We start from the raw sequence: 72089 nt of genomic DNA on the forward strand, positions 1-72089 counted from the left end.
AATGGCTGTCATCAAAAAATCTACAAACAATAAATGCTGGATAGGGTGTGGAGAAGAGGGAACCCTCTTGCACTGTTGGTGGGAATGTAAATTGATACAGCCACTATGGAGAACTGTACGGAGGTTCCTTAAAAAACTAAAAATAGAACTACCATTCAACCCAGCAATCCCACTATTGGGCATATACCCTGAGAAAACCACAATTCAAAAAGAGTCATGTACCACAATGTTCATTGCAGCTCTATTTACAATAGCCAGGACGTGGAAGCAACCTAAACATCCATCAACAGAGGAGTGGAGAAAGAAGATGTGGTACATATATACAATGGAATATTAGCCATAAAAAGGAACAAAATTGGGTCATTTGCAGAGATGTGGATGGACCTAGAGACTGTCATACAGAGTGAAGTAAGTCAGAAAGAGAAAAACAAATATCGTACATTAACGCATACATGTGGAATCTAGAAAAATGGTATAGGTGATCTTATTTGCAAAGCAGAAATAGAGACACAGACGTAGAGAACAAATGTATGGAAGGAAGGGGGAAGGGGTGGGATGAATTGGGAGATTGGGATTGACATATATACACTATTGATACTATGTATAAAATAGCTAACTAATGAGAAACTACTGTATAGCACAGGGAACTCTACTCAATGCTCTGTGGTGACTTAAACGGGAAGGAAATCTAAAAAAGAGGGGATATATGTATACATATAGCTGATTCACTTTGCTGTACAGCAGAAACTAACACAACATTGTAAAGCAACTATACTCCAATAAAAAAGTCATTAAAAAAAAAGAAGAAGAAGAAGCTGCGAAACCCAGCAGATTCAGAGGGCCAACTGTGTATACAAAATCTGTGTTGTCAGCCAAGATTGCCTGTCCTTTGAAATTCAAAAACACTGGCTTGAATCTTATTTCAGCCTCTGCCAGGGACAAGATCCATCTAGAGATTTATTCCTGCACAAGTTGGAATTATGTCACTTTCCTTCGAAGGCAAAGAGGCTTGGTTTTAAATACTATTTTCTTCTCTGTTATCCATGAAAATTTCCAAGAACTGTGCCAGGTCCATCATAATCACTTTGAGGGCCAAGAGGTCAAAGGAGGGGTAGAAAGGAACAGTCCTCCTTCTTAAAGCAGTGGCTGGACCCCTCCACAGACGACTTCCGGGAGGAGTTGATCTGTTCTGAGGTTTTCTGATCTAAGAAACAGAAAACCCAACCTGAAGGCCTTAAATACCAGGCAACTTATTTGTTCCCAAAGTCTAAAGTTCAGAGGCAGGGTGAGCTTCTAGCACGGGTTGTTCAGAGGTTACATCTCTGTTTGCCTGAGTCTCTCCCCTCCCCCTCCCACTCCCGTCAGCTCTTTCCAAACTGGCCTCTTGGGGTAGCAGGATGGCTCCTGGCAGCTTCCAGGGCAACATGCTTCCTCATTCACAGCTAATGGATCGATGTGGTCACATGCCCACTCCTATGCCAAAGGGGTTGGTATTATGTTGATGACTTAGGTCAGTTGGAACCTACCCCGAAACCAAAAGTTGACTTGATCCTTGACTTAAACCACATTGTTGTTATACACGGTGGGATAGCTACTGGTGGGGCAACCGTATTATCTGCTACAAAACCCTTTATCAGTGTGGGTGTGTGTGAACCTGTATGTGTGATATGCCAGTGTGTGTAAAGTATGAGTGTGCTATGTGTATGTCATGTGTCTGTGTGAGAATGTGTGTGAGATGTGTGTATATAAGTGTAGGTGTGCTTGGTAATCATTTTGCAATGTACACAGGTCAAATCATTACACTGTGCACCTTAAACTTATACAGTGCTGGATGTCAATCATATCTCAATAAAACTGGAAAAATTTAAAAACCGTACGTACGCTATGTGATTGTGTGTATATGTGTGTATGTGAAGTGTGTGTGTGTGCTAAGAAGAACAAGTGTCCAAATTAAGTGTCGCTTCTGTTTGGGGCCTTTCCCTCTGATCTCTGCTGCTACCACCTTGATGGCCACTAGGGGGCACTGTGCTCCCCTTTTAACACTCTGGCCAATGTGTGTACAAAATCCTTTTCCCCTAAGCACAGATGAGAGGTTGGAAATTTTGAAAACAACTATACTAACAAAAACGAACAGAAAGGAAATCAATTCAGAGAGCATAAGAAACATTCAAAGTTGTTTCTTACAACGTACATTGCGGAGCCAATAATTACCTCCTGTTTTCCGCAAAGCGCTGTCTGCCTTTGAGTCTTCCCAGCTCCTGGCTGTGACTGAGGGACACCGTCTCACTCCCTGCTTTGCAGAACAGTCTCCAAGAAACCTGTTCCCTTGCAGCCAAGGCCAAAACTCCCATCTGTGCTCACCATTTCACCTCAGGGCCCTTCCTCCCCACCCCCTCCTCTCACCCTCCTCCCATCACTGTTCCAGGAGACTGCCTTTCCCAGCAGCAAGGGGCCCACAGTAAAACAGCTTCATTATACTCTGCAAGCTAAGAAGCAGCACGATCTAAACACAGAAAGGTGGCCTCATGCTCTCCATCAGCGCACTTTAGACTCCCACGAGAGACCAGAAGGTCACCTTCTCCCCAAGCCCTAGTCTGGTGCGGGTTCTAGCTGCCTGGCCTGCTGTCCAGCCCTTCCCCCTCCCCCTCCCCTTCCCTGCCCTCGCCCGGGCCCTGGCCAATCGAGCGGAACCACAGTCCTGTGCAGCCCTCTACTGCCCTCTACTGGGGCTTTGCTTACACAGCCCTGGAGTTCACCAGCACCCAGGGACTGCGGGACTCTCTTCACCAACTCTTTCAGAGTTCCCCTTTGGTCTGGCCGCTGGAACATAACTCACCAATATTTTAACCCACCCATCGCTTCTCAGATGCTTAATTAATCTTTTTAAAGCTCTAAGGGATTTAAAACTCTCACTCCCCAGGGCCAGGGTGAAAATTGAAAGAACTTACTTTTTCATTCATTCATGATTCAAATGTTTATTGCATGCTGTTTGCTAGACTCCGTGCTGGCACTAAGGACACAAAAAGGAATAAAAAAGAAACTATCCCAAAAAGGAATAAATAAGATGCTGGGATAAAATATAACAAGGAGAAGCTACTTGGATGAGGAGGAAGCAACTCTTCCTCACTGCAACTTTTGTTCTCCTCCTGATCATCTCCACATAACAGCCAGAGTGACAATGTTATACACCGAGAAATTGGAGCATGTCACTTTCCTACTTCAAATCCATTAAGTGCTTCCATTTGTATTTAGGACAAAACCAAGCTGTCCCTACAAAATCTGGCCTATCTTTCCAACTCCATCTTGTGTCCTTCTCTCCTGTGTTTGCTGTGCTCACCACACTGGTCTGTTTTTAGCTTCTGCAAATAAGCCAAGCTGTTTTCTGTCTCCCAACCTTTGGATATGCAGCTCCCTCTACCTTGAATGCTCCTACCTTCGTCTCCATGAAACTGGTTACTTCTTATTCTTCAGATGTCAGCTTAAATGTCACCCATCATCAAGACCTTCTCTGTCTTCCCCATCCAAAACATGTCCACTTCTAGTTCTATCTGATATCAAAACATATTTTGAAACTTCAATTAATAAAGCAGTTTGATATGAGAAGAAATTAATGAAACCAAAGAAAAATAAGAAATAGACTCTAACGCACAAGGGAATTTACTGTAAAGTGGAAAGGTGAGATTTCAAATCATTGGGGAAAAGAGGTTAGTAAATAAAATAAAAGTAAGTAGTGATAGCGCAACTAGTCAGTACCTATTGAGATAAGAACAAAGCTGGGTTCTTATCTCGCTCCTTACACCCAAGTCAATTCCAAATAGATCAAATATGAACTGTAAAAAATAAATCATAAAATATCTTTAAAAAGGGGGTTTACTAATCTAAGAAAGAGGCTTTTCTGAGAAGGCTATGAAATCCAGAAGCTAGAAGGGGAAAAGTTAGTCAACTTGTCTAGGTAGCAATGTAACTTTGGTATGAAAAAAAAGGAAAACAACAACAAAAACTGAAACTTAAATGAAAGGCTAGGTTCCAAAACAGGGAAAACAAATTTAAAACATATTTGTCAAAGAGCTCTTTTCCTTAACTTAAATAGAACTGATATAAATGAATATATATATATATATATATATATATATATTTAAAAGCCCAGCAGAAAAGTGTGCAAAGGATAGAAAGAGATCATAGAAAAGCAAATTCAAAGGATGATAAACATGCAGAAAGATGCTCTAACTCATGTATACTTAAAGAAATGCAAATCAAAATGGTAAGAAAACATTTTTTTTTCACTTATCAGACTGGTACAAGGCTTCTCTGATGCTGGCAGGGATGTGAAGAAATTAATCCTCTCATCCACTTTTGATGGAAGGGGGGTACAAATTGATGCAATTTCTTACTGCAGGTAAATCTGATAAATACAAAAATTTAAAAGGCACATGTCTTTTCATATAGCAAAAAATTTAGTACAAAAATTCAGTCACATATGTACAGTTATCTTTCTGGCAGAATTTTTATAAAAGCAAAACTCAAAGTGTCCATTAAAAGTGAAATAAATTATCCATCATCTATGATTCCATACATAGAAAATCCCAAAGATGCCATGGAAAAACTACTAGAGCTCATCGATGAATTCTGTGAAGTTGCAGGATACAAAATTATTATATATAGAAACCTGTTGCATTTCTATACTAACAATACACTATCAGAAAGAGAAATTAAGAAAACAGCCCCATTTACAATCCCATCAAAAAAAATAAAATACCTAGGAATAAATCTAACTGAGGAGGTAAAAGAACTGTATTCAGAAAGCTGTAAGACACTCATGAAAGAAATTGAAGATGACACCAACAGATGGAAAGATACACCATGTTCATGGATTGGAAGAATTAATATTGTTAAAATAACCACACTATCCAAGGCAATCTACAGATTCAGTGCAATCCACATCAAAATACCAATGGCATTTTTCACAAAACTAGAACAAATAATTTAAAAACTTGTATGGAAACACAAAAGAACCCAAATAGACAACAATCACCTTGACTTCAGACTATACTACACAGTTACAGTCATCAAAACTGTACAGTACTGGCACAAAAACAGACACAGAGATCAATGGAACAGAATAAAAAGTCCAGAAATAAACCCATGCACTTATGGTCAATTAATCTACGACAAAGGAGGCAAGAATATACAATGAAGAAAAAACAGTCTCTTCAATAAGTGATGCTGGGAAAACAGGACAGCTACATGGAAAAGAATGAAATTAGAACATTTTCTCACACCATATACAAAAATAAACTCAAAATAGATTAAAGACCTAGGTGTAAGACTAGATACCATAAAACTCCCAGAGGAAAATATAGGCAGAACATTCTTTGACATAAATCATAGCAATATTTTTTGGATCTCTCTCCTAAGGCAAAGGAAACAAAAGCAAAAATAAACAAATGGGACCTAATTAAACTTAAAAGCTTTTGCACAGCAAAGGAAACCATAAACAAAATGAAAAGACAACCTACTGAATGAGAAAATATTTGCAAATAATATGACCAATAAGGAGTTACTATCCAAAGTATATAAATAGCTCATGCAACTCAATATAAAATAAATAAACCTGATTAAAAAATGCGCAGAAGAACTGAATAGACATTTTTCTAAAGAAGACATACAGATGGCCAAAGGCACATGAAAAGACACTCAACATTGCTCATCATCGGGGAAATGCAAATCAAAACCACAATGAGATATTACTTCACACCTGTCAGAATGGCTATCATCAAAGACATTACAAATAAATGTTGGTGAGGGTGCAGAGGAAAGGAAACTCTCTTGCACTGTTGGTGGGAATGCAAATTGATACAGCCACTGTGGAAAACAGTATGGAGGTTCCTCAAAAAACTAAAAATAGAACTATCATATCATCCAGAAATTCTACTCCTGGGTATATCTCCGAAGCAAATGAAAACACTAATTCGAAAAGATACACGCACCCATATGTTAAAAGCACCATTATTTGCAATAGCCAAGATATGGAAGCAACCTAAGTGCCCATCAACAGAGGAATGGATAAAGAAGATGTGATATATATATATATATATATATATATATATATACACACACACACACACATATACATACAGTGGAATACTACTCAGCCATGAAAAATAATGAAATTCTGCCATTTGCAACAACATGGATGGACCTGGAGGGTATTAGCCTTAGTGAAATAAGTCACACAAAGACAAATACTATATGTTATCACTTACATGTGGAATCTAAAAGATACAACAAAAGAATGAATATAACAAAACAGAAACAGATTTGCCAATATAGAGAACAAACTAGTGGTTATGAGTTGGGAGAGGGAAGGGGGGATGAGCAAGATAGGTGTAGAAGATTAAGAGGTACAAAATCCTATGTATAAAGTAAGTAAGCTACAAAGATATGTTGTACAGAACAGGAAATGTAGCTAATATTCTATAATAACTGTAAATGGAGTATAATCTATAAAAATTTTGAATCACTATGTTGTATACCTGAAACTAATATAATATTGTAAATCAACTGTACCTCAATAAAAAATAAATAAATAACATTTTTTAAAAAATTACAGTACTGGCACAAAAACAGACACATAGACCAATGTAACAGAGTAAAGAGTCCAGAAATAAACCTACAACTTATGGTCAATTAACTACAACAAAGGAGGCAAGAATATACAATGGGCAAAAGATAGCCTCAATAAATGGTGCTGGGAAAACTGGACAACTACATGTAGAAGAATCAAACTGTGACTACTCTCTCACACCATGCACGAAAACAAACTCAAAATGAATTAAAGACTTAAATATAAGCCCTGGAGTCATAAAACTTCTAGAAGAAAACCTAGGCAGTATGCTCTTTGACATTGGTCTTTGTAATTTTTTTGGATACGTCTCCTCAGGCAAGGGAAACAAAAGCAAAAATAAACAAATGGAACTATATCAAACTAAACAGCTTTTGCACAGTGAAGAAAGCTATCAACAAAAGGAAAAGGCCACCTACAGAATGGGAGAATATATTTGAAAACAATTTGTCCAATAAGGGGTTAATATCCAAAATAGACAAAGAACTCACACAACTCTACATCAAAAAAACAAACAGCCAGATTTTTAAAAATGGGCAGAAAACCTGAATAGATGTTTTTCCAAGAAAGACATAGAGATGGCCAACAGGCACATGAAAAGATGCTCAACATCACTAATCATCAGGGAAATCAAAGCAAAACCACAATGAGATACTACCTCACACCTGTCAGAATGGCTATTATCAAAAAGATTACAAATAACAAATGTTGGTGAGGGTGTGGAGAAAAGTGAACCCTCTTGCACTGTTGGGAATGCACATTGGTGCAGCTAATATGGAAAAGAGTATGGAAAAAATAGAACTACTATATGACCCAGCACTTCCACTCCTGAGTATTTATCTGAAGAGAACAAAAACACTAATTCAAAAAAAAATGCACCTGTATGTTCATTGCAGCATTATTTACAATAGCCAAGATATGGAAGCAACCTAAGTGCCCATCAATAGATGACTGGATAAAGAAGATGTGGCACGTATATAATAGAATACTACTCAGGCATTAAAAAGAATGAAATTTTGCCATTTGCAACAACATGGACGGACATGGAGGGTTTTATGCTAAGCGAAATAAGTCAGACAGAGACATATACTGTATGGTTCCACTTATATGTGGAATCTAACAAAGTAAAACAAATACACAAGTATAACAAAGCAGAAACAGAGTTACAGATACAGAGAACAAACAGGTGGTTGCCAGAGGGGAGGAGTAGGAGAAGGAAAGAAATAGGTGAGAGAGATTAAGAGGTACAAACTTCCAGCTGCAAAATAAATGTCACAAGTATGAAATGTACATTGGCGGGAATATAGTCAATAACTATGTAATATCTTTGTATGGTGACATATTGTAACTAGTTGTAACTAGACTTATTGTGGTGATCAGTGTGGAATATATAGAAATATTAAATATCTAAGTTGTGTAACAGGAAATAACATAGTGTAGAAGTCAATTATACTTCAAAAACAAAGAAACAAATTTTAAAGCTCATAGAAAAAAGAGATCAGATCTGTGGTTACCAGAGGCAAGGGTTGGGCGGAGGGGGAATTGGATGAAGGCAGTCAAAAGGTACAAACCTCCAGTTATAAGGTAAGTGAGTACTAGGGATGTAATGTACAACATCGTAAATTTAGTTAACGCTGCTGTATGTTATATATGAAAGTTGTTAAGACAGTGAATCCTGAGTTCTCATCTCAAGGAAAAAAGTGTTTTTTTCTATTTCTCTAATTTTGTATCTATATGAGATGATGGATGTTCCCTGAACTTACTGTGATAATCACTTCATGATGTATGTAAATCAAATGATTATGCTGTACACCTTAAACTTATATAGCACTGTATGTCACATATCTCTATACAACTGGAAGAAAAAAATTATCTGTCATTTACATGATGCAATTATGTGCAGAGATTAAAGAGAATAAGGGTGATCTGGACATGCCAATGGGGAAAGACTTTTAATACATTATTGTTAATAATTTAATTTTAATTAATAATTAACTTTATTAATTCTCTTTTATTCTTGAAAGCATGCTGTAGAGGAAAATGATCTCTTTTGTATAATTTATAGCATTGACACATATATGGGTAAGTGTATTTTTTTTTTCTGGAAGGAATCACAGGATTTTGCTTTTTACCTTTGGAGAGAGAAAATGAGATGGGAGGGGAAGGAGCGAGATTTTCCCTTTTCATTTTGTACTTCTCTGGAGTAAAGTTAAAGGACTTGAAAACTTTCACCTTGGATTTATATTATTTTTTAACTTTTTTTTTTTTAATTTGCCACTCAACTGTTTGTAATGAAATTATGGTCTCAGCTATGAATGCCCCTTTCAATATATGTTCTGTGATAAACAACAGAATTGCTTTAAGCATGTCTCCTTTAGAGTGAGCAAGATGTGAACACTTTCTTAATCGAATGCACTGGAGGGATGTTGCAGGAGCAAGGGGCTTTCATGCCATTTTCCAGGGTTGGAGGGGTGGGTGTGAGGACATAGGCTAGAGCCTGCCCCAGCCATGGCCCAGAGCGCTGTTCCTCTGTAACCCTGCTGCCTCAGCCTTTGTAGGATAACCTTTCCACAAAATTCAAAAACTTGAGGGACTTCCCTTGTGGTGCGGTGGTTAAGAATCTGTCTGGCAATGCAGGGGACACGGGTTTGAGCCCTCGTCTCGAAGATCCCACATGCCACAGAGCGACTAAGCCCATGCGCCACAACTACTGAGCCTGCGCTCTAGAGCCCGCGAGCCACAACTACTGAGCCTGCATGCCACAACTACTGAAGCCCACACGCCTAGAGCCCGTGCTCCGCAACAAGAGAAGCCACCGCAGTGAAAAGCCCGCAGACCACAACAAAGAGTAGCCCCTGCTCACCGCAAATAGAGAAAGCCCACAAGCAGCAACGAAGACTCAAGCTAGCCAAAAATATAATTAATTAATTAATTAATTTAAAAAAAACAAAAAAAACCTTGAACCTCAGTGCAGCCTACATTCTCTAAAGGGCTCCTGCCCAAGCCAGGGCCCCAGACCACCCACACTGATGGCCTGTGCCCTCTCCTGCATCCCAGAAGCTGGGCTATTGCTTGTCCAGTGACTCCAGAACAGCTCCAGTCTACCCAAATCAGCCAACTTCTCTGCTATCCCATGGTAGAACCGCACTGCTATGGACTGACTTGTCTTCCCCCCAAAACTCATGTATTAATTAAGTCCTAACCCCCAGTGCAATGGTATGTGGAGATGGGGCCTTTGGGAGGTAAATAGGGTTAGCTAAGATCATGGGGGTGGGTCCCTTATGGTGCGATTAGTGCCTTGTCAGAAAGCTTTCTTTCTTTCCTCTCCCTCAGTCATGTGAGGACACAGCCAGAAGGTGGCAATCTGCAAGCAAGGAAGAAAGCCCTCACCAGGTAACCTAATCAGCAAACGCCTTGGTCTTGGACTTACCAGCCTCCAGAACTGTGAGATAAATTCCTGTTGTTTAAGCCCCCCAGTCTTGGTATTTTGTTATGGCAGCCCAAGCTGACTAATAATATACACAATGACTAATATTCATTAATCTGACTAATATTCTCCAATGAAAGCTGAATCCCTCCTAAGTTTGTCCTTCTTTGGGTATGCTCCCTCAGCCCTAGGGTGCCGAAGTGTCTTTAGGTCATAGGGTTACTCATTTATCACAATTAATAATTCTTTATGTTATACTTCCTCTATTTAACCTCCTGTGTGGTTTCTGTCTCCTGACTGGACCCAAACTGCTTCACCAATATTTTCTATCTTAAAACTTACTTATTTCATAGCACTTACCCTAATTTGTAATTTTTTTAATTTGATTACTTGTTGCTCATGTGTCTCCCACTAGACTATACACTCCATGGTGACAAGAACCGTGTCTCTCTTCTGTATCTTTTTCAGTGCATAGTCGGTACTTGGTAGACCCTTACTGACTGAGTGGAAAGCAGTAAAGTGTAGTGATTAAGAGCGTGGATTCTGGAGCCATACTCTGTGCGTTAAAATCCTGGCTTAGCCTCTTAAAAACTGTGACCTGGAGCAGAGTACTTAATTATGCTTCAATTTCCCCATCTGTAAAATGGGGATAATAATGGTACATACCTCATAGGACTCTTGTGAAAATTAAATTGGTTAATATACATAAAACTTCTAGAAGAGTTCCTGACACATAGAAAGTGCTACATATACTATGTTTTGTGAAGAAAGGTCAAAGGGCATGAAGGTAGTCTGGTGACTGGTGGAAGGATCATCATCTTCAAACACCTGAAGGACTATCATGTACAAGACCCAATTAAACAAAACTCCAACAGAAATGGAAAAGTATAGAAAAGAAGGTGGGCTAATAACAAAGCATTTGAAATGGCTTTAGCCGTCCTAAAGTGACCAGTCATTCCAGTTTGCCTGGCTCTGTGTAGGTTTTAAAACTGAAAGTCCTACCCTGGGAGACCACTTGGTCCCAGGCAAACCACATGGCTGATCACTCTAGCTGTCCCCAACAAGACTTTCTTCATGAAGTAGTGAGTGTCCCTTCCTGATAGATTTGAGAAAATGCCAAAGAGCCATGGTTCAGGGATGTTAGAGAAATTATTCCCATGTGAGGAAGAAACTGGGACTAGAAGAACTTTAACCCAGATAAAAAAGCATATTTTAACAGAGAAGTAACACGCATCTGGAGACAGGAAAACCCTAGTTCAAATTCTGGCTCTGCCACTTACAAGCTGTGTGATCTTGGATAACTTAATTAAGTTCCTGAGCCTCAGTTCCTTGATCTATAAAATAGGAGTAATCGTTCCTAACTTGTAAGGTTGTCACCTGGATTAGATATAATGGATGTAAAGTGATTTGCACAGTGTCTGATGTAATGTAAGTATTCGGAGGTCCGACTCTAGGATTCTCTAAGCCCAGGGTTTCTCAACAGCGGTTCTCAAAGTGTGGTCCCTGGACCAAGAACACCAGCATCACCAGGAACTCATTAGAAATGCAAATTCTCCATCTCACCCCACACCTACTGAATCAGAAACTGGGATTGGGACCCAGAAATCTGAGTTTAACTAGCTCTCCAGGTGATGCTTGTTACCCTAAAGAGTTTGAAAAGCACTGCTCTAAGCAACAGTCCTGTCTCTGAAACAGAAGAATGCGAAATCTCTCCAAAACTTGAAAAGTTCTCCCTTTATCCCACCATAATATAAAATTATTTTAAAATAAGAATAGTGCTGAAACGTTGGTCCAAATGCCTTTTAAAATTACATATATATGTAAACAGGCTTTGTAAACAGGCTTCACCGGCAAGAGTCATCTACACTCTTGGGTAACTATTGATATGTCAGTATGACCAGGCCTTGGCATGCTCTCAGCCAAAAAGCACTGATAAATTGGCTTACTTTGGTTACACTGTGTAAACCACTAACTTGACCAATCATAAACTACACAGTTGAGTTGATTTCCCACACTCATAGAGAGGGTAAGTCGGCAGGATAGTTGGAAAAGAATTTCTTAAGTTGTTATAACATACTTCTTTAGGCAGAAAGTCACCCTGAGGGTAAGTAAAAAGAATTCTCACTGGAGTGCACATTAATTTTTTCTCTGCCCTAACAAGTCCCAGAATATAATGGTATGTTTATCACATACATAAATCTGGACAAAGAATCAGGTAAAAGTATTTTAAAACTGTTCTAAACTCATTTTATAAACAGACATCTTTTAATATACAAAATCTAAGATAACTCAGTCAAAATAATCCATCTTTCCTTGAAATTGAAATGCTTCTCACGATTTTTAGGGATGAATGAGAAAAACAATCTTCACTTTTCAAAGTTCTGAGAATATCTTCAAAATATTTATTTAAACACTCAAGCAGAAAGCTTCATCTACACAAAGCAATAGTATGCAAATTCCTTGTGTACGTTTGCTTTTGGAAGCAATATCCTTTGCTGTGCTTCCAACTGTGGCTTTTATCAAGTAATTCAAAATCTATTTACGTATTGAGAATTCTAGGCTCCTTACACTGTGAGAGGGGAGTATTTGAAAAATATTCTGACCTTGAGGAAAGTCAGAGGGGAGAAAAAACTGCATTCAAAACAGGTATTTTAGAGACTTCCCTGGTGGTGCAGTGGTTAAGACTCTGAGCTCCCAATGCAGGGAGCCCAGGTTTGATCCTTGGTCAGGGAACTAGATCCCATATGCATGCCACAACTAAGGAGCAGGCGAGCCTCAACTAAGGAGCCTGCCTGCCAAAACTGAGACCCAGCATAACCAAATAAATAAACAAAATATTTTTTTTTAAATAGGTATTTTAGGGCTTCCCTGGTGGTGCAGCGGTTAAGAATCCACCTGCCAATGCAGGGGACACAGGTTCAAGTCCTGGTCCGGGAAGATCCCACATGCCACAGAGCAACTAAGCCCGTGCGCCACAACTAGTGAGCCTGCACTCTAGAGCCCGCGAGTCACAACTACTGAGCACTCGTGCCACAACTACTGAAGACTGCGCACCGCAACGAAGAGTAGCCCCTGCTCGCCGCATCTAGAGAAAGCCCGCGCGCAGCAACGAAGTCCCAACGCAGCCAAAAATTAATAATAATAAATAAAATAAATATTTTTTTTAAAATCTTTAAAAAAATAAAGGTATTTTAGCTTGTTTCCGTGCTGATAGCAGTCTTGCAAACATGGTGAATGTTCCTAAAACCGGCCGGACTTTCTGCAAGAAGTGCGGCAGTCACCAACCCCACAAAGTCACACAGTATAAGAAGGGCAAGGATTCTCTGTATGCCTAGGGAAAACAGCATTATGACAGGAAGCAGAGTGGCTATGGTGGCCAGACTAAGTCGATTTTCCAGAAAAAGGCTAAAACTACAAAGACGATTGTGCTGAGGCTTGAATGCGTTGAGCCCAACTGCAGATCAAAGAGAATGCTGGCTATCAAGAGGTGCAATAAGCACTTTGTGCTGGGAGGAGATAAAAAAAGAAAGGGCCAAGTGACCCAGTTCTGAGTTTATTTTGTTTTATTATGAAGACAATAAAAATTTGAGATTGTTTACTTTTAAAAAATAGGTATTTTAAATATACTGTGATATACGGACTTAGAGAACAGACTTGTGGTTGCCAAGGGGGAGGGGGTCGGGGGAGGGATGGTTTGGGAGTTTGGGATTAGCAGATGCAAACTATTATATATAGAATGGATAAACAACAAGGTCCTACTGTACAGCACAGGGAACTATATTCAATATCCTGTGATAAACCATAATGGAAAAGAATATTTTAAAAAATGTATGTATATGTATAACTGAATCACTTTGCTGTACAGAAGAAATTTTTTTTTACATCTTTATTGGAGTATAATTGCTTTACAATGTTGTGTTAGTTTCTGCTGTATAACAAAGTGAATCAGCTATATGTATACATATATCCCCATATCCCCTCCCTCTTGCACCTCCCTCCCACCCTCCCTATCCCACCCCTCTAGGTGTACAGCAGAAATTAGCACAACATTGTAAATCAACTATACTTCAATTTTTAAAAAGGTAAAAAAAATAAATAAATAAGTATACTGTTATATATACTGTCTTCCAAACTGAATATAGTTCAATGCCAAGCTATTTTTGGAGACAGTAAGACAAACAGGCGACAGATTCTTGAATGATATTAACAAGGAAGGTTTCCTGGAGGAGATGGGACACGATAAAATAAAATGTATATTTTAAGGCAGGATGAGAACATTTAAACATAAAATTCTTTCTGTCCGTTTGGGCCTCCTCCCTCCCTCCCTAATGTGCAGTGCGCATCTGCATTACACGTTAACCAGAGCTCCTCAAAGATGGGAATGCCTACTCGACACTAAACATCAATTTTTTTTCTTTCTTCTGATGCTAGCAACATAACTTCTCAGAAGATTCACATTTCTTCCCAACTCTGTAGGCGGTCATAGTGACTTAACAGCTCGATTTGTACATGTTTACCTGGACTATGTATCTTTGGTGAACTTTAGGTAAAATATCAGTGTATCATTTTGATGTATTTGTCTCGAAACCGTATTGCTATATGACTGTGCCTTCGACTTCTAACAGGTAGAACAGTTCTCAGAGCTTCTGAGAGTCTGTCTCGTGGGTTATAATCCTCAGTTTGGCTTAAATAAAATTCTCTTTCTTCTTCTTAACTTGATTGCTAATTGAATATTTGTCGACAGACACATGATGGATGTCGAAGAATTGGTAAGTTTTAATGCTGGGATGTATTCACTTGTCACTGGCCTTTAAAGAGTGTCATTCTTGCCATTAAGATTTTGCTTGAAACGCTTCCCACATTCTGCCTACTCAAATCCTACCCATCTTTCAAAGCCACCTCAAAGTCCATCTTCTTTCCTTCCTTCAACAAGGATCAATAATAAAATCCTTAAAATAAGAAGGGATCTTGTGCTTCCTACCTTTGGGGACAACCAGAAAGAGAGGAAGTGAAGAGTTTGAGAGTGTGTGTCCTATCTGAAGTGAGCAAACTCCACGGGATAGAGAGTTGGTTGCAGTTTCCAAAGTAAAGTCACATGAGTATTGGCCTAACACTTTACACCTCATCTTATTTCCACACCAATCCCAGGAGACAGATATGACCATCCCCCATGGCCTTGCACCATTGGCAGATTACTGTACCCATGTCATAGGGCTGTTCTGAAGATTAAATGAGTTTTGGCAGGTAAAGTGCTGACACAAGTAAACATTCAATACCTCTTAGTTACCATTATTTAATTCCCACTAGGGGAAGTAAGGACCAATCAATCAAAAATATTAAGTAACTTGCCCAAACATGCCAGAGATACCACACACTTAGGGATAATTCCTGTGCTAATTTCTTGTCTTGGGAATTCCCAGACCAAGTGAGAAATGTCCAACACCCAACGTACCTGATATACAGACCCGTGGTTGCAACTTCTCTCTTTTTTTTGGCCGAGACGGTTGGCATGTGGGATGTTAGTCCCCCAACCAGGGACCAAACCCGTGCCCCCTCCCTTGGAAGCGTGGAGTTTTAACCACTGGACCACCAGGGAAGTTCTCCCACCCCTCTCCCACCCGACTCATCTCCCATCACCAGCTGCAATTTTTATATCCTGAGACCAGACTGTTACCTGTATTGGTGGGATTTTTTTTCTTTAGGGATTTTTTTCCTTACCCCTTTTTACATAGGGAATGGCCTTTTAAGGCTTCTAGCATGAACCCAAAGCCTCTGACTCCGTCTCTGTGTGAGCATTAAAACTCAACGCCCTGAAGTAACACAAAACAGAATCCTGCTTGTACCCACCACTATCTGGGTAGTCTTAGCACAGGCTTCAATTTCTGTTATTCAGATTAGTAGATCTCTCAGCTATGTATTTACAAGGACATGCTATGCTATGCTGTTCTTGTTGTTTTTTAATTCAGCATATCTAGGTGTTTATAGCAGGAGGATTTTCTGGTTATTCTAATTTGCCAGAACTAAGATTTCTATCATAGTTTTTTTACTGACAATCAAACTAGTTCTGTTAATCTTTACATTCCCAGTTCTTACCTAAGGGAGCATTTTATATAGTTTTAAATTCCTGAAAATAAGCTCATGTTTTAAAGATGAAAGTTTATTAAAAACCTAGAGGTGGGGAAGGGATAAGGAAAAAAAAAAAAACCTAGAAGAAACTATGACATAGATCATAAAACAACTGCCCAGAAAAATATAATGACAAATTATAAGCCTAAAATGTTTTACTAATGATCAGATGTCCTACTACTTCAGAAACAAGCCTTATTTTAATAAATGACAAGGAAAAGCACAATTTAAAAATTCACCTGCAAAGACTTATCCTATTGATAGGCTCTGTTAAGGGCTGAACTGGGCCCTCCCAAAATTCAGATGTTGTAATCCTGACCCCCAGTGCCTCAGAATTTGACTTTATTTGGAGATAGATCTTAAAAGAGATAATTAAGTTAAAACGAGGTCATTAGGGTGCGTCTTTATCCAATATGACTGGCATCCTTATAAGAATTAGAAATTAGGACACAGACACACCCAAGGGAAGACCACGTGAAGACAGAGGGAGAAGACACCATATACAAGCCAAGGAGAGAAGAAACCTCAGAAGAAACCAAGTCTGCTGACACCTTGATCTTGGACTTTCAGCCTCCAGAATTATGAGAAAATAAATTTCTGTTGTTTAAGTCACCCAGTCTGTGGTACTTTCTTGTGGCAACCCTAGCAAACAAATATAATTCCTATTCTTTCTTAATAATGTATACGAACTACTTAAAATATATCCCTTTGTGTCCCACTATTTAAAAGATATCTAATTTAAGATCTCAAATATTCTTTGTTAAGATCAAATATTTTAATAGTTAGCATATTTGATCAACATGTAAAATAGCTCATTCTTCAGACTGGCTAAATATACGTTTTTACCAATACTACAACCAACCACAGAATCAACAACAGAAAGCTGAAGAATCTTAGCAATCTAGTTGGAATATGTACTCAACAAAACCCACACTGACCAAGTACACTAATTGCTTTACCTTGATCTGGTGCACTCAGGCCCAACATGGAGCACGGCATTTGTGAACGGACATTGCACAATCATGTCAGCTGAAGGAAAATCTCTGTACTCACTCCAAAACTAGATCTGCAGCTTAAAAACATCTAATTTCACCCATGTCTGCTACACTTAGGGAAAAACAAAAAGCTGCCTGTAGCTATCTGTGTCAAGTTACAGTTTAAGTCCCAACTGTTGCCACAGGATTTTCTCTCCTTCTAGTCTTTTGATTCCTTACAGAACCTCTTCCCCTACCTGCCTGCTGTATGCTAAAATTCCACAGAGCTTTGTCCTGGGCCCTTCTCTTGTCATTCTACATTCTTTCTTGAGTTTACCTCATCTTACCCCATAATTTTAAATTTCATCTATATACTAGCAGCTTTCGGACTTATTTCTCCAGCTCAGGAACTGTCTACTAGGCTCCAAAGCTGTATATTCAACTGCCTGTCTGATATCTGTCTCAGAGATGTCAGAGACAGGGCAAGCAACATACCTGAAACCCAACCAGTGATCTACCCTTGCCCAAATGTACTCCTCCACTAATCATTTCTATCTTGGAAAATGACACTTCATTCACCCAGTCGTCCATGCCAGAAACCTGAACGTCCTTCCTGACACTACTTTTTCAATGACCCTTGTATCCAGTGTAGCAAGTCCTGGTGATTCACTATATAAATACATATAAATACATATATACACATATATATATACATATATACATATATATATTTCAGGATATATGTATATTTCAGTAGTGGAAGTGGAGAGAAATGGAGATATATTATATATCTCTCTCCACTTCTACCACCTTAAACCTATTCCTAGCTATTTATCATGTGTCACTCAGTAGTTTCCTAAGTATTCTGCCCACATCCTCTCAAATACTCTCCAATCCATTCTCCACAATGTAGCCAGGACAATCTTTTAAAACCACAAAACCAATTCTCTAGTTTGTACACACATATTCATTGATACATATATTGCAATACATCACTTCAAACTTTTCAGTTACATTGCACCTAAGATAAAATCCAAACTCCTTAACATACCTTATGTCAAAAGAAGTCTCAGAGACAAAAGCATTAGAAAAAAAGTTTCCTTAGAAAAACTGCTTGCAAAAGTTTACAAGTGAGTTAAAGCTTTAGAAGGACTGGTTCCTCAGACACCCCTCCTCCCACCCAAGGTTATAAGGGTTATAGTTAACTGATTCATGACTGAAAAAGAGCAATTCTTTCATATGATTGCCATATTTCTCCAAATTTTTGCATATCTTTAGACTTGCAAAGTCAGCATTGCAAAAGTCAACGATTCTTTTTAATAAATTTATTTATTTATTCATTTATTTATTTTTGGCTGTGCTGGGTCTTCGTTGTTGTGCACGGACTTTCTCTAGTTGCAGCGAGCAGGGGCTACTCTTCCATGCCGCGGGCGAGCTTCTCATTGTAGTGGCTCCTCTTGCTGCGGAGCACGAGCTCTAGGTGCGCGGGCTTCAGTAGTTGTGGCACGCAGGCTCAGTAGTTGTGGCGCACGGGCTTAGTTGCTCCGAGTCATGTGGAATCTTCCCAGACCAGGGCTCGAACCTGTGTCCCCTGCACTGGCAGGTGGATTCTTAACCACTGCGCCACCAGGAAGTCCCAAAAGTCAGTGATTGAATCGTTTTTTTAGGAAGTCAGTAACATGTGGGAAACGCTGAAGGTTTCATTCATTTTGGAGACTTATAGCTAGTGTGACACTGACTTTTTTTTTTTTTTCGGTTTACCTTAGAGTGCAAATGCTTTATTTTTCCTAACTGTGACGTCTACACTTACATTGGAAGCAAGGCAACGCACCAGTTTTGCTTTACATGGATAAATCTGGGCATGATCTGACTACTTCTTATGTCTTCAGACTCAGCTCATGCTACTCTCCCCAACAATTTTTACATTCCAGTGATATGGCCTTCTTTCCGGTTCACAAAGCTCTTCCCCAGCATGCTGTCTCCTCTGTCTGGTACACACTCCCCTATTGCCTTTACTTAGCCAAATTTTACTTGTCTTCCTGGTGGCAACCTAAATGTCACTTCTTCCAAATCCCAGTCTAAACTGAGCTCTCATATTATTCAATCATAGTAACTGATAGTGCAGAGCAACTGCACTATCAGTTAGGATGCCTTTGTTTGCCAGTAACTGAAACACCATTTCAAATGTGTTGCTAGGGTCTTTAAAGCCAGGGATGTTTTGGGCAAGAAGAGTAACACTCAACACTAGGTGTACTCTTGTTTAATGCTCACTTTATAAACCTTAAAATGTATTAAACGATATTTCCTGGAAATACTGTGCTGTGCTGTCCAATACAGTATACACTAACCACATGTGGTTATTGAACACTTGAAATATGGTTAATGCAACTAAGGAACTGACTTTTAAATTTTGTTTGTTTTTAATTAACTGAAAATTTTCATTTTAACCTGATAATTGATTCAGTTATTGGAAAACTTTTGAGTATGCTTGGCAAACTCAAGTATGTGGATCTATTTTTTTCAGCTGCAAATTTTATGAACTCTAAGTACAGGTCCAGTAGTTCCAATTAAAATTAAGCAACTGAATTAAGTATATAAATGTAAAGTACAAACTGGATTTCCAAGACAATATAAAAAAAATGTAAGCTATCTCAATTTTCATATTTATTACATGTTGAAGTTATATTTTGGATATATCGGGTAAAACAAAATATTTTACTAAAACTAGTTTCATCTACTTCTTTTTATCTAACATGACTACTAGAAAATTTATAATTACCTACATACCTACATAGCTAGTATTATGTTTGTATTGGACAACTAATCAAAACTTAAATTTAACAAAGTTTCCACTTAAAGGTTTTGAGGGAGGTGGGAGGAAACACAAACATCAAACTGGTATTTTTTAAAAGATAGGTGTGTAACATGCTGAAACTGGATTGGAGTTTGGAACCAAGAGTGGATGAAGTATTGGGTAAAACAGGAGACTATGGCAGGAAAGTGATGATATTGGTTTGGGCTAGAATGGAGGTGGTGGAGATGAAGCCGATACATATAAGAGGTACTTGGTAAAACTGACAGTGTTTACAAATCTATTTTATCAGATTCCTTTCTGGTTCAATCAAAACATTGATTACAATCTAATTTAATCACAGTCTATAATTCAATGAAAACACTAATTAAGATATATTTAGTCAAATACTATAATTTAATCAAAACGTTGATTACAAATTTAATCCAATTCTTCAACAATTTTATTAAAATCACAAATCTAGCAGATTCTCATATGCTTCAAAGAACCAAAAACAAAAACAAAAACTCCAAAACAAAACCCACACAAAATACATGAACTATCACAATGATTACAGAATTCATTGTAACATTCATATTTAAACTGGTCACAAAGGTAGCACATGTATGACAAACGAATAGTAGCAGCTAAACGAGCAACAAATGATTGGGTTAAGGAATTAATGATTGGATTATTCACGGCAATCTACAACAGACTGGAAAACAAGACTGGCCAGGCCCACCTGGCAGGGGCCAAGTCCGGGGTTCGGGGTGGGGCAGAGTAAGGATCAGGAAAGGATGGCTATAATTGGCCAGAATTCCCATGTCAGTCAGTGGCCAGGCCCCGAATCCGCGCCTCATTCGTCGCCCCGCCCACCGTAGGGCGGGGCGGATACGCCCTCGGCGTATTTATTCCGGCGCCAGTGAGGTTTCAGGTTCAGTAGCCTCAGGCCCTCGGAAAGGTGGGCAGGCTAAGGGAAGCCTCTGAGCGCTCCTCCTAAAATCGGGGAACCTGAGCCACAGGAGGAGCCCTCCCATCGGACAGGCCCTCCCGCGGGGAAAGTTTCCGGGGCAGGGGGCGGGGCTGCCGGAAGTCGCCGGTCGCCGTCTGCTGTTCGTTGTTTGAGCTGCTGACGGGAAGAAGCCCGAGCTTCGGCGGCGCCGCGGGGCGGCAGTCACGACCGGAGCCCGAGCCGCCGCTAACCTCTGGACGAGCCAGAAGCCAGGAGCACCAGCTGCGGAGCGGCGGGGCCGGGCGCCCGCTCGCCTTCTGATCTCGCCATGTCGCGGGGCTCCATTGAGATTCCCCTCCGGGACACTGACGAGGTAAGTGTCGAGAATGGGGGAGGGTGGGGACCTTGAACTTGGACGATCTCCCCCTCCCCCTTTCTCTCGACTGCGTTTCTGAAGCGAGAGCACCCTCTCCCCAGATCCAACTACCCGGCCGAAGCTCCGATCACGTCTTTCCCCAGCCCCTGCGCCCTTCCAGGCTGGGAACATCAGGTCCCCGCAACCTCGAAGCCACCCCGAGAAGGAGTTCTTGAAAGTTCCCCACCAACCTGTCCGTATTTGACAGTACTCTGCTCTTTTCCTAATTCAGGAGCAGAGGGGTGTGACAGTGCCTGATAAAATGTAAGGCACCTCATAGATCACAGAGGTGGGCGCAGATGTCACTGTGTTCTCTCTGCTACTCAAACTAAGTGTCTCTCCCTGGGAATATATAGGATGTCGCCCTTCCTCCCTTAGAAACTCGAGTGTCATGGTGCACCACATCTGCCACACTAGGCTCCATCAACGAAATAGAGACCCCAAGATAATAGCCGCTGCAGTGTGCTGATAGAATTAACCCCGTCTCCCTTCCTGTCGCCTCTTTTATGGGTGGCCTATGGCTTGTCTGAGTAAAGCCCTCAGAATTGATGTTGTCTTTTTTTTTTTTTTTTTTTGGTGTTGTCTTATTGGACATCTCATACTCTTACTTTTGATTGAGGTACAATATTGAGATATGTTTCACTTACTGTAAAATCCAGTGGTTTTTAGTAGTGTAACCATCACCACTATCTAGTTCCAGAACATTTTCCTACTGTTATTTTTGTGCCACATTCAGGAGTGTGTGTGACACAAATGATGCCTCCATGATTAGTGTGTACGGTGGCACTCAACTTTGCATTGCCTCTAGGTCTATGCTTCTCAAGTTGTCAGACCGGGACTTCCCTAGTGGCACAGTGGTTAAGAATACGTCTGCCAATGCAGGGAACACGGGTTCGATCCCTGGTCCGGGAAGATCCCACATGCCGCGGAGCAACTAAGCCCGTGCGCCACAACTACTGAGCCTGCGCTCTAGAGACCGCGAGCCACAGCTGCTGAAGCCCGCATGCCTAGAGCCTGTGCTCTAAGCACAAGAGAAGCCACCGCAAGGAGAAGCCTGCCCTCACACCGCAATGAAGAGTAGACCCCGCTCGCCACGGCTCGAGAAAGCCCGCGTGCAGCAACAAAGACCCAATGCAGCCAAAAATAAAAATAAATTTAAAAAAAAAAAAGTTGTCAGACCGAGTCTCAGGGTCTGTGGCATGAGTCTCTGGGGTGCTTATCTGCACTTTACCTGCGTTATACGTTACACAGGGTTTCCTTTCAGTTTTTTCAGTAAGCAAAGCTTTCGTAGCATTTTATAGTTCTAGTGATTTGAGGACAACTAGCAGGGTTTGTTTGCTATGCTTTAATATTACTATATAACATATTTGTCGTATGCTCCTTAAACGTTTCTTAGTGTATGCTTGTTTAGCCCTATTGAAAGTGAACACAAATCCTATGTATAACCATACTGATGTATCTTTAGGAAAGCAGCAGTCAAAGAAGAAATGTGAATTTAAAAAAGAAAAATAAGAGTTAAAACCTACATTTTGTATTTTAGGTCATTGAACTTGACTTCGATCAGTTACCGGAGGGAGATGAAGTTATCAGTATTCTGAAACAGGAACACACACAACTGCATATATGGATTGCTTTGGCGGTGAGTGTTCATGTAACAAATATTTTTTATATGTTGACTGGAAAGAATATGTGGTTCTGTTTTCAGATACAGTAATAGCCAGCTTGGGTGAATGATAGATAGTACCATGTATATGGAAGTTAATTGTATTAAAGGCCAGTTTACTAAGTGATGTGTTGGCCTCTGGTAAATTAGTATATGTTGGTAAAAGCAGAATTCATTTAAGTTAAAGAGTACTCTGTGTTGAGCATTTGATTATTTAACGATTACTCAGTGAAGACTGGCTTACGGTTTGTAGATAAACTGAGAAAAAATGAGGTGCCACAATTTAAACAATCTAACACCCTCTGCCCTCCCCAGCACCAGCTGCATAATGATGTTTCTTTTTTGTGGGAACATTATAGTAAATGATTATGAATAAGATATAGTAAATACTTTGATCATTATTCCTAAACAAGTTTGTCACAGGTCCCTTTCATGTAAAGATACACAGGAGGCCTCTGACCTTGAAGGGTCAGAGAAGTAGATCTGGAATCGGGCTTGTGTCCAGTGCTCAAGCCTAACTCGTAAAGAGTTTCTTGGGTATGGATTTACAGAGAGGTACTTTCAGTGACAAGCAGTGCCCTCCTGACTTGAAGTGCTAAGTTTTCCTAGTCTTTGGAGAACAAGACATTAATGCTTGTCACATATTTTTTAAAACCAGAAGGGAACTTAGTATTTTTTAGTACAAATGCCTCCTTTAACAGCACTTACATGAAAATTGAAGTCTTGGAGGGTTAGCATGGCACCTGTAGTAAAATAAATTCATGAAGCATTGTGGGCTGTAGGTTGTTACACAAGAAAGAATGTAGGCTTTGGGATTAGAGAGTCCTTTGTTCAAATTCCAACTCGGCTACTAACTAGACAAATGACCTACCTTCTGAGCCTATTTCCTCATCTAAAATAGGGGGTTGTTAGCACTCACTTTAAGGGTGGTTGTACAGATTAGAGATAATGTATATGAAGCTCCTGGCATTGTTTGTGGCCCACAGTAAGGGGTTAATAAATGGTGGATATTCCTTTTATTATTAATAAATGAAACAGATGCCCAGGGACGTTATTCAGCAGACCCAAAGTCAGAGACAATTTTTGATGGATCTATAACTAGAACCCAAATTTTCTTTTTGGAATTCTTTATACCCTCTCACTATTGCTTTCTCTCTTGGGCTCTGATTTAGTTTGAAATCAACTATTGCTAGGTAAGAAGGTGGAAGCATTTGTAGTGATTATAATTTTTTAAACAGCTTTAGTAGGTATAATTCATCTATAGTAAACTGCACATATTTCACATGTACCATTTGAGAATTTTTAGCATATATGTACACCTGTGAAATCATCACCACAATCAAGATAACGAATATATCCATCACCCCTAAAACTTTCCTCCCACCTCTCCCTTGCCCCTCCACAGTGCCCAGGCAACCCCTGATCTGCTTTTTGTCACTAAAGATTAGTTTGAGATTTATCCATGTTGTAGCATGTATCCAATAGCTCCTTTTTACTGCCGAGCAGTAGCCATTTTACAGATAGACCACAGTTTGTCCATTCACCTTTTGATCAACAATTTAGTTGTTTCCAGTTTGGGGCTATTACACATAAAGCTGCTATAAACATTTGTGTACAACTTTTTGTATTGACATATCCTCCAGTAATTCTAGTTTGATTCTTTACCTTATAGCTGGAATACTACAAGCAAGGAAAAACAGAAGAGTTTGTAAAGTTGTTGGAAGCAGCGCGTATAGATGGCAATTTGGACTATAGAGACCATGAAAAAGACCAGATGACTTGCTTGGATACATTGGCAGCCTATTATGTACAACAGGCTCGGAAGGAGAAGAATAAGGACAACAAGAAAGATCTTATTACACAGGCAACCCTATTGTATACGATGGCAGATAAAATTATTATGTATGATCAGGTAAATTAAGTCAGATATCTTTGAATTTATGAAAGGGAAAAAAATACCACATGAAAGTAAAATGTGTATAATAGGCAACAGATTTTCTTTCAGTTTTTCTTAAAATAACATAGTTGATAAGAATAGTCAAAAAGAAGGGTTCCTTAATAAAATAGAAATTTCTTTGGTCCTTGTACTGTTGAAGTAATATGGGCAAATTTAGCATGTGAAACTTATCCACATGTTGAGTTGGTAATTCCAACATCCTCAGGTGAACTTCAAGCATATTTTAAGGAGTTTGAACTTATCTTTTTGTCGTCGTTCCTGGCACAGACAACTTGCATTTCAGGATAGTTCCTCAATTTGCAATTAAGAATTGCTTACTGGTAGTTTAAACACATTACAGTGATAGAGGAATTTGTGTGATGCTCCGCTTCCTTCCTATATGGTTTGCATTTTCATGTTAAACATGTGTGTTAAATTGTGGTTAGTCCTGGATAAAGTCAAGTCTAAGATGATGCATTACTTTTTCAGAACCATTTGTTGGGAAGAGCCTGCTTCTGCCTACTTGAAGGTGACAAAATGGATCAGGCTGATGCACAATTTCATTTCGTACTCAACCAGTCTCCAAATAATATTCCAGCCCTTCTTGGTAAGTCATTTTCGGCAACCATCTTAGGAATCTATATTTTTCAGCTGTGCCTAGAATGTATTTCTTTGTTGATGACTCCTTAGTAACTGGGCTGGGCAGCAAAGTAGAAGAGCTTTACCTTATTAAAAATAAAACTATTACAATAGATCATTGTTTCTGTTGAAATTACAGAAATAAGATATATACCAGTTAAGCATAATTTGTTATCCACTTCTAAAGCGTCAATAAACAATCTATTTGGACAACTCTAAGCTACTTTAATTATTTTATAACATTTAACATAATATAGTACTGTTCTATTTATAGGCATAGATTAATATACCCTCATGGAAAACAAGTTTAAATATGAAATCATTTTTACTATTCTCAAGTATTTCTTACTGAGAGATATATTTGATTTAGGTGAGTTAGTAGAGAGCATATGAGACTTGTGTTCTTTAATAAGTGCATGTTTATTTTTAAAAATCATTACAGGTAAAGCTTGCATTTCATTCAACAAGAAGGATTACAGAGGAGCTCTTGCTTACTATAAGAAAGCCTTGCGAACTAACCCGGGATGTCCAGGTAAGAGAAAAACTGTAAGTCTAGGCTATGTATGATCCAACTTAAAATATTGATATTTGATTCAAAAGCTGCATAGTAGATCATAATATAATCTTTTTGCCCTATACTATTTTTCTTTCCAAAATCTCATTCATTTAGCAAATTTTGAAGTCAAATGTAAAATGTTTCCAGAAGGAGAGAGTGTCAGTGTCAAATTCTGTTGTTAGGCCGAGTAAAATAGGGAATGAAAGTTGATCATTGGATTTGGCAGCATACAAATCATTAGTGACCTTGATAAAGCAGTTTTACTGGAATGGTAGAGGTGAGATACTCATTGGGGTGGAGTCAAGAGGGAAAAGGGAAGGAAAGGAATTGGGAGGCAGCAAATGTAGATCTCTCAAGGAGTTTTACTATCTAGGGAAGAGTAGGAATGAATTGACAACTGGAAAGGGAAATGGAATCAAGAGGGGATTTTTTTAAGATGCGAGAATGTATATGGATGAGAATGATCTAGTTGAGAGGGAAAATTTGATGATGTGGGAAAAATAGGGCAGGGTTGCAGGAGCAGTGTCCTTAGATGAGAAGGGGTAGGATCTAGTGAGCAGTGGAGAGGTTATCCTTACAAACATGGTTGTGTTTTGGCATGGCTTTGAAATTGGGAAGCATTTATAAGCATAGCTCTGCAGATGTGCATGTAGTCAGTCACTATATTTAAGGCCTTAATGAAGCTTTTTGTTCTCTGTTTAAAAATTGCTCTTTAAAAATTAGATATTGAAGGTACAGTGTAGCCAGGAGCGTTGGAAGACAAGAAAAATACCACTATTATAGGTGTTCTGTTCTGTGGTGAGAAAGGTATTCCTGATGAGGGGGTAAGGGTTGGGAGGTGTGAGGGGAGAGTGGTATGCTCTGACCTCCAGTGAAACCAAGTTTGTGATACACCCGAAGATTTTATAGTGTAGTTGTACTGAGGTTAATTCTGCGATTTTGCAACTCATAAATAGAGAATGTTTAAGCATTTAAAAAATTTTGGGGCTTCCCTGGTGGCGCAGTGGTTGAGAGTCTGCCTGCCAGTGCAGGGGACACGGGTTCGAGCCCTGGTCTGGGAGGATCCCACATGCCGCGGTGCAACTAGGCCCATGAGCCACAACTACTGAGCCTGCGCGTCTGGAGCCTGTGCTCCGCAACAAGAGAGGCCGCGACAGTGAGAGGCCCGCGCACCGCGATGAAGAGTGGCCCCCGCTCGCCGCAACTAGAGAAAGCCCACACACAGAAACGAAGACCCAACACAGCCAAAAATAAATAAATAAAATTTAAAAAAATTAAAAATTTGAATCCTAAAAATGCCCTAGTTTGACAGACTGAATGACTTGATTTTATTTTTGTAGCGGAAGTTCGTTTAGGAATGGGCCATTGCTTTGTGAAACTTAACAAATTGGAGAAGGCTCGTCTGGCGTTCAGCAGAGCCCTGGAACTCAATTCCAAATGTGTGGGAGCATTGGTGGGACTGGCTGTTCTAGAACTCAACAATAAAGAGGTATGTGGGTGAAAAAACTGTCTAGTTCCTGACTGATTTGTCAGGTGAATAGTATTGAATTATATATTGAATTATATCTCAACAGAGCTGTTAAAAAATGCAATCTTTTGGAGTCTTTTCTATTATTTGCCTTAGCAGTAAATTATTTAGCAGTAAATTATTTAGTGATATCAAGTATATTTACTACATGCACCCAATTTCAAAGGGCAGAAAATGCTTTCCAGTGGCAGTGTTTCTGCAGTTAAGTTTGTTAAGAAAGCTAAATTCTAAAAGTTTACCTCACTATTTGAATTTATTTTTATTATTTTTTCTTTAATTTTTAAAGATTACTTTCCATTTGCAGTTATTACAAAATCTTACCTATATTCCCCATGGTGTACAGTACATCCTTGAGCCTATCTTACACCGAATAGTTTGTACCTCCCACTTTCCCACCCCTCTGTTTCCCCTCCCCCCTTCTCCCCACTGGTAACCACTAGTTTGTTCTCTATATCTGTGAGACAGCTTCTTTTTTATTATATTCACTAGTTTGTTGTATTTTTTAGATTCCACATATAAGTGATATCATACATTATATATCTTTCTCTGACTTACTTCAGTTAGCCTAATGCCTTCCAGGTCCATCCATGTTGCTGCAAATGGCAAAATTTCATTCTTTTTTATGGCTGAGTAGTATTCCATTATATATATATACCATGTCTTCTTTATCCATTCATCTGTTAATGGATACTTAGGTTGTTTCCATTATCTTGGCAGTATCCATATCTTGCTATGAACTTTGGGGTGCATGTATCATTTCGAATTAGTGTTTTTGTTTTTTTCAGATATATACCCAGGAGTGGTATTGCTGGGTCATATGGTAGTTCTGTTTTTAGTTTTTTGAGAAACCTTTGTACTGTTTCCCACAGTGGCTATGCCAATTTTCATTCTCACCATCACTGTTTGAAATTTTTTATCCCTGGTGAAAGTTAACTAAAACAAGAGCTATATTTTGCTTTCTGAACAAATAATCTTATAATCTTATTTCTTCAACTATAAAGGAAACTTTGAAAAAGTGCTATTTAAGTAATATTTCACTCAACCCTGCCATCATTGTTTTTCTTTTAGGCTGATTCCATCAAAAATGGTGTCCAACTTCTTTCCAGAGCCTATACTATTGATCCTAGCAACCCTATGGTATTGAACCACTTGGCAAATCACTTTTTCTTCAAAAAGGTAGGAGAAATCATTTGTTAAAGTTGTTTAATTTTAAATCCTGATTTTTGTTTTTCTGTACTGCAGGTGATACTTTATCTTTTTAACTTGGAAAGAAATTTGAATCAAGAGTTTTTTTTCAAGTTAGAGTTTGTATTAGTATCTGGGGATACTAATTAGTATCTGGGTATGTTTGTTCATTCATTCATTCATTCATTTAATAATTATTGACCCTGTATACTGTACCCAACATTGCGACAGGGATGTGGAGTTCAGTAAGACGTGGTTTCTGCACTCAAGGAGTTGTTTCATAGAAAACACAGACATGGGAACAAATGTAAATGTAAAAATAAAGGTCTCTGCCCTGCTGTGGTAAAGAAATGAAAGAGGAAGTGATTAAGGAGAGTTTTCATCACCAAGAATGAAAAAGCTCTTGAACTATGTTTTTAGAAGAAGGTCACTAGGTAGCTGAGAGAAGACAGGCACAGATCTATGATATAGTCTTAGTAGTTTAGTAAGAGTGTAGCATATGGTGAAATTTTTGCTTGTTTATTTTCACACGTTGATCATGATGTAATTTTTTAAGTTGCCACTAACTCTGTAGAAGCAGTGGCATTCTAGGTTTCTCAAATACTAAAAAAGTTTTTATATAGTTAGTAAGCATGAGTTTAATCAGTCATTTTGAAACCAGGTGCTAAATTATACCAAGAACTTTAATTAAATAGCAGTTTAGGTAAAAGTTCACAAAACTGCATCAATCCTTATTAGTAATAGATGCTGTGTTGCTGTTATTGTTGCTATTAATATGCATTGTATGCTTGCAAAATGCCAAGTGCTGTTAAAAATGCATGCTGTGAATTTATATGACATTCAAAATAATCCTATGAGGTAGGTAATATTTTCCTCATTTTGTGGATGTAATGGAAGCAAGAGTTAATAGCCTGAGGTCACACAGCTATTCGCCATGATGCTTTACTCTCTCTGGCTGTAGAAGCATACTCCCCTTTCATAATGAATTATTAATTAAGCTTTATGCTATAGCTGTTTTAGTACTAAAAGGCAACTACTTAGGGAGAGGATGGAAATGTATCTCATATGTAAATGAAGTGTTACTGTTTAAGATAAAACAGTTACACAAGTTAGTTTGGTTTTTACTGGAAAAACAACAGCAGCACAAAAACAGAGGATGGATGATTCTAAATATTTGAGTGCATATCTAGTAGTCAGTGCTCACAGCTGTTGGGGCAGCTTCCTTGAACCAAATGAGACTAATTCAGTTTTTAATTTTCAATGCTAGTCACCCTTCCACTGCTGAAGATAAAGACTTGCTTCTACTAAGAACAATCAGTATATTCAGAACCTTAAAGATTACATAGGTGAAATATGTAAATCAAGCCAGTATATTTGAGTGTTACTGAACACCTGATCTGTGATCAGCACTGTGCCAGGTGTCATGAGGTCATCTTGCACTGAATATATGTCTTTAAGGTTTACAGAGCATGTTTACATATGTTTTCTCAGTTTGTCATTACAACAGCCCTAGAAGGTAGGCAGGGTATTTCCATACACTCATTCCAGTGAACAGTATATAAATTAAGCCAAAAGGCTGTGTCATGTAATTAAAAGTGTGGAGTTTGAATCACTTGGTTCAAATTCTGGCATCACCATTGTATATAGTTCTGTGGCTTTGGGCAAATAAACTAATAATTTCCCTAATCTTTAATTGCCTCACTTGTAAAACAGTAATAATACCTACTGTATAGGATGTGAGGGGTGGTAGTTAGGATTAAATGTAATATGCATATTAAATACTTATCTAATGTGAAACACTCAGTTCCTGATAAAAGCTGCAATCCCATTATTATTTCTAATGTAAAAAAAAAAAATGTCAGAACTGGTCATTGACCAAACAAAAACTCTACTTCAGACCAAATTTCTAGTCAAATGAATAAAACACATTCCTATTAAAACTGGAAAGTTGTTTCCACCCCTGATGTATGAACTCTGACTTTGAGACACTTGGGAGATTAATCCAAAGGAAAGTCAGGCCTAATAGAAAGGTCATGACCCATGCATTCAAATAGAGCTGAGTACAAGTCCAAGTGCTGACACTTGCTACCCTCATGTGATAGAACATAGCCTTGGAGTCAGGAAAAAAAAAACCCCACTAAATTGAGATTCTAGCTTTTCACCTTAGATAACAAACTTTACTTCTTTAAGTGTCTTTTTTCCCATCAGTAAAATGGTAATAATGACACACTTTGCAGGGAGGTTGATTAAGCTTAGAACTGATATAAGTATTACACCTAGCAGAGTGCTTTGGATATAATAGTTCTCAATAAATTGTAACTGCTCCCATTACTGTTAGTAAAGGACTTAACCTCTCTTGGGTTTTCTCATCACAAAAATAGGGACTAATGCCTCAAAGGATTGTTGTGGGGATTAAATGAAGTAATAGATGTACTGGGGAAATGTTAAGTACTGTACAACTGTTAGTTCCCATCTTCCCTGAATTTATCAGCAAGGGGAATGGGGAAAATGAATTGTAATTCTGGATACAGTGCTGTTATTGTTCATTCAATGAACAAATTTTAAGAGTGAAATTTTGGGAAGTCTTATGACTGAGACTGGTAGAGTTGTTGGGTTCACTCAATTGAGTTTTGGATCTTCCTTGTTCAGGATTACAGTAAAGTCCAGCACTTGGCTCTCCATGCATTCCATAATACAGAAGTGGAGGCCATGCAAGCAGAAAGTTGCTATCAGTTGGCTAGATCATTCCATGTCCAGGTAAGTTAACTTTACACCCTCTCTAAATATCTAATTCTTTAATGGTTTTCCAAATCATTTAAAAACTTTTGTACATATTGTTGGCCTTGTTTTATTTCATTTTTTAGGAAGATTATGACCAAGCTTTCCAGTACTACTATCAAGCCACACAGTTTGCCTCATCCTCTTTTGTGCTGCCTTTTTTTGGTTTGGGACAAATGTACATTTATCGAGGTGACAAAGAGAATGCATCTCAGTGCTTTGAGAAAGTTTTGAAAGCTTATCCTAATAATTATGAAACTATGAAAATTCTTGGCTCTCTATATGCCGCCTCAGAAGACCAAGAAAAACGAGATATTGCCAAGGTATGTTTTAAAAATCTAAAAATTTTATTTTCTGTTAGCTAGCTCTAGATGCGCATTCCTCATTTCTTGTTATTGCTAGCAGAAATATGATGGACACAGTTTTGTTAGCTGAGTTTGTTGTAGTTGAACTAACATTTGACTTATCAAACAGGGTAGAGTAGCCACCACATTTCACTGTCATACCCTATATTTGGAATGCTTTAGCTTAATGATCTCTTTCATCCCAGGGCCATTTGAAGAAGGTCACAGAACAGTATCCTGATGACGTTGAAGCTTGGATTGAGTTGGCACAGATCTTAGAACAGACCGATATACAGGTATTTAGCCATGTTTTCCGTCTCCTACCTGATGTGTTTTTGGTAAGCCTGATGCAGTGTTTCTCTTCCTCTCATTTTCACTTACACTTTATTCTGTCCACCATGAAAATACAGGGTGCCCTGTCAGCCTACGGAACAGCGACACGGATCCTTCAGGAGAAAGTGCAGGCCGATGTCCCCCCAGAGATTCTGAATAACGTGGGTGCCCTCCATTTCAGACTTGGAAATCTGGGAGAGGCAAAGGTAGGAACGTAGAAATAGTCCCTTCTTTTATACTATCAAGTTCAATGCACACTTCTTCCTATGTATCAACCAAGTCTTTTAACAATGTAATTTTCTTTTCTTTCTCCTAGAAATACTTTCTGGCATCATTGGATCGTGCAAAGGCAGAAGCTGAGCATGATGAACATTATTACAATGCCATTTCTGTTACAACGTCATACAATTTAGCCAGGCTGTATGAGGCGATGTGTGAATTCCATGAAGCAGAAAAACTATATAAAAACATCTTACGGGAACATCCTAATTATGTTGACTGTAGGAATTTTAAACTTTTTTTGTGTGTATTAAAATGTCCACAACAGCAGCAAAAAACTTAGCCTGAAAAAAATCTTTCTTAGAACCTGTAGTAAACAGTTTTAGGGAATTCCCTTGCGGTCCAGTGGTTAGAACTCCATGCTTCCACTGCAGGGAGCCTGGATTTGATCCCTGGTCAGGGAACTAAGATCCTGTAAGCCCCGCAGTGCAGCTGCGGTGCGACCAAAAAAAAAAACTTAAACAGTTTTGAAGGTTATATGCCCCCTTTTCTTCAAGGCAAATTTGTGGCCTTAAAAAAAAAAAAAAAAAAAAAAAGATGCAGCTTCAGTTAAATTTATGCTAGAAACAAAAAGAAACAACTAAAAACCAGTTGGACCATATTTTATAGACTAGGCCATCTTCAGTGGGTCAGCTACCTTTATTAGGCTTTTAACAACTCCTTGGCATATTTGGTGATGGGTTTATCTTTATGATGGGTCCTGCTTTGATTTCATGTAAACATTTTGCAATGTTTATAATAGTGAGAAAGAACAGGGCTTTTCCTGGAAATAATTATTACTAAAAATGTCCTACCTTGAGTTTTTACAACCTAGACAATGTGAAATTTGGTAAGTTTTTAACTAAAAATATTTTATATGCTGTACTTCCCTTAAAAGAACCTAAAGCTATGATGTTTTGCCTCTGGTCAAATTAGGGGCTAGCAATTTGGCCCCTGTCGTACTGTTACGGATGCAAAAGTGATTTAAAATAAATAAGATTTTAGTTGAATGTCAGGCTAAATTTGAACTGAGTTGATAGGCAGTAGTAAGCCATTGTTGATCCTGGAGAGAGTGACATTTTTTAGAGAAAATAACAACATTTGTGTGGCACTTTTTTTATTTAAGTGGAAGAGCCACAGTTAGAGCCCAGTTTTTCTAACTAGTAATCCCTAGTAGTCTGTGCTTTCACTGTAGTGCCATATGCCAAGCACAGTGCTGTGCATCAGGGAGAAATTGGAAACAGAACAATGCTAAGCTTTTAAAATAACTTAACTTGAGATGATGACTTGGTCCAGGGTGCTAGTCTGGGGAATGGCGTGGAAGAGATAATCTGAGATTTCAAACAGGAAGACTTGATGGTGGCAGAGTTGCTCATGAACTTATTAGGTTATTAATTAGTTATATTGATGCTTGATATATTTTCACCTGTGGGACTTTTCTGTTCATTGTATTAATGTATTAATGAAAAACAATTGTTTCAAAAGTATGACTTTAAAATTATGATTCTACTTTATAGCTAATATTTTAAACATGAAAACTTGTATATTTTCAGGCTATCTGCGCCTAGGAGCCATGGCTAGAGATAAAGGAAATTTTTATGAGGCTTCAGATTGGTTTAAGGAAGCTCTTCAGATTAATCAGGTTGGTAATATTAACTCTTAGCTCTGAAAAATAATTATTTCACCATTTCCCCCCAGTAAATCAGTTTTTCCTTTTAATGGCTATCATATTTCTAGACTTGGCATCTCCCTGTTTTTTTCATTTACTTGTTAAAGATACTAAAGGGTATAGAAGTCATCTAAACGTTTGGATTGTGGCCCACGGTAAGAAATAGATTTCACACCACAGCCTAGTACATACACACGTGTGTATACAGACAACTGAAATCAAAGTTTTACAAATCATTTTGTGCTCTTTCCATAGGCAGTACATTGACATTTTTACTGTATTCCATTCTGTCGCATTTCTTATGGTGATAACTAAACACTAAATTGATGTTACAAGTCACTGATCCATCTCAACTCTCAGTTTGAAAAACACTATTGTAAATGTAGCTTGTATTAATTAATTTATTTATTTATTTTTGGCTGTGTTGGGTCTTCGTTTCTGTGCGAGGGCTTTCGCCAGTTGCGGCGAGCGGGGGCCACTCTTCATCGCGGTGCGCAGGCCTCTCACTGTCGCGGCCTCTCTTGTTGCGGAGCACAGGCTCCAGACGCGCAAGCTCAGTAGTTGTGGCTCACGGGCCTAGTTGCTCCACGGCATGTGGGATCCTCCCAGACCAGGGCTTGAACCCGTGTCCCCTGCATTGGCAGGGAGATTCTCAACCACTGCGCCACCAGGGAAGCCCCGTAAATGTAGCTTGTAAACCTCTCCAGTAATCAGCTGTTGTGGAAAGATGATTGATCTCTCTGAATACAAATTACAGATTTTGCTTCTTTTTATATGTGTGTTTTTAGGACCATCCGGATGCTTGGTCTTTGATTGGTAATCTTCATTTGGCAAAACAAGAATGGGGTCCAGGCCAGAAGAAATTCGAGAGGATATTAAAACAACCAGCTACTCAGAGTGACACTTATTCTATGCTGGCCCTTGGCAACGTCTGGCTCCAAACTTTGCATCAGCCCACCCGAGATAGAGAAAAGGTAATCTTTCTTCATCTCTTTAAAACAAAATTGATAACTTATTTGATTCTTGTTTGGATTTTTTTTATAATGTTTGTATCTTTTTATAGGAAAAGCGTCATCAAGATCGTGCTCTGGCCATCTACAAACAAGTACTCAGAAATGATGCAAAGAATCTGTATGCTGCTAATGGCATAGGTAATTATACAGTTTGGATAGCGATAATAATTTGTGAAATGAATGCTTTTGGAGGGATGTTTGTAGATCAGAATTTCTCTCTAGTTGTTTTTCTGGCTACAGTTGGAAAATTCTAATTCTGTGAACCTTTTTATAACTTTAGGAGCTGTTTTGGCCCACAAAGGATATTTCCGTGAAGCTCGTGATGTATTTGCCCAAGTAAGAGAAGCAACGGCAGATATCAGTGATGTGTGGTTGAACCTAGCACACATCTACGTGGAACAAAAGCAATATATCAGCGCCGTTCAGATGGTAATGTCTTATTTTTCAAGATATTTTTATTTTGTGCTCATTGTTGAGCACTTGTTTCCTTAACCATTCTGGTCCTGCCTTGGAGCTGGGTGCTATCTCTTGCGATACTGTGTCTATTCAGAGGCTTATAATTGTATATGGTTAAGGCCAGTCTTTGGTGTCCAGACAGAGATATGAGTCCTGGTTCCACCTTTAATTGCACGTCTTGGACAAAGGACATCTTCTCTGAGCCAGTTTTCATATCTATAAAACAGAAATAATTGTACCTTAATCTCATAGAATTTTGTGAGCATCCAGAATGAAAAATACTTGGCACCATACTTGGCACTAGTTTGCCTCGCATAGCAGTAAGTACCCAGAAGTTAGTGGGATTTAATATCCGTTTGCTTGTTTTACCCTCTTACTTCTCAGATGAGAGAACTGAGTTTCAGGAAGGTTAAATGACATTTAAAATGAAACTCCATGGGGATAAGTTTTCATGGCTATAGAATTTTTTTTTTCGTTTATTTATTTTTGGCTGCATTGGGTCTTTGTTGCTGTGTGCAGGCTTTCTCTAGTTGCAGCTAGCGGGGGCTACTCTTCGTTGCGGTGCGCAGGCTTCTCGTTGCGGTGGCTTCTCTTGTTGCAGAGCACAGGCTCTAGGTGTGTGGGCTTCAGTAGCTGTGGCATGTGGGCTCAGTAGTTGTGGTGCACAGGCTCAGTTGCTCCACGGCATGTGGAGTCTTCCCGGATCAGGGCTCGAACCCGTGTCCCCTGCATTGGCAGGTGGATTCTTAACCACTGCACCACCAGGAAAGCCCATGGCTATAGAATTTTATTATGCTTTTCATATTTGTTGATTACTTGAACTTGAAGTAAAAGAGTCATGCTTAGCATCTTTAGCATAGTAAAGAGTAAAAATGCTCTTATGGGGGAATTATTATGGTCAGAAAAAACAGGTTTCTGACCAAAGTTAGAAGACAGGCTCTGGGCTTCCCTGGTGGCGCAGTGGTTAAGAATCCGCCTGCCAATGCAGGGAACACTGGTTCGAGCCCTGGTCTGGGAAGATCCCACACGCCACGGAGCAACTAAGCCTGTGCGCCACAACTACTGAGCCTGCACCCTAGAGCCCGCGAGCCACAACTACTGAAGCCTGCGCGCCTAGAGCCCACGCTCCGCAACAAGAGAATCCACGGCGATGAGAAGCCCGCGCACCGCAACCAAGAGTAGCCCCCTTTTGCTACAACTAGAGAAAGCCCGCGTGCAGCAAGGAAAACCCAACGCAGCCAAAAATAAATAAATAAATAAATTTATTTTAAAAAAAAAAGAAGATAGGCTCTGGGAAGTGGTTAACCATTTTTCTAAAAAGGATGGGTATTATTATTGTATTCAGAATATTGGAAAGGTCCTGGTCACAGGGACTTACAGAACCCAGATTGCATATAGTAGTCTCAGAGGTTGTGTTTTTGGAGGTAGGCCTTCTTGATCTGCAAATTAATTTCTAGGGATATTCAGGGGAAAACCATCTAACCATCTTCCACAAAAAAGAACTTACCTATGACAAGATATGTTCCATGGTCAGAAAGTGATATGTTCACAGCAAAATTAATACCAGTATTGCTATATTGGTTTTACTAAGAAATTAACAGCAAGAACAGTGAGACTTATCATTCTCGTTGCCAGTAGGTTCCACCAGTCCTAAAGAAAGGTGGTAGAGCACCTTAGGAGCCACGTGTATGACTTCTAATAAGTTGTCAGTGAGCCTGTTCTAGATAGTATTGCTGAAGATACAAAAAAGACCTTCCAATCTGTTTAACCTTTCAGTGTTGGTCGAAATTTCAAATGGAAGAACTATTTCTAGTATGTAATTTTTCTTGTCAGGTTTTTATGTTGTGAAAAATGTATGCTGGTGAGTGTAAAAAATCGTTCTCAAATTAGTCTTTGAAATTAACCATGCAAAAGACAAAATACCTTTTCACATAGCTTTAAAATCGCTTGAAATTTTGTTATAAAATGACAATATCATTTAATCCTTGTTGTGTTTTAATTAACTTTTTCTTTTATTGTAGTATGAAAACTGCCTCAGAAAGTTCTATAAGCACCAGAACACTGAAGTTGTGCTCTATTTGGCCCGGGCCCTCTTCAAGTGTGGCAAGTTACAAGAATGCAAACAGACTCTGCTGAAGGTAAAACAGAGAACTCAATTCTATGCTGCATTGTATTTTTTATCCTGTTTTACGCATACTTACACACCTAACACTCTATTTGACTAAAATCCTTTTCATGTCATTATACCATATGAAAGATTTGCTTTGTTTTTGTTAATAGGCTAGACACGTGGCACCCAGTGATACAGTTCTCATGTTTAATGTGGCCTTGGTCCTGCAAAGATTAGCTACCTCTGTCCTGAAAGATGAAAAGAGTAACCTGAAGGAAGTACTCAATGCTGTGAAAGAACTGGAGCTTGCACACAGGTAAGATTTTGTAGGAACAACCTTTGAAATGCTTTGTTTCTTTAAACCCACATGGCTCAAAAGAGAATCATTCTCTATTAGAATCATTCCAGCGATTTTTAAGCCAAAGCAGACAGCTTCCGCCAGGTGGCACCCAACCGTAGCCAGGATCCTGCTAGAATTGGATCCTGTAGTCCGACCCCTAGAACTGGCTGGCTGGCTTTGCAAGCTTGCCCTAGATTTTTCATTGACCTGACAATAATATGACCCAGCATTTTACACACTAGAAATTTTTAGACTCCACTTATGCTGGTTTTACTTGTTGTACTAGTGTCTTTTTATGCGATATTAGTTTTACTTAAGCTGAGATTAAGACCTTTCCTCTTAAATATTGATAAATTTATTCAGCTCAGCTCAAAATTTATGTGACCTTACAGTACTTATTTGGTAGTTCAGTGTACGGTAAAATTAAAACCTGCCATCTCTTCAGGTTTTGTCCAGCCTTATTTGAATTCTCATTTAAGTATTCCTTGCCTTGCCTAGTAGATTGTAAGTGCTTTCATGGCTTAAGCCTCCTAACCTCCATGCTGACATATTTAGTAAATTTGGTGTTTAGTAAATATTCGTTGCTGGAATTGATTTTTGGTTGTTTGTGAATTTACTGATACCGTTAACTATAACTTTATCATCATGAACTTACTGATATTGAGTGGTATATTGATGAGAGTCCTTTTTTAAGTGAGTTGTATATACATTTTTCCTATTGAGATAACAGCCCTTCATGAATACATTCATTTAAGTATTAAGTGTTCATTAAGTTTCAGTCAGTATGTAAGCCTCCTCTCAGACTATTTTTTTTAGAACAGATTAAAAATCTAAAGGGTCTGTTTCATTTATTTTTTTTGAAGTAAAGTATTTTATCTTCTTATTCTATTTAGATATTTCAGTTACTTGAGTAAAGTTGGAGATAAAATGAGATTTGATTTGGCCCTCGCTGCTACAGAAGCCAGGTAATGTTACTATTTATGGAAGGTGACTGGGTGAGGCAGTGATAGCAGTGTGGACTGGGAGAGTGACACAGTAGTGAATGGGCTTCTGACCTCCCAGAGGTCAGTCTTTCACACTCCCCTCTGGGACACTCCAACCTGGACCAAGGCTTTTTCCTCAGGGTCCTTTCAGGGAATATGGCGAAGTTCAAGTACTTAAGTTGTATGGGAAAATACTTTTCTATTTCACTAATGTCAGCTATGTAGTCAGAATCAAGACACGATTCCTGAATCTGTCACATGTAAAGATAGTGTCGGGAATCTTTTTAGCTGTGCTTTGGGAGGACGGTTATAATTTGCAAACTTAACATAGTTGACAGTATTGGCTTTTGATAAACTAAGTTAATTTTCCTAATTAAGACTTCCTGGGGCTTCCCTGGTGGTGCAGCAGTTAAGAATCCGCCTGCCAGTGCAGGGGACACGGGTTCGATCCCTGGTCTGGGAAGATCCCACATGCCGCGGAGCAGCTAAGCCCATGTGCCACAACTACTGAGCCCACGTGCCACAGCTACTGAAGCCCACGCACCTAGAGCCCATGTTCCACAACAAGAGAAGCCACTGCAATGAGAAACCCGCGCACCGCAACGAAGAGTAGCCCCCGCTCGCCACAACTAGAGAAAGCCTGCGCACAGCAACGAAGACCCAAAGCCTGCGCACAGCAACGAAGACCCAAAAAAATAAGATAAAATAAAAATTTAAAAAAAGAAAAGGGCTAAAGAATTAAAAAAAAAAAAAGACTTCCCATAGGTATCACCTAATGATCCTGCTTCAAACTTTTAAATGTGTGTAAGGAATACAGATGCTCTGAGTTTTTTAATAAAAAGTATACTAGCTACATACATATTTCTCTAAATTTGGAATGTTCTAGGCAATGCTCTGACTTACTGAGCCAGGCCCAGTACCACGTGGCCAGGGCACGCAAACAGGACGAAGAAGAAAGGGAATTGCGGGCCAAACAAGAACAAGAGAAAGAACTGTTAAGGCAGAAACTTCTCAAAGAACAGGTATGTATTGTGTTTGCGGTTATACTAGAATTAAAGGTGTGCATACATACACTTTGTATGTTAAAAGAGAAGTTCTTCTGATGGTAGCCATGATATTTTGTCATAAGAACATTTTGATGAGGTTTTTTCCTACTCTTTTTCCTCATAGGAAGAGAAACGTCTCAGAGAAAAAGAAGAGCAAAAGAAACTTTTGGAACAGCGGGCCCAGTACGTAGAGAAGACCAAAAATATTCTTATGTTTACTGGAGAGACTGAAGCAACAAAAGAAAAGAAAAGAGGTGGCAGTGGTGGACGGGTAAGATATGACTCCAGTTAGAAACGAAGCTAATTGGTTAAATTCACTCAGTACTTAGTCCTGAGCTTTGGCTTCCTCCTTTGCTAAAAGATAGTTTTCCAACAGAGACTGCTTTAAATGGTATCCAGTATTTAGAAATGCATTTCACTGTTAGCTGAATACAGTTTACCTTGTAGCAACTTTGTAGTTGATGATTTTTGCTATTTGAGGCATTCATCCCAATTAGAAGTTTTTAAAGTATGGGCCTCGCCATGCACTTGTTCCACGTGACTTAGAGCAGCGGTCCCCAACCTTTTTGGCACCAGGGACCGGTTTCGTGGAAGACAATTTTTCCACGGATGGTGGCAGTGGGGAGGGGTGGGGGGGAGGTGTTGGTTCAGGCGGTAACGCGAGCGATGGGGAGCGATGCGGAGCAGCAGATGACGCTTTGCTCGCTCGCCCGCCGCTCACCTCCTGCTCTGCGGCCTGGTTCCTAACAGGCCACGGACCAGTACCGGGCCATGGCCCGGGGGTCGGAGACCTCTGACTTAGAGGACTGATGGGAAGTGGCCTCTTTCATACCTTAGCATTCCACCCACGTTCCACCAGCCAGGAAAGCAATGACTGTGGTCTTGTTTGGGTTTCAGCGGTCCAAGAAGGGAGGAGAGTTTGATGAGTTTGTCAACGATGACACCGATGAAGACCTGCCTATATCCAAAAAGAAGAAGAGAAGGAAGGGCAGTGGTAGTGAGCAAGAAGGCGAGGAGGAGGAGGGTGGCGAGAGAAAGAAGAAGAAGAGGAGAAGGTAGTGTCATGGAATAACCTTTTAAATCACCTGGGTTTTAAATCACCTCATGAAAGTGGCAAAAGACCTTTCACCTTCTGAATCTTAGGTTTAGAATCTGTGAACACCTTTTAATCACTTGATCCCCCCAGACAGGGAAGCCTTTCATTCCCCCACTTCCTACTTTAATCCTAAACTAGGCCCCACTACCAAATTCCCGGCGTGCTTGGAGTCTCCACACATGTCCACAGCTTTCCTTCTGAGAGCTCCGAGTCAGTCATAATTGCCTTTCTTATGACTGAAAATTGCAATATTTATTGGAAAATCTATGCAGTTTAGGATGAGAAACCTTACTATGTCCACACCGACTCTCCATCTTTGAAATCTTAGAAAAGCCACTGAGCCTCAGTTTCCTCTCTGTAAAATAGCAATGGCCCACCTCCTGGTTTTACAGGATGTATAAAATGTGAATTTATGTGAAAGAAGGGCCTTTTAATCCTCCTAGTGCCATCCGCTGTTAGGATAAGTGGTGCCCTGCCCCCCTCTCACCTGGAAGTGCCCCTAAGCTGTCTGTTCCTCTCATGGTGCTTCCGTGTCCGGGAACCTCCAGTCTTAGCTAGACCTGTTCTTTCCAACCCATGTCTGACTCTGCTTGTGGAATTCATTCAGACCTGTGGAACTGAAGCTGTGGCTGGATATTAGCAGGCCTGGGATGAGTAGTTGGAAGGGAAGAAAGAGGAGAGGAAAGAGGTTGAGTCTGGAGCCTGGGTCTTTTCTCACATCTTCTATCACTCACCAAGGGCAAGATTCAAGCTCATCTTAGATTAATAAGAGGGCTTAACAGTGACTCAATTAGTCAGCAGACATGGCATAAATACAGTTTTTGCAGACTCCCGAGCCACGTGCAGCAAGAGTAAGTTGTGGTCTCTGCCCTTGAGGGGTGTACAGTCTGGTTGAGGCCAGCACCTGTAGAGAAGGATGTTCAAAATGACTAATACTATTTGAATGGCACAGAAGTCTTGGGTTTTATAGGCATGAGTGAATCTTGACAAACTTTCTCTTGGTGTTCACTATTTTAGACCTCCGAAGGGAGATGAAGGATCTGATGACGATGAAACAGAAAATGGCCCCAAACCGAAAAAGCGCCGTCTACCAAGAGCAGAGAAGAAGAAGGCTGTAAGTGTCCAGCACTGTGGTTTTCATCCCCAGAAGGCATAGAAGACTGCGGTACTCTAGAATACATTCTTCCCCTGCAGTGTCTTCAAGCACAGACACTTGTTTTTGAAGTTTGTCGGTTGCTGTTTGATTGTATCAGTATCACTGCAGTGCAAACCCAATTTAACAAGACATCCTAACGTAAAGAGTCTTGACTAATCTATTACATTTGATCTTCTTTCTTCAGCCCAAGCCAGAACGTCTGCCTCCTTCAATGAAGGGAAAAATAAAATCCAAAGCCATAATATCATCAAGTGACGATTCATCTGATGAAGATAAACTGAAAATTGCTGATGAAGGGTAGGAATTTTTCACTTATGTTCTCCTAGTGAAGGATAACCAAGAGTGGTCACTGTGCCAAAATGTCATCTCTGCAGCTTCTTAGAATCTTAGAGCGGGAAGAAGCCTGAGCACACATCTCATTCCAGTCTTGTCATTTTGTCCTACTAAATGTTTGTCCCTTAAAGAAGGAAACCTATTCTGAAATCTCATTTCTTCGTGGATATTAGCTGAAATTTTCTGTCATTTTGCTACACTGCCATTGACTGGCTTAAAGTATTAAGAGTAGCCTGATCTTGGTCACAGGGAGAAAGGGACTTTCTTGACCATTTCCTCTCTTGTCAGGCAGGGATGACTCAGGACTGCCTGCTCTATGGAGCGCTTATCGTAGACTCCTCTAGCTCACAGCCTGCTTGGTGAAACAATATTCTGTTTTACTTGTGCTGAACTTGCCCCTCAAGCTCCGCATTTGGATTCCTAGACTAAGACTCTTAATACCATACTATGCTGGGTTCTTTGAATGGCCATCATTTCATTCATTCATTCAACAGACATTTGAACATCCATGCTATGAGATAGCAAACTGAGTGCTGGGGATGCAAAGGATAAAGACATTGACCCTGCCCCCAAGGAATCTGTGCTTTAGAGACAGTGGAGAATGACAAATAAACCAAAACTACATTATAGTGGGAAAAGGGTTATCACTTATATTTTGCATTTATTGCTCTTCAGTGACCACATGTAATCTGGAGTTGAGGTAGTGGGGGGAATTACTGAGGTGTTTTTTTGTGGAAGAAAGGCTGTTTAAGTCTTAGAAGAAGAATAGAGAGTCCTAATCAACTGTACTTCAGTAAAAAATAAAAATAATAAGAATTTTTAAAAAATAAAAGGAAGAGAGAGTCCTGGTTGGTTAGAGGTGAGGCAGGGGTGAGAGGTTAGCATGTCGAAGGGGCTAAGGGTCCTGGTGCAGGGCTGGTCTGGTAGGGTAAAGCATCTGTAAAGATCTGCAGTTCCCTTTTTCTCTGAAGATGCTGGTTGACACAGATTTGGATTGCTTTTCCCTAAAACACTGTTTCACCCTTGCCCACAGTGTTACCCTGGTCCATTGATTAGAGACGTGATGGTTAGACCTTCATGAAGTGTTTGCTTATTTGGCCAGATGGAATGGAGTGAATTAGATCCCAGGGGCCCACTGGCCCTTAGCGTGTATACAGAATGAGTTATGTGACGGGTGTCTAGGTTTCTTCTTTCAGATGTAAGCACAAAGAGCCTTTCTTCGGTCTGCAGGGATGTTTTCATTTCTAGGGAGAGTAGTATGTTTCACCTCCCTCACCCTTCTTAGACCGACCCTGTAGGATTTAATATTCCTTTCTTGGAATATCTGTCATGGAAACCAAAACCAAGGAATATGCCCGAGGAGAAGCATGTCCTCCTCTCCACAGCCCTGGTTGGGGAGCAGCTGTGACAGTGGTGAAGAGAATGTCCTTTCCTCCAAGAAGCCAAGATTCCCTGGGTGCCACCTCACCCCCAAGCATTAGCACAGGTACCCTGCCCTGAACATCTGATAAGTAGAGGGGGAACTTTGGCAAAAGTACACAAACAAGCTGCAGAACGCTTTTATTTAGCCCTAGCTTCCTATGTTGAGTAGGTCTAGTCGTGGCGGAGGGCACCGGAGCAGAAGCAGATCCTGGGACAGAAAGGGTGACTTTGCTCCTCAGCGATCTTCTAGCACAGATGGCAGTGGCACAGAGGAGCTTCCCTCCCAGCCAGCCTTGGGACAGAGTGCATTCTTCAGAGTCTCTGCAGCCCAGTGAGGTCCCAGGTTGCACCTCTGCCGCTGTGTATTGGTTTATAAAGATAAATAAATGTATCCCTTCCTTTTCATAATTTTACATACGAAATTGAGAAATGCTTCATTCTGATGAAGGGTGCCTGGGATGACCAGTGCGGTCACCCGTCACTGTCTATGTTCTGTCTCAGAGCTAAAGTGCCTTATTCTTTGTAACTTTTTAATCCTCTCTTTATTAATAACCCTATCACATTTACAAAAAAGCACACCAAAGGAATATCACAAAACGAACACCTGTGTCAACAGCGATCCGGTCAAGACATTAAATGCCCTTCTTTTTTCAAGTGCACCCCCGGTTTGTCAAGGCTCCCTCGGCCAGAACCCTGGTCTAACGAGCGTTTGTCTTTGCCAGACATCACCGCAACAGCGACAGCGACTCCGACGAGGGCCAGCGGCGGAAGACGGGCGCCTCCTCGGAGGAGAGCGACTCCGACGAGAACCAGAACAAGTCCGGCAGCGAGGCCGGCAGCCCCCGGCGGCCCCGGAGGCAGCACTCGGATGAGGACTCAGACAGCGACCAGCCGGCCAGAAAGCGCAGGCCCTCGGGCTCCGAACAGTCTGACAACGAATCCCTGCAGTCCGGGCGGAGCCGCTCGGGGGGCTCTGAGATGGACTCTCGGCCTGCATCCCCCAGCGCCGAGTCGGACCGCTACTCCGAGAGAGCATCCGACAACGAGGGGTCCGTCCGAGGCTCCGGCAGAGGCTCCGGCAATGAATCCGAACCCGAGGGATCCAACAACGAGGCCTCGGATCAGGGCTCAGAACGTGGTTCGGATGATAGCGACTAGGCTTTATTTCATGAATAAGCTTCATCTCCACAGGAAACTTTTTTAATATATGAAAGCTGTGATAAAAACATTTCAGGTGTTTGGTCAAACAGTGGTGGATTTTTCCTAAGGCAATTTCTTTCTCCTATCCATTTGTACGTTACTATGTCCCAAAAGGTGTTTCCCTTGCGAGAGTCCAATATTTGAGCCTCTTGAGCAAAAGGTGACTATTCTTTATTATGGTACAATTCCACCTATCATATGTGAAAACCCCAGGAAGATAAACCCACATGCTGAACCATTCCTCCCGAGGTTTGACTGAAACTGTGGCAGATGTCTCATCTTCTTTGTATGTTAAGCAGCATATTATTAGGACTTTTATTGCAATCTTTTACCAAGTGGTGCGAGGAACTTGGTATTAATGTCTTTGTTCCATTTCAAGTTTAGATCAAGAATATTTTTATTTTCTGGAGGAAGAGGTATCTACTGTATAATTGCACCAAAGTACAAATGAAAGGAAGGTTTTCTTCAATAGTGTAATACTGCAGCCATGTAGATAAAACGACAAATATATCATTTGTTAGGTTGAATAAGATGTGGAAAAATGCTTTTCTGTTAGTAGTATGCAAAGACCTACCTAAGCCACATAATAAAATTCTTTTACCAACTTTATTGTGTAACTTTGTGTCATTTTTTTTTTGCTCGGTACATTTGTATATGAAAATTTAGCATCTATAAAAATATGCAAATATTTGAAAGAACCTGAGCTAAGCTGGAGGTTGTTTACTCAAAAGTTTTGTAATTCTTTTTTTTTTAACATCTTTATTGGATTATAATTGCTTTACAATGTTGTGTTAGTTTCTGCTTTATAACAAAGTGAATCAGTTATATGTATACATATATCACCATATCCCCTCCCTCTTACGTCTCCCTCCCACCCTCCATATCCCACCCCTCTAGGTGGTCACAAAGCACCGAGCTGCTCTCCCTGTGCTATGCAGCTGCTTCCCACTAGCTATCTATCTTACATTTGGTAGTGTATATATGTCCATGCCACTCTCTCACTTCGTCCCAGCTTACCCATCCCCCTCCCCGTGTCCTCAAGTCCGTTCTCTACGTCTGCGTCTTTATTCCTGTCCTGTCCCTAGGTTCTTCAGAACCTCTTTTTTTTAGATTCCGTATACATGTGTTAGCATACGGTATTTGCTTTTCTCTTTCTGACTTACTTCACTCTGTATGACAGACTCTAGGTCCATCCACCTCACTACAAATAACTCAATTTTGTTTCTTTCTATGGCTGAGTAATATTCCGTTGTATATATGTGCCACATCTTCTTTATCCATTCTTCTGTTGATGGACACTTAGGTGGCTTCCATGTCCTGGCTGTTGTAAATAGAGCTGCAATGAACATTGTGGTACATGACTCTTTGAATTATAGTTTTCTCAGGGTATATGCCCAGTAGTGGGATTGCTGGGTCGTATGGTAGTTCTATTTTTAGTTTTTTAAGGAACCTCCATACTGTTCTCCATAGTGGCTGTATCAATTTACATTCCCACCAACAGTGCAAGAGGGTTCCCTTTTCTCCACACCCTCTCCAGCAATTGTTGTTTGTATATTTTTTAATGATGGCCATTCTGACGGGTGTGAGGTGATAACCTCATTGTAGTTTTGATTTGCATTTCTCTAATGATTTGTGATGTTGAGCATCCTTTCATGTGTTTGTTGGCAATCTGTATATCTTCTTTGGAGAAATGTCTACGTAGGTCTTCTGCCCATTATTGGATTGGGTTTTTCTTTTTTTGATATTGAGCTGCATGAGCTGCTTGTAAATTTTGGAGATTAATCCTTTGTCAGTTGCTTCATTTGCAAATATTTTCTCCCATTCTGAGGGTTGTCTTTTCATCTTGTTTATGTTTTCCTTTGCTGTGCAAAAGCTCTTAAGTTTCATTAGGTCCCATTTGTTTATTTTTGTTTCCATTTCTCTAGGAGGTGGGTCAAAAAGGATCTTGCTGTGATTTATGTCATAGAGTGTTCTGCCTATGTTTTCCTCTAAGAGTTTTATAGTGTCCGGCCTTACATTTAGGTCTTTAATCCATTTGGAGTTTATCTTTGTGTATGGTGTTAGGGAGTGTTCTAATTTTATTCTTTAACATGCAGCTGTCCAGTTTTCCCAGCACCACTTAATGAAGAGACTATCTTTTCTCCACTGTATGGTCTTGCCTCCTTTATCAAAGATAAGGTAACCATATGTGCGTGGGTTTATCTCTGGGCTTTCTATCCTGTTCCATTGATCTATATTTCTGTTTTTGTGCCAATACCATACTGTCTTGATTACTGTAGCTTTGTAGTATAGTCTGAAGTCAGGGAGTCTGATTCCTCCAACTTCATTTTTCTCTCAATATTGCTTTGGCTTTTCGGGGTCTTTTGTGTTTCCACACTAATTGTGAAATTTTTTGTTCTAGTTCTGTGAAAAATGCCATTGGTAGTTTGATAGGGATTGCATTGAAACTGTAGATTGCTTTGGGTAGTATAGTCATTTTCACAATGTTGATTCTTCCAATCCAAGAACATGGTATATCTCTCCGTCTGTTGGTATCATCTTTAATTTCTTTCATCAGTGTCTTATAGTTTTCTGCATACAGGTCTTTTGTCTCCTTTGGTAGGTTTATTGCTAGGTATTTTATTCTTTTTGTTGCAATAGTAAACAGGAGTGTTTCCTTAATTTCTCTTTCAGATTTTTCATCATTAGTGTATAGGAATGCAAGAGATTTCTGTGCATTAATTTTGTATCCTGGTACTCTACCAAATTCAATGATTAGCTCCAGTAGTTTTCTGGTAGCATCTTTAGGATTCTCTGTATAATGTCATGTCACCTGCAAACAGTGACAGCTTTACTTCTTTTCCGATTTGGATTCCTTTTATTTCTTTTTCTTCTCTGATTGCTGTGGCTAACACTTCCAAAACTATGTTGAATAATAGTGGTGAGAGTGGGCAACCTTGTCTTGTTCCTGATCTTAGTGGAAATGGTTTCAGTTTTTCACCATTGAGGACAATGTTGGCTGTGGGTTTGTCATATATGGCCTTTATTATGTTGAGGAAAGTTCCCTCTATGCCTACTTTCTGGAGGGTTTTTATCATAAATGGGTGTTGAATTTTGTCAAAAGCTTTTTTCTGTATCCATTGAGATGAGCATATGGTTTTTATTCTTCAGTTTGTTAATATGGTGTATCACATTGATTGATTTGCATATGTTTAAGAATCCTTGCATTCCTGGGATAAACCCCAATTGATCATAGTGTATCGTCCTTTAAATGTGCTGCTGGATTCTGTTTGCTAGTATTCTGTTGAGGATTTTTGCATCTATGTTCATCAGTGATATTGGTCTGTAATTTTCTTTTTTTGTGACATCTTTGTCTGGTTTTGGTATCAGGGTGATGGTGGCCTCATAGAATGAGTTTGGGAGTGCTCCTCCCTCTGCTATATTTTGGAAGAGTTTGAGAAGGATAGGTGTTAGCTCTTCTCTAAATGTTTGATAGAATTCGCTTGTGAAGCCATCTGGTTCTGGGCTTTTGTTTGTTGGAAGATTTTTAACCACAGTCTCAATTTCAGTGCTTATGATTGGTCTGTTTATATTTTCTATTTCTTCCCGGTTCAGTCTCAGAAGGTTGTGCTTTTCTAAGAATTTGTCCATTTCTTCCAGGTTGTCCATTTCATTGGCATGTAGTTGCTTGTAGTAATCTCTCATGATCCTTTGTATTTCTGCAGTGTCAGTTGTTACTTCTTCTTTTTCATTTCTGATTTTATTGATTTGAGTCTTCTCCCTTTTTTTCTTGATGAGTCTGCCTAATAGTTTATCAATTTTGTTTATCTTCTCAGCCAGCTTTTAGTTTTATTGATCTTTGCTATCATTTCCTTCATTTCTTTTTCATTTATTTCTGATCTGATCTTTATGATTTCTTTCCTTCGGCTAACTTTGGGGGGTTTTTGTTCTTCTTTCTCTAGTTCCTTTAGGTGTAAGGTTAAGTTGTTTATTTGAGATTTTTCTTGTTTCTTGAGGTAGGATTGTATTGCTATAAACTTTCCTCTTAGAACTGCTTTTGCTGCATCCCATAGGTTTTGGATCATCCTGTTTTTGTTGTCATTTGTGTCTAGGTATTTTTTTGATTTCCTCTTTGATTTCTTCAGTGATCTCTTATTTAGTAGTGTATTGTTTAGCCTCCATGTGTTTTTAAGATTTTTTCCTGTAATTGATATTTAGTCTCATAGCATTGTGGTTGGAAAAGATACTTGATATGATTTCAATTTTCTTAAATTTACCAAGGTTTGATTTGTGACCCAAGATATGATCTTTCCTGGAGAATGTTCCATGAGCACTTGAGAAGAAAGTGTATTCTGTTGTTTTTGGATGGAATGTCCTATAAATATCAATTAAGTCCATCTTGTTTAATGTACCATTTAAAGCTTGTGTTTCCTTATTTATTTGCATTTTGGATGATCTGTCCATTGGTGAAAGTGGGGGTGTTAAAGTCCCCTACTATTATTGTGTTATTGTCAATTTCCCCTTTTATGGCTGTTAGCATTTGCCTTATGTATTGAGGTGCTCCTATGTTGGGTGCATAAATATTTACAATTCTTATATCTTCTTCTTGGATTGATCCCTTGATCATTATGTAGTGTCCTTCCTTGTCTCTTGTAATAGTCTTTATTTTAAAGTCTATTTTGTTTTATATGAGAATTGCTACTCCAGCTTTCTTTTGATTTCCATTTGCATGGAATATCTTTTTCCATCCCCTCACTTTCAGTCTGTATGTGTCCCTAGATCTGAAGTGGGTCTCTTGTAGACAGCATATATACACGTCTTGTTTTTGTATCCATTCAGCCAGTCCATGTCTTTTGGTTGGAGCATTTAATCCATTTACATTTAAGGTAGCTATCGATATGTATGTTCCTATTACCATTTTCTTAATTGTTTTGGGTTTGTTATTGTAGGTCTTTTCCTTCTCTTGTGTTTCCTGCCTAGAGAAATTTAACATTTGTTATAGAGCTGGTTTGGTAGTGCTGAATTCTCTTAGCTTTTACTTGTCTGTAAAGGTTTTAATTTCTCCATCAAATCTGAATGAGATCCTTGCTGGGTAGAGTAATCTTGGTTGTAGGTTTTTCCCTTTCATCACTTTAAATATGTCCTGCTGCTCCCTTCTGGCTTGCAGAGTTTCTGCTGAAAGATCAGCTGTTAACCTTATGGGGATTCCCTTGTATGTTATTTGTTGTTTTTCCCTTGCTGCTTTTAATATTTTTTCTTTGTATTTAATTTTTGATAGTTTGATTAATATGTGTCTTGGCATGTTTCTCCTTGGGTTTATCCTGTATGGGACTCTCTGTGCTTCCTGGACTTGATTGACTATTTCCTTCCCCATATTAGGGAAGTTTTCAACTATAATCTCTTCAAATATTTTCTCAGTCCCTTTCTTTTTCTCTTCTTCTTCTGGGACCCCTATAATTCGAATGTTTGTGCATATATTGTTGTCCCAGAGGTCTCGGAGACTGTCCTCAATTCTTTTCATTCTTTTTTCTTTATTCTGCTCTGCAGTAGTTATTTCCACTATTTTATCTTCCAGGTCACTTATCCGTTCTTCTGCCTCAGTTATTCTGCTATTGATTCCTTCTAGAGAATTTTTTATTTCATTTACTGTGTTGTTCATCATTGATTGTTTGCTCTTTAGCTCTTCTGGGTCCTTGTTAAACGTTTCTTGTATTTTCTCCATTCTATCTCCAAGATTTTAGATCATCTTTACTATCATTACTCTGAATTCTTTTTCAGGTAGACTGCCTATTTCCTCTTCATTTGTTTGGTCTGATGGTTTTTTTTATCTAGCTCCTTCATCTGCCCTGTGTTTCTCTGTCTTCTCATTTTGCTTAACATACTGCATTTAGGGTCTCCTTTTTACAGGCTGCAGGTTCATAGTTCCCGTTGTTTTTGGTGTCTGCCCCCAGTGGCTAAGGTTGGTTCAGTGGGTTGTGTAGGCTTCCTGGTGGAGGGGACTAGTGCCTGTGTTCCGGTGGATGAGGCTGGATCTTGTCTTTCTGGTGGGCAGGACCGCAACCAGTGGTGTGTTTTGGGGTGTCTGTGACCTTATTATGATTTTAGGCAGCCTCTGCTGATGGGTGGGGTTGTGTTTCTGTCTTGCTAGTTGTTTGGCATAGGGTGTCCAGCACTGTAGCTTGCTGTTCATTGAGTGGAGCTGGGTTTTAGTGTTGAGATGTAGATCTCTGGGAGAGCTTTCACCGTTTGACATTACATGGAGCCGGGAGGTCTCTGGTGGACCAATGTCCTGAACTCGGCTCTCCCACCTCAGGGGCACATGCCTGACACTCGGCCGGAGCACCAAGACCCTGTTAGCCACACAGCTCAGAAGAAAAGGGAGAAAAAAGAAAGGAAGAGTGAGAGAGAGAGAGAGGGAGGGAGGGAGGGAGGAAGAAAAAATAAAATAAAGTTATTAAAATAAATTTTTTAAATTATTAAAAATTAAAAAAAATTAAAAAGTAATAAAAATAAAAGAAAGAGGAGGACAACCAAACCAAAAAACAAATCCACCAATGATAACAAGCACTAAAAAGTATACAAAAAAAGAGAAAAGACAGAACCCTAGGACAAATGGTAAAAGCAAAGCTATACAGACAAAATCACACAAAGAAGCAAACACATAAACACAAAAAGAGAAAAAGGAAATATATATATATATCTATATATAAAAAAAGAGAGCAACCAAATCAATAAACAAATCAATCAATGATAATAAAGTCTAAATACTAAACTAAGATAAACATAAAACCAAAAACAAATTAGATGCAGAATGCAAACCCCAAGTCTACAGTTGCTCCCAAAGTCCACCTCCTCAATTTGGGATGATTCGTTGTCTATTCAGGTATTCCACAGATGCAGGGTACATCAAGTTGATTGTGGAGATTTTTTTTTTTCTACACACACACACACACACACACACACTGTATTTTATTTTTACAAGAGATAAATAGACTGATACCAAGCATTGTACATGGATGACCCCAACAAAAGCAACAATGATTGCAATTACCAAACATGAAACACACTCATACTATGTCATAATATTGACATTCAGTCCAGTAATCCTCCACTGTAACAGCTCCTTTACTTTGCAGTGAAAATTGATTTGTATATTCTTTGCCTCTGAGTCCTTGTGGGATTTTTTCTTTTTTTAAATTCAAACAGAAAGTCACAAAAATTATACTCATCCTCATCAGTTCACTCAGTCCCATGCAATTAATTTTTTTTTTTCATCTTGATCTTTTGTTAGCACTTTTATGAGCTCATCAGTTTTTCATTAGAGTTCTGAAAATGCTTATTCATTCAGTTCAGCAGTACAGTCACGTACCACAAACCTGTACTTGTCAGAGTCTTTTCCATGAATTTCCTGAAGATGAAACCCTTTTATAGGAACATATTTACAAAAGCATCAGAGTACACCCAGAACTGTCTGTAAATGACAAAAGACTTAAAAATAACCACGGTTAAAGATTTGATGAAAGTTCATAATAATGCAGTTGACAAGAAAATTAGTTATTTCTGAGATATACATTTTAAAGTAATAACTAGGATTATGACTTATAACATTATACCAGAACATATAAGATTTTTAGAAATTTCATGTAATGTCTGAAACATTTATATTAACATATTTCCATACAAATAACCCAATGAAAGTTTAGTATTAGTTGTTTTGTTTGTTTGTTTATACTGCAGGTTCTTATTAGTCATCAATTTTATACACATCAGTGTATACATGTCAATCCCAATCGCCCAATTCAGCACACCACCATCCCCACCCCACCGCAGTTTTCCCCCCTTGGTGTCCATATGTCTGTTCTCTACATCTGTGTCTCAACTTCTGCCCTGCAAACGGGCTCATCTGTACCATTTTTCTAGGTTCCACATACATGCGTTAATATACGATATTTGTTTTTCTCTTTCTGACTTACTTCACTCTGTATGACAGTCTCTAGATCCATCCACGTCTCAACAAATGACTCAATTTCGTTCCTTTTTATGGCTGAGTAATATTCCATTGTATATATGTACCACAACTTCTTTATCCATTCGTCTGTTGATGGGCATTTAGGTTGCTTCCATGACCTGGCTATTGTAAACAGTGCTGCAATGAACATTCGGGTGCATGTGTCTTTTTGAATTACGGTTTTCTCTGGGTATATGCCCAGTAGTGGGATTGCTGGGTCATATGGTAATTCTATTTTTAGTTTTTTAAGGAACCTCCATATTGTTCTCCATAGTGGCTGTATCAATTTACATTCCCACCAACAGTGCAAGAGGGTTCCCTTTTCTCCACACCCTCTCCAGCATTTGTTGTTTGTAGATTTTCTGATGATCCCCATTCTAACTGGTGTGAGGTGATACCTCATTGTAGTTTTGATTTGCATTTCTCTAATAATTAGTGATGTTGAGCATCTTTTCATGTGCTTCGTGGCCGTCTGTATGTCTTCTTTGGAGAAATGTCTATCTAGGTCTTCTGCCCATTTTTGGATTGGGGTGTTTGTTTCTTTAATATTGAGCTGAATGAGCTGTTTATATATTTTGGAGATTAATCCTTTGTCCGTTGATTTGTTTGCAAATATTTTCTCCCATTCTGAGGGTTGTCTTCTCGTCTTGTTTATGGTTTCCTTTGCTGTGCAAAAGCTTTGAAGTTTCATTAGGTCCCATTTGTTTATTTTTGTTTTTATTTCCATTACTCTAGGAGGTGGATCAAAAAAGATCTTGCTGTGATTTATGTCAAAGAGTGTTCTTCCTATGTTTTCCTCTAAGAGTTTTATAGTGTCCAGTCTTACATTTAGGTCTCTAATCCATTTTGAGTTTATTTTTGTGTATGGTGTTAGGGAGTATTCTAATTTCATTCTTTTACATGTAGCTGTCCAGTGTTCCCAGCACCACTTATTGAAGAGACTGTCTTTTCTCCATTGTATATCTTTGCCTCCTTTGTCATAGATTAGTTGACCATAGGTGCGTGGGTTTATCTCTGGGCTTCTATCTTGTTCCATTGATCTATGTTTCTGTTTTTGTGCCAGTACCATATTGTCTTGATTACTGTAGCTTTGTAGTATAGTCTGAAGTCAGGGAGTCTGATTCCTCCAGCTCCTTTTTTTTCCCTCAAGATTGCTTTGGCTATTCGGGGTCTTTTGTGTCTCCATACAAATTTTAAGATGATTTGTTCTAGCTCCGTAAAAAATGCCATTGGTAATTTGATAGGGATTGCATTGAATCTGTAGATTGCTTTGGGTAGTATAGTCATTTTCACAATGTTGATTCTTCCAATCCAAGAACATGGTATATCTCTCCATCTGTTGGTATCATCTTTAATTTCTTTCATCAGTGTCTTATAGTTTTCTGCGTACAGGTCTTTTGTCTCCCTAGGTAGGTTTATTCCTAGGTATTTTATTCTTTTTGTTGCAGTGGTAAATGGGAGTGTTTCCATAATTTCTCTTTCAGATTTTTCGTCATTAGTGTATAGGAATGCAAGAGATTTCTGTGCATTAATTTTGTATCCTGCAACTTTACCATATTCATTAATTAGCTCTAGCAGTTTTCTGGTGGCAGTTTTAGGATTCTCTATGTATAGTATCATGTCATCTGCAAACAGTGACAGTTTTACTTCTTCTTTTCCAATTTGTATTCCTTTTATTTCTTTTTCTTCTCTGATTGCCGTGGCTAGGACTTCCAAAACTATGTTGAATAATAGTGGTGAGAGTGGACATCCTTGTCTCGTTCCTGATCTTAGAGGAAATGCTTTCAGTTTTTCACCGTTGAGAATGATGGTTGCTGTGGGTTTGTCATATATGGCCTTTATTATGTTGAGGTAGGTTCCCTCTATGCCCACTTTCTGGAGAGTTTTTATCATAAATGGGTGTTGAATTTTGTCAAAAGCTTTTTCTGCATCTATTGAGATGATCATATGGTTTTTATTCTTCAATTTGTTAATATGGTGTATCACATTGATTGATTTGCGTATATTGAAGAATCCTTGCATCCCTGGGATAAATCCCACTTGATCGTGGTGTATGATCCTTTTAATGTGTTGTTGGATTCTGTTTGCTAGTATTTTGTTGAGGATTTTTGCATCTATATTCATCAGTGATATTGGTCTGTAATTTTCTTTTTTTGTAGTGTCTTTGTCTGGTTTTGGTATCAGGGTGATGATGGCCTCATAGAATGAGTTTGGGAGTGTTCCTTCCTCTGCAATTTTTTGGAAGAGTTTGAGAAGGATAGGTGTTAGCTCTTCTCTAAATGTTTGATAGAATTCACCTGTGAAGCCATCTGGTCCTGGACTTTTGTTTGTTGGAAGATTTTTAATCACAGTTTCAATTTCATTACTTGTGATTGGTCTGTTCATATTTTCTGCTTCTTCCTGGTTCAGTCTTGGAAGGTTATACCTTTCTAAGAATTTGTCCATTTCTTCCAGGTTGTCCATTTTATTGGCATAAAGTTGCTTGTAGTAGTCTCTTAGGATGCTTTGTATTTCTGCGGTGTCTGTTGTAACTTCTCCTTTTTCATTTCTGATTTTATTGATTTGAGTCCTCTCCTTCTTTTTCTTGATGAGTCTGGCTAATGGTTTATCAATTTTGTTTATCTTCTCAAAGAACCAGCTTTTAGTTTTATTGATCTTTGGTATTGTTTTCTTTGTTTCTATTTCATTTATTTCCGCTCTGATCTTTATTATTTCTTTCCTTCTGCTAACTTTGGGTTTTGTTTGTTCTTCTTTCTCTAGTTTCTTTAGGTGTAAGGTTAGATTGTTCACTTGAGATTTTTCTTGTTTCTTTAGGTAGGCTTGTATAGCTATAAACTTCCCTCTTAGAACTACTTTTGCTGCATCCCATAGGTTTGGGGTTGTTGTGTTTTCATTGTCATTTGTCTCTAGGTGTTTTTTTATTTCCTCTTTGATTTCTTCAGTGATCTCTTGGTTATTTAGTAACGTATTGTTTAGCCTCCATGTGTTTGTGTTTTTTACGTTTTTTCCCCTGTAATTCATTTCTAATCTCATAGCGTTGTGGTCAGAAAAGATGCTTGATATGATTTCAATTTTCTTAAATTTACTGAGGCTTGATTTGTGACCCAAGATGTGATCTATCCTGGAGAATGTTCCGTGCGTACTTGAGAAGAACGTGTAATCTGCTGTTTTTGGATGGAATGTCCTATAGATATCAATTAAATCTATCTGGTCTATTGTGTCATTTAAAGCTTCTGTTTCCTTATTTATTTTCATTTTGGATGATCTGTCCATTGGTGTAAGTGAGGTGTTAAAGTCCCCCACTATTATTGTGTTACTATCAATTTCCTCTTTTATAGCTGTTAGCAGTTGCCTTATGTAATGAGGTGCTCCTATGTTGGGTGCATATATATTTATAATTGTTATATCTTCTTCTTGGATTGATCCCTTGATCATTATGTAGTGTCCTTCCTTGTCTCTTGTAACATTCTTTATTTTAAAGTCTATTTTGTCTGATATGAGAATTGCTACTCCAGCTTTCTTTTGATTTCCATTTGCATGGAATATCTTTTTCCATCCCCTCACTTTCAGTCTGTATGTGTCCCTAGGTCTAAAGTGGGTCTCTTGTAGACAACATATATATGGGTCTTGTTTTTGTATCCATTCAGCAAGCCTGTGTCTTTTGGCTGGAGCATTTAATCCATTCACGTTTAAGGTAATTATCGATATGTATGTTCCTATGACCATTTTCTTAATTGTTTTGGGTTTGTTTTTGTAGGTCCTTTTCTTCTCTTGTGTTTCCCACTTAGAGAAGTTCCTTTAACATTTGTTGTAGAGCTGGTTTGGTGGTGCTGGATTCTCTTAGCTTTTGCTTGTCTGTAAAGCTTTTGATTTCTCCATCAAATCTAAATGAGATCCTTGCTGGGTAGAGTAATCTTGGTTGTAGGTTCTTCCCTTTCATCACTTTAAGTATATCATGCCACTCCCTTCTGGCTTGTAGAGTTTCTGCTGAGAAATCAGCTGTTAACCTTATGGGAGTTCCCTTGTATGTTATTTGTCATTTTTCCCTTGCTGCTTTCAATAATTTTTCTTTGTCTTTAATTTTTGCCACTTTGATTACTATGTGTCTTGGCGTGCTTCTCCTTGGGTTTATCCTGTATGGGACTCTCTGCGCTTCCTGGACTTGGGTGGCTATTTCCTTTCCCATGTTAGGGAAGTTTTCGACTATAATCTCTTCAAATATTTTCTCTGGTCCTTTATCTCTCTCTTCTCCTTCTGGGACCCCTTTAATGCGAATGTTGTTGCGTTTAATGTTGTCCCAGAGGTCTCTTAGGCTGTCTTCATTTCTTTTCATTCTTTTTTCTTTAGTCTGTTCCGCAGCAGTGAATTCCACCATTCTGTCTTCCAGGTCACTTATCCGTTCTTCTGCCTCAGTTATTCTACTATTGATTCCTTCTAGTGTAGTTTTCATTTCAGTTATTGTATTGGTCATCTCTGTTTGTTTGTTCTTTAATTCTTCTAGGTCTTTGTTAATCATTTCTTGCATCTTCTCAATCTTTGCCTCCATTCTTATTCCAAGGTCCTGGATCATCTTCACTATCATTATTCTGAATTCTTTTTCTGGAAGGTTGCCTATCTCCACTTCATTTAGTTGTTTTTCTGGGGTTTTTTCTTGTTCCTTCATCTGGTATATAGCCCTCTGCCTTTTCATCTTGTCTATCTCTCTGTAAATGTGGTTTCTGTTCCACAGGCTGCAGGACTGTAGTTTTTCTTGCTTCTGCTGTCTGCCCTCTGGTGGTTGAGGCTATCTAAGAGGCTTGATGGGAGGCTCTGGAGGTGGGTAGAGCTGACTGTTGCTGTGGCGGTCAGAGCTCCGTAAAACTTTAATCCACTTGACTGTTGATGGGTGGGGCTGGGTTCCCTCCCTGTTGGTTGTTTTGCCTGAGGCAACCCAACACTGGAGCCTACCCGGGCTCTTTGGTGGGGCTAATGGCAGACTCTGGGAGGGCTCACGCCAAGGAGTACTTCCCAGAACCTCCGCTGCCAGTGTCCTTGTCCCCACGGTGAAACAGAGCCAGCCCCCGCCTCTGCAGGAGACCCCCCAACACCAGCAGTTATGTCTGGTTCAGTCTCCCCCAGGGTCACTGCTCCTTCCCCTGGGTCCCGATGCACAAACTATTTTGTGTGCGCCCTCCAAGAGTGGGGTCTCTGTTTCCCCCAGTCCTGTCGAAGTCCTGCAATCAATTCCCACTAGGCTTCAAAGTCTGATTCTCTATGAATTCCTCCTCCCGTTGCCGGACCCCCAGGTTGGGAAGCCTGACGTGGGGCTCAGAACGTTCACTCCAGTGGGTGGACTTCTGTGGTATAAGTGCTCGCCAGTCTCTGAGTCACCCACCCAGCAGTTATGGGATTTGATTTTACTCTGATTGCGCCCCTCCTACCATCTCACTGTGGCTTCTCCTCTGTCCTTGGACGTGGGGTATCCTCCTTGGTGAAGTCCAGTGTCTTCCTGTCGATGATTGTCCAGCAGCCAGTTGTGATTCTGGTGCTCTCGCGAGAGGGAGTGAGAGCACGTCCTTCTACTCCGCCATCTTGGTTAATCCCCGATTGTGGAGATTTAATTCGCTGCTCCTGAGGCTGCTGGGGGAAATTTCCCTTTCTCTTCTTTGTTCGTACAGCTCCCGGGGTTCAGCTTTGGATTTGGCCCCGCCTCTGTGTGTAGGTCGCCTGAGGGCGTCTGTTCTTCGCTCAGACAGGACGGGGTTAAAGGAGCAGCTGATTCGGGGGCTCTGGCTCACTCAGGCTGGGGGGAGGGAGGGGTATGGATATGGGGCGAACCTGCGGCGGCAGAGGCCGGCGTGACGTTGCAGCAGCCTGAGGCGCACCGTGCGTTCTCCCGGGGAAGTTGTCCCTGGATCACGGGACCCTGGCAGTGGCGGGCTGCACAGGCTCCCGGGAGGGGAGGTGTGGATAGTGACCTGTGCTTGCACACAGGCTTCTTGGTGGCTGCAGCAGCAGCCTTAGCGTCTCATGCCCATCTCTGGGGTCTGCGCTGATAGCCGCGGCTTGCACCCATCTCTGGAGCTCCTTTAAGCGGCGCTCTGAACCCCCTCTCCTCGCGCACCAGGAAACAATGGTCTCTTGTCTCTTCGGCAGCTCCAGACTTTTTCCCGGACTCCCGCCCGGCTAGCTGTGGCGCACTAGCCCCCCTTCAGGCTGTGTTCACGCAGCCAACCCCAGTCCTCTCCCTGGGATCCAACCTCCGAAGCCCGAGCCTCAGCTCCCAGCCCCTGCCCGCCCCAGCGGGTGAGCAGACAAGCCTCTCGGGCTGGTGAGTGCTGGTCGGCACCAATCCTCTGTGCGGGAATCTCTCCGCTTTGCCCTCCGCACCCCTGTGGCTGCGCTCTCCTCCGTGGCTCTGAAGCTTCCCCCGCTCCCACCCCCCATCTCCGCCAGTGAAGGGCCTTCCTAGTGTGTGGAAAGTCTTCCTCCTTCACAGCTCCCTCCCAGAGGTGCAGGTCTCATCCCTATTCTTTTGTCTCTGCTTTTTCTTTTTTCTTTTGCCCTACCCAGGTACGTGGGGAGTTTCTTGCCTTTTGGGAAGTCTGAGGTCTCCTGCCAGCGTTCAGTAGGTGTTCTGCAGGAGTTGTTCCACATTTAGAAGTGTTTCTGATGTATTTGTGGGGAGGAAGGTGATCTCCACCTCTTACTCCTCCACCATCTTGAAGGTCCCTCTCAAGTTTTGTAATTCTTTGTAGATTTGTGGAGTGTTTTTAAGGATGCAAGAAACTATTTACAATAGCCAAGACATGGAAGCAACCTGAGTGTCCATAAACAGATGAATGGATAAAGAAGATGTGGTACGTATATTCCATGGAATACTAGTCAGCCATAAAAAAGAATGAAATATTGCCATTTGCAGCAACATTGATAGACCTAGAGATTATCATACTAAGTGAAGTAAGTCAGACAGAGAAAGACAAATATCATATGATACCACTTATGTGTGGAATCTAGAAAATAATACAAATGAATTCATTTACAAAACAGAAACAGACTCACAGACATAGAAAACAAACTTATGGTTACCAAAGGGGAAAGGCAGGGAGGGATAAATTAAGAGTATGGGATTAACAGTTACACACTACTATGTATAAAATAAACAACCAGGATTTACTGTATAGCATGGGGAACTATATTCAATATCTTGTAATAACCTATAGTGGAAAAGAATACATATATATATACACATATATACATAACTGAATCACTTTGCTGTACACCTGAAACTAACACAGTATTGCAAATCAACTATACTTCAATTAAAAAGAAAAAATAATGTTTAAAGATGCAAGAAAACTAAGGCACTAGTATGTATTTTTATTTTTAATAACTTTGTGATTAACAACTTAAGGGTAATTATTTTATGTAGCACTGTACTGTTTGTAAAAGAACTGCAATTAGTTTAGTCAACAAGTATGAAATGCATTATATTAGACGCTGAGAACACAGAGGTGAAATGTCTTTCCTGTCCTCAAATGGAGTGATGTTTGCACAGGTTGTGGGAGCGAAGGGAGAACAAAGTCAAGGCAAGGTTTCCTGAAGGATGGGAGACTTGAGGTGACCCAAAGGACCCACCAAGTGGAGAGTTAAAGGAGGGTGTTCTCAGAGGGGAGAGCTGTATGTGCAGCTCCAGGAACTAGAATAACTAAGGAAGGCAGGGCAGATATCCCCCCCGGGAAAGGTGAAGAGCATGAGATTCAGAATCTAGTAAGGGTGAGGTTCAAACTACAATCCAGGTCTTTTGTCTCCTCTCTCCCTGCTTTTTCCAATATGTCACGTGTAACTTGCGGTGACTTAGTTAATCCCCAAATGACAAATCCAACCACATTAGTAATCATTTCCCAAATGATGACTCACTTCAAGCGATAACTAAACCCAAGTCCATTGGTAGAAGGTACCTTGGAGAGCTATTTATGGAGGGATTTAACCTAATGAGGATAGTGATTTCTCTAATGTTTCACTGCCCACTTCAGGTTTTGCTACACTGGTGCTTTTGAGTACACATCCTCATTTGCACTTTTGAATCAGTTCCATCTTAATATGGATATTTCTCCCAGGCGAGCCCTCAGATCAGCAGAACAGGAATATTCTCTGCCAGCCGCTTTGCTGACATCAGAAGCCACAGTGCAGTTTCTTCAGATGCAGCTCCTTCTGGCCACATTTTGGAGCCTGGATATGACAGAAAGGACCGAGGAGCAGGGAATGCCTCTGAGGATGGGAAAGGCCCTTCTGACAAAGGACACTTGACTGACCTGTTGCCTTTGCTGTGCTGACGCTGTCCTCGGGGACTCAGAGCATTTCCATTACCTGGAGCCTCCGTGTCAGAATCGGCCTTCCTTTTTTTGTTGTTTTTTTTGGAGGTGTATTTGATATATAACATGATACTAGTTTCAGGTGTACAACACAATGATTTGAAATTTGTATATATTGCAGAATGATCGCCACATTAATCTAATTAACGTCTGTCATCTTATTTACAAAAATGGAAACAGTATGGACGTTCCTCAAATAATTAAAAATAGAACTTCCGTATGATCCAGGAATTCCACTTCTGGGTATTTATCAGAAGAAAACGAAAACACTAATTCAAAAAGATATATGTCCCCCCTATGTTGTATATGGTAAATGTCCTATATTGTAAATATGCAGCATTATTTACAATAGCCAAAATATGAAAACAACCTAAGTGTTCATCAATAGGTGAATGGATAAAGAAGACGTGATTATACACACACACACACACACACACACACACACACACACTGGAATACTACTCAGCCATAAAAAAAGAAGAAAATCTTGCTGTTTGCAATGACTTGGATGGACCTTGATGGCATTATGCTAAGTGAAATAAGTCAGAGAAAAATACCATATGATCATTTATATCTAGAATCTAAAAAACGAAACCAAACAAACCTAAGCTCATAGACACAGAGAACAGATTGGTGGTTGTAAGAGGCAGGGGGTGGTGGAGTATGGGTGAAAGGGTAAAGGGGGTCAAAAGGTACAAACTTGCAGTTATAAAATAAATAAGACATGAGATGTAATGTACAGCATGGTGACTATAGTTAATACTGTAATGCATATTTGAAAGCTGCTGAAAGAGGAGATCTTAAAAGTTCTCATCACAAGAAAAAAAAATTTTTTGTAACGATGTATGGTGACAGATAAACTTTATTGCTCAGCCCTGCCCTAGCTCTTGGTTGTCTCTCAAACCTTTGCGCTTGTCCAAGCAGCCTATTTTATTTTTAATAGCTCCTAGTAGTTGAGGGTATGCTGACCCCTGTCAGTGTCCCAGAGGAGAGGATCTCAATCAGCACCTAGATTAAGGCTGATTGGAAGCCAGACTCTCAGGCAGCAGCAATGATGATATGCTAATAGGCCTCTTTCACATAAAGGCTGAATTCCTGGGTCTGTTGGCCGTGAGGGTGGGAGGTATTTCAGATTCAGGTAAGCTGGGCCAAGGCAGAGGGAAAACACAGAGATGGCGACCACCGGCCTCTGTTCCCTGAGCCGGCCCTTGAAGTGTGCCTGCCCCTCAGGCCACAGCTGCTGGACAAGCAAATAGGCCTCTTTCAACAGAAAGACAGGGTAAGTTTCAATCTGCTGTCTGTGCTGCCTGGGGGTAGATGTCTGCCAACAACTGTTTTTCTGATTGTTACAATCCCGTGGGCCCAGGGAACTCAAGGCCCCCCTGGCCTCCAGAGCCAGGAAATGGAGGGGCGGCCCCTGGGCTACAGCTGTAAAAACTGGGTCACCAGATGTAAAACCCGGGGCACCGGGCAAGTGTAGCAGCTCCCCTCCAGGAGATCCCAGCTCTGGAAGGCAGCGGGGGAGGAGAGATGGCGCCCAGCTCGAGCCAGGTGGGAGGTAGGTGCAAGGATGGTGCCCACTGAAAAAATTTTTTTAATTTTTTAAAAAGAAAGATTTTTTTAAAGATAAAAGAGATAAAAATTTTTTTAAAAAAAGAAAGAAAAAGATAGTGCCTGCTGGCTTTAGCAAGGCAGAAGGAGCACAGAAGGAAACCACAGGCCTCCGTCCGGGCCAGCAGGCCAGGGCCCCTCAGTCCGATGCTTTAAAATTAGCAGATGAACCTCTTTCACCTCAAGGCTGGGCACTTTGCAAAGGCTGCCCTGCCCTGGGTCCTGGGTGCGCAAGTCCGTGTAAGCTCTTTTGGAGACGTTTCTCAGTTTGCCAGGGCCCCACGGGTCTTTGGAGCGTGAACTGGTGGTTTTCAAAATTAGATGTTTCGGGGGCTCGTCTCAGGAGCAGGTCTTGAAAGGTGGAGTGCACAATGTGGGACTCAAGCTGTCTGCTCCTCAGGGAGAAGCTCTGGGTTTGGGGTCCCTTCCCATTGTGCCCATTGTGGGTTGGGGGCTTCATAACAAAATGGTGTTTCAGCCTTTCCTACCCACTTTAATGTGGTTTTTTTCTCATGTGCCCAGTAGGAAGGAGTTGTTCCGCTAGTTTTGAGGGGTTTTTTTCAGAGAAAACTGGTCCCTATGTAGCTGTAGATTCAGCATGTGCGTGGGAGGAGGTGAATTCAGGATCCTTCTGTGTCCCCTCCTTGAACTGGAACCTTCACCTTCCATTTCTTAGTGGCCTTGGTGTTAGCAGAAGGCAGCAGGGAATAGCTGGTGAAGAGCAGAGATACTGGAGTCTAGGAGTCCTGGAATCTCGCCTTTCGCCGCTCACAAGCCGTGGGACCTGAGGCAGCTACTTACCTAGTTAGGCCACTTTCTGACACGAGCCATTTCTCCTACCCTGTATGTTTTGAAAGCCTCAATTGGATCTGTTCCAATTAGAGAATGCTATTTGCTCTGGCTTTGATGTTAATTCAGAACCAGACCAAGTTCCACAACCATAATTCTAGCTATTAAGCTTTAAAATAAATTTTGCTTAAATTGTGGCACGAAAAACCACTTTGTTATTCTGACTTGAAACTCACTTCCTCCACTGGAGTTACTATGTTTATAACATGAAGTTTCCTAATTGGGCAACTATTCTAATATAGCAGAAGACTATACCTAACTCGTAGGATTGTTGGGAGGATTACGAAGGCAGATTCAGGGATGCGCCTGAGATCAATTCCCAGTGACGTCCTCCCTATGATCAAATTAGTTCCAAACGTCTGACAGTGTTCGTCAAACTTACGGATCCTTGTTCAGACCAAGTGGGGCTGGGTCAGTTACCCTTTCGTAGGTCATCCTTTTAAAAATACTTGCTTCTTCCTAGTTCCTGTTGAGAAAAATATTTTTAAGTATCCTTTGTTTTGATTCCACTAATGAATAATTTCTTCCCTGGGAGAGTAAGTAGCCAATAGAGGCAAGAAAGACCATTTAAAAGAGATAAGAATAGGGGCTTCCCTGGTGGCGCAGTGGTTGAGAATCTGCCTGCCAATGCAGGGGACACGGGTTCGAGCCCTGGTCTGGGAAGATCCCACATGCCGCGGAGCAACTAAGCCCGTGAGCCACAGCTACTGAGCCTGCGCGTCTGGAGCCCGTGCTTCGCAACGGGAGAGGCCGCGACAGTGAGAGGCCCGCGCACCGCGATGAAGAGTGGCCCCCGCTCGCCGCAACTGGAGAAAGCCCTCGCACAGAAATGAAGACCCAACACAGCCAAAAATAAATTTTAAAAAATTCTATGAAAGTCTTCGTGACTTCAAACAAGAGAAAAAAAAAAAAAAGAGAGATAAGAATCAACTCCTAAAACTAGAATTTGGAGTGTAGGGCAGCACAAGCTTTTCCTAAAGGTAGTTTTGATGCTCTGGTCATTTGGGTAAGTTAGAGCAGGGCAGGTCAGTTGTGATGCTCGCCGTATAACATCAGGAGCACAGGAAAGGGTTTATGTTACAGGCTAATCCAGCTCATCTAGACCTCAGTGCGCCCACTGATTTGGGTGGAGTAGATCAACAGATTGCAGCCTGTCCTCAGAGTCTTACTTTGCACCAAGCGCTGGCAATAGGAAGGCTGCCCTGGCCTCTAGCCTGACTGTCACACCCACTGGTGTGACAAAATGCTTCACTTTTCAGCCTCAGTATCCCTACCTATAAAATAAGATTGAGATCCTTCTAAGTTATATGTTCCAGGGTCATTGCAGAGAATTTTAAACATACTGTCTAGTCTATGCCAACTGCATTAGTAACTTGAGGTCTTTCTGTGTCAAGTGACTGGAAACTTATTTTTTCATCAATACAAATTATATTTTTTGCTTACGAAATATACGTATTTGCTCTTTTTGCTTATTTATTCTGCTTACTACAGCAAAAAAAATGTTTTTGTAACATTTTTCATTTTGAAAATACTGAGTTTTGGAAAATATCTTAACTTTTTATTCATCTCCCTTGACATAGCTGATCAATTCTAGATTGCCTGTGGCAACACTCCCAGGGCAAATCTGTATGTGTTTTTTTTATGTAGTCCACAGCTAAGTAGCAAAGAGGACAATTTTAGGTAAAAGACGTCAGGGCTAGATTTTCAAGCCTCTTATCCAGAGGTCACTAAATTTGTGAATTCACCTTCTTGTCAATTCTATCTCCTAAGTAGAACTCTAATCCAGTGTGTTCCCCAGAATGTTTTCCATGAAACATCAGTCCCAAAAGATATTCTTTGAAAAATAAATTCCACAGCCAGGTAGGTTAGGAAAATGCTGTGTCCTATTGCAATTAGGATGCTTTTAGTGACAAGTCACAGAAAACACTGTTTCAAACCGATTTAACAGTAAGGAAAATTTATTGTATCCTGTGCTGGACATCTGGGATTTGGGGAAAGGAAGGTACAGTTCAATCAGAAGACTCAGTATTGTCAAAGACTCAGCTTCATTCATTACTTTTATCATGAACACAGAAGAATATGTGATGTAATAAAATATGAAAACAATACAAGACCTATACCCCTACCACAGGCTTCCTGTATGCCCTTTCTCTGTTGCTGCCCTCTGCATTCCCACATATGATACTTTTGAGTGAGGTATTAACCCTCTTTTGATGATTCAGGGTCATAATTCGAACGCTGGTTATTGTCGCGTGTTCCTATAGAAAGTGAGGCGTGTCAGGCTCCTCAGCTCTGCCCCAAATGACCCCAGACTATTGATTGAAATGATCTATTCCTATGTCCCCACCAGACAGTGAACTCAAGGACCAGGATTATATCTTTTTCGTCTCTTTTCCAAGGTCCCAGCATAAGACAACAAGAAGTAGGTGCTCATTTATATTTTGTTCTTAAAATCACATTTCTTATCTAAAAATGGAGGTTGCAGGAAAAGATTGGACTCTCTGCTCTGAGGTATCCGGTGCCTCCATCCTTCTCTCCTACAATGGATTTTGGCAAATTTGTTTTGTTGGAGCCATGTTTACACTTGGACCGTCAATGGCAGCCATTTGGTCCGAGCCCAGATGCCCCTTCCCAGACATGGCAGCCATCAGCAAGTGCACTGCCAGACTCTCCACATGGTTGTAAATTGTAACGTTGCAGTTTCTTAGAAACCTTTAATACAGCTCACCAGATTTTGGTCTCATTTTGACAATTGTGAAGGCACCAAATATTAGTCAAACTACCGAAAGATGACCCCTCTGAGCATGAGCCTAATAAATGAAACTGTGGGTTGGTTTTTAGTCCCAGACAGACTGGATTCCTCTAAGTGGGGTGGAGTGTCTTTGACAGCATCTTCTCCCGAGAGAGCTCAATGCCAAAACCTTTGTTCGCTCCGGGACTGTTTTGTTCTTTGAAACAATGCTGCTTTGATTTCTCCAGTGGGAGCCAGCGCTCCAATTTCCTTGACTGGAAAGAAGTGGAGACTTCATTTCCTGCCACAGCCCGCTGCCAGGTTGTCCTGACCTGCATGTACGCGCCGTGCCTGCCTGCAGACACGTTCCTCGCTTCTCTCTCCCCCTGCTGCTCTCAGCCTTCAGTGGCAGCGAAGCACTGCAAAGGAGCACTCTTGGGCCAAGGAGGTGGGAAAAGGCAGCACCACCATAATCCTTGGCCGTGAGCAATTAAAGGAGGGACAAATGCTGGGGCTGGCTTAATGGATGTTCAAACCTTGCTTCAGCACCTGCAACCCTCTTATCGGTCTAGTCTGAACTTTCTGGCATTGGAGCCATGAGCATCCCTCTTTTTCATGGTTCACATAAATTGTAGAAGTCAGATTTCCACTCTTCTGATTCTAAGAAGACTCAGGGACTCTTCATGCTGCAATCTCACATTGCAAACAGCTGATCTTGTGCAAAACCCCTATTCAAAGCAGCTTTGAAGCTCTCAGTTGTCATATGAGCTGACAGTGTAATCCCAGGGACAGTTGTGCTATGGCCAGTGGCCCTGTGTTCCCTGTGGTGCGGACAGCAAGTGCCTTATAGTTATTTAGCCCCAGGGAATGGGGTCTGAGAATGGAGAGAGGGTTTGGCTTTTGGGAAGAGCTGGGACCTTTTTTTTTTAACTAAAATTTTATTTTATTTATTATTTATTTTGGTTGCACCGGGTCTTAGTTGTGGCAGGCGGGCTCCTTAGTTGAGGCTCGTGGGCTCCTCAGTTATGGCATGTGAACTCTTAGTTACGGCATGCATGTGGGATCTAGTTCCCTAACCAGGGATCAAACCCAGGCCCCCTGCATTGGAAGGAGGATTCTTAACCGCTGCGCCACCAGGGAAGTCCCGGAAAGAGCTAGGACCTTTGATCCATAGTAAAAGGAGGAGAGTCACGTGGGGACAATTGTTGGCAGGTCGGTAGTTTCAATGGTAGGAAGAGATGGGGGAATAGAATTGCTTCTCAATGAAGTAGAAGCTGAGTCCCAGGCCACCACAGCTGGGGACACAGTACAATCCTTGGTGGTCAGCAAGGGGGGCTGTATTAGGTTGTGTATCAAGGCTCGTCAAACTTTAGTGGGATTCTGATCCAGTAGGTCTGGAGTGAGACCAGTTATTCTGCAATTCTAACAAGTTCCCAGGTGATACTAGTCCGAAGACTGTACTTGGAGTAGCAAGGTTGTATATCATTACAAATGTGCCCTCGCTGGGGGAACACCCACAGTTTTTTTTCATTGGGGCTGAAAAGCCTGGCAAGGCAATTTCACCAGCTAGGGCTGGGGTGTGGAGAGACAGGGAGGGGAGAGTCAGAGAAGGCTTAGGGAAGGAGGAGAAGATGTGAGATGGTTATTTTGAAGAACAGGGAAGTCAACATACCGGGGAGGTAGTGACGTCTGGTGGCACAAACTTCAAAGGATCTGGTTGTTTGGAAGAAAGGAGGGCAGACGTGGCTGGAAAGTGTTGGTGGGAAGCAAGGTGGACACTGGCCCACCCGAGGCCACTGGCATGAAAGGAAGGACAGCAGGGGAAGTGATGGCATCAGGGGACAGCTGGGTTTCCTTCAGAACAAGGTGGCAGGAATGTTCAGAGAGAGATTGGGGACACAGGGACATTTGCTGGTGATGGACTGTGGGACCCAGAGGGTATGGAGGAAGGGCTTGAGAGAGCAGGGGCGGGGAATTGGCGTAGATTAGCAGGTGTATGGAGACGTTCGGGGGCGGGGGGTCCAGGGTGGATGATAGGGGGCACTTAGCCTTCTGCTGGCCTGAGGAGGGAGGGAGGCCCAGTGGGAAGATGTATAACCAGTTCAGGCTGCAGGGAGTGGGGCCGAGGGGGTAGTGGCTCCGGCAGCTCTGGTAACACACAGGTCCTTTTGGGGGCGGCACATAAGAACTACAGGAGCAACGTTGCTCCTGGCACCCGAGTTACAAGTGCCCAGCTGCATCACATTAGGACATTTGGCCTTTCCATTTGTCCAGTAGGTGGGGTATTTTCCATCTCCATTTAACATATGGATTGTGGGATCTTAGTTCCCCGACAAGGGATCGAACCTGTGCCCCCTGCAGTGGAAGCACGGAGTCTTAACCACTGGACTGGGAAGTCCCTAGCATACAGAGTTTTCAAGTGATCCTTAAAATGGCTTGTTTACAACTTTTGCTAACTCTTTAGATTGTGTGATAGTGCAGGAATAATGATTAAATCCGTGTTAAATTTCTTTGTGCTTTCTGGCACAGCTTGATGACATCCGCAAAGATCTGATTTCCAAATAAGGTCACATTGGCAGCTACCGAGAGTTAGGAAGTCAGCATATCTTTTGAGGGGGACACAACTGAACCTATTACAGGGGGATTTGGAGGCTGATTGCTCCTCACTTCAGGTCCTGTGACCCTCACATACTCACTAGCTCTGCGCACCCCCAGGAAGGAGGGGCTCGCTGTCGCTGGGACAGGTCTCTTCCTTTCTTTCCCCTTCTCTGTCCCCTCAACATGCAGTTGTGCACGTGGTGGTGAGGGCTGGCTCTCGAGATGCAGCCCAGGGTCTGAATCACGATGCTGTGACTTAAAACTTTCGAAAGAGCATGAAGAAAGGTGCTCCTAACCACTGGCTGAATAAATGAAAGATCTTGGGTGAGGTGCTTAACTTCTCTGAGCCTCAGTTTCCTCATCAATGAAATAGAGATGGTAAAGTACCTGCCTCAAGGAGGTTGGGAAGACGAAATGGAATGATTAATGTACCTAGTCCAGCCTGGCATATACTAAATGCCCAAGAAATGTTAGCTAGAATAATCATAATAATAAGCCATAGCATAGCACTGGATAGTATTAATGCATTATTAATATCATTAATAAATAATAATAGTAATCCTCCAAAGACAGTCCATTCCACTTAGAAAAAATACCGAAGTTATTACCATGTCCTACTAGTTCCACGTGTTGCCCCTGCCCCTCTCCAGCCTCAGGCCCCTACTCTATTCAGTCACACTGACCCCTGCATTGACCCTCAGGCACTCCACCTGTGTTCCCGTCTCAGGGCCATTGGTTTTGCTCCCCCTCTTCCTGCAGATATCTGCATAGTTCACTCCCTCGCTTTATTTAGATCTTTGCTCAGAGGTCACTTCCTCATAATACCCTATTTCAAGTAGCATTTACATCACTCTTGTTCTGTTTATTTCTCTATGTAGAGCATTTTTTACTACTGACATTATATATGTGTTTGTTCTCTTTCTCTCCAATCACCTGGAATGTTTGCTCCATAAGAAGACTTTGTCTCATTCACTGTTATATCCCCAGCACTGGAATAGTGCCTGGCACATAGCTTGGACTCAATAAATATTTATGAGACGAATGGATTTGGAGAGCAATCCCACACCTGTCCAACGCTGTTTTTCATTACCTATCTGTCTCCTCACAACAACCCTAGGAGGTGGACAAACCAAGGATTATTTCACAGATAAGGCAAATGAAGCCCAGAGAGGTAAAGTGATTGACCTAAGCTCATGGAACTAATTAATGGGGGAGTTGGGATGCAGGCTCTGGTCTGTGACTCTGTACGTCCCAGGCAGACCTGAACAGCCCTCAAGGATTCGCTGCTTATCAGTCACAGCGTTGCATCGTTGAGGCCAAAATTCTCACTGCCTCTTCTCCCATTGATGAGCATGCCCAATAGGTCTTGGCCTTTCCTGTGGAACAAGGATACAATATCCTGCCAAAGGGGGGGGGGTGTCTTTCTACTGGGAGCCCAGCAGAGGGCGCTATAGAGACAGCATCCTGATGGGTGGCCTTGCTCTATCCCATCCTCCTGGACTAACTCCAGGTGATGTAGGCTCGGAGGACAGCCTGTGGGTCTGGACAGCCTGGGTGACTTCAGTGTCCTGCTTCTGCTCCTCTCTGCTCTGCGCTGAGAAGTTCCCTTGGCAAGAGCCCTGTCTTTCCTTGGAGGATGCTCCTTGGAAGTCTCAGAATCTATTGAGGTAAGTGGGAAACAGCTTCGTGATTTCCCTGTCCTCCTGGCCCCACTGCACAGCTGCTATTCTCCAGCAGAAGATGAAAGATGCCCCCTCATTTGGAAGTGGACTCTGTCCTGGTGTAGAGTGGAAGGGAGATGGGAGCTCTGCAGAGCCAGGAGAAAGGCGGAGGTGGGTTCCCCGCCTGTGCCTGGAAAGCCGTCCCTCAAACGTTTGCTGGGAAAGCAACTCTTCCTTGAAGTCTCAGCTTCTCCAGGATGTTTCCTCCTCTCCCCTCAGGTGGCCCCTTTCTCCCATCTCAGTGTGTCCACTGCCTGCCCTATGGCCACAGGGGTCTGCTCCTGTCTGCTCCCCCTCTGGACAGTGGGCTCCCTGCGGGGAGAGATGGCGTCTTAACTCATGCTGTGTCCCAGCCCCTAGCGCCAGGCTGGCACAGATGAGGAACTCACTTTTGCATGTACAGATGAATAAATGAATGTAATGTGGGGAACTGGGTGCTTTGTAATTGGACTGGAAGCATTGGGAAATGGTAAGGCTGGGCAGCCACTAATGAGAAAAAGTCAAGTCCCTTCAACAAGGATTTTTTGATAAATACCGTTTTTAGTTTCTGTCTAGTGGGTACAGATAGGTATGAAAATTATTATAATGTAGTGTATAGACTCTAGTCTCTCACGCAGAGTTACCATGAAGTCAACGAAGCTTATGTTTCAAGGCCATTTTCTTACATAGGACTCCTCTGGGCCCGGAACACAATTTTGTCTTCTTTTAAGAGCCACAACTTCTCCCCCACCCCCAACTGCATAAAATTTGGGTTTCTAAAAACCTAGATTCATGTCGCATTCAATACCTATTTACTGATCCCTAATATGTGCCCAGCACTGTGCTAGGCACTGGGAATAGAGCAATGAATGAGACAGTCCCCACCCTCCTCTTGGAGGAGTAGAAAG

General features: G+C 40.7%; 1 protein-coding gene and 1 pseudogene across 2 annotated transcripts; both read left to right on the forward strand.

Moving 5' to 3' along the window:
• Positions 1–13276: 13276 nt before the first annotated feature.
• Positions 13277–13600, forward strand: LOC133099391 (large ribosomal subunit protein eL42-like; annotated as a pseudogene).
• Positions 13601–20892: 7292 nt separating this feature from the next.
• On the forward strand, positions 20893–45929 carry CTR9 (CTR9 homolog, Paf1/RNA polymerase II complex component). 2 transcript variants are annotated; one of them, XM_061201460.1, is made up of 25 exons: positions 20896–21265; positions 22848–22946; positions 24643–24882; positions 25396–25513; positions 25988–26077; positions 27442–27590; positions 28698–28805; positions 31464–31571; positions 31679–31915; positions 32143–32232; positions 32347–32475; positions 32586–32769; positions 34081–34169; positions 34985–35170; positions 35260–35347; positions 35490–35638; positions 37687–37803; positions 37946–38091; positions 39009–39080; positions 39985–40120; positions 40269–40415; positions 41042–41199; positions 42258–42354; positions 42581–42693; positions 44874–45929. In XM_061201460.1, the coding sequence occupies exons 1-25, from the start codon at positions 21221–21223 to the stop codon at positions 45307–45309; spliced, it is 3531 nt and encodes a 1176-aa protein (XP_061057443.1). In that variant the 5' UTR covers positions 20896–21220; the 3' UTR covers positions 45310–45929. The 2 variants fall into 2 exon arrangements, with proteins under 2 accessions (XP_061057442.1, XP_061057443.1); XM_061201459.1 differs by having other exon boundaries at positions 20893–21265; positions 32143–32475.
• Positions 45930–72089: the final 26160 nt, after the last annotated feature.

Source organism: Eubalaena glacialis, chromosome 10 (genome assembly GCF_028564815.1).
Source record: "Eubalaena glacialis isolate mEubGla1 chromosome 10, mEubGla1.1.hap2.+ XY, whole genome shotgun sequence".
Classification (NCBI taxonomy): domain Eukaryota; kingdom Metazoa; phylum Chordata; class Mammalia; order Artiodactyla; family Balaenidae; genus Eubalaena; species Eubalaena glacialis.

Bases quoted from the DNA above. Each gene is read 5' to 3' on its own strand.
- CTR9 (XM_061201459.1), top strand. From the start codon at position 21,221: ATGTCGCGGGGCTCCATTGAGATTCCCCTCCGGGACACTGACGAG. The intron at 21,266-22,847 runs GTAAGTGTCGAG...TTTGTATTTTAG, and splicing joins CCCTCCGGGACACTGACGAG to GTCATTGAACTTGACTTCGA. The intron at 41,200-42,257 runs GTAGTGTCATGG...TCACTATTTTAG, and splicing joins AAGAAGAAGAAGAGGAGAAG to ACCTCCGAAGGGAGATGAAG.